Raw genomic sequence first — 72,089 nt, 5'->3', positions numbered from 1 at the left:
GTCTCCCGTAATACCGTTCCGTAGTCCCAAAGTAAATATACCACTCAATCAACATAAACAACAGTTTCAACAAAGAATTATACAATTTAGATTAAATTCATATCAAAGAAAGCAGGTAATTTTGCACTAAACATATTGCACAGAGTTCAGGTAGGCAGTTAAGACAGTTAAGGCATATAGGCATGCTTTCCTAGGCTAAACAGGATAGTTACATATACTAGTATTGCTCAATTAAAGGAAAAACAGATATATGCTTAATGAAAATGGGGGTTTTCAACAAATAGCCATTGTACGCACTCGTCACCTCACGTACACGACATTCATATATCAAACAGTACCAAATCCAAAGGGGAGTTCCCCCACACAAGGTTAGGCAATCAACTTACCTTGAACCAAGCTCAAATCAATCCGAAATCACGCTCTTGCCATGAGTATCCAACTCTGAGTGGCCTAAATCTAATAAAATCAATTACATAACGTAAATATAGCAACAAGCACCTAATTTAGCTAATGAATTCAAACCTGAGGCAAGGAATATGGAAAACGCCAAAAAATCCTCCCAGGGACCACATCTCAGAATCGGGAAAAAGTTACAAATTATGAACACCCATGCACCCACGAGTTCACTCATAAAAAAATCATCCAAAACTGAATCTTAATTCCCACTCAAACCTCAGATTTTTGGCTGGGGAACATTTCCCCCATTTTGCAAACTTCCACCCTCAAATTCCTTAATTAGATGAAGAATGCAACAATAGATTAATGTAATATGATCAAAATCAAGTTAGGATTAGTTACCCAATACATCCCCTTTAAAATACCTCAAAAAATTGCCTTCCACAAAGCTCCAAATTGATTTTGTGATATGATATTTCAAACCCTCGAAATCCCATTTTCTACCCAGCGATTCCTGCTTATGTGCTCCCAAGACTGCACCTGCGGAAGAACCATCGCAGGTGCGAAATATACTTAACTGGTCTAGGGCCGCATCTACGAGCCCACTCCTGCGGTCTCCCATCCGCACCTGTGGTCCCAGCTGACAAGGCCCAAATCCACATTTGCGACTCCTTAGCCGCTTCTATGGCTCCACACCTGCGGTCCAAAATGCATAGGTGCGAAAATACCAGGTGTAGCAACTTCAGCCATTTGCATAAGTCTCAAACCAATCCGTTAAACACCTGAAACTCACCCGAGGCCCCCAGGACCTCAACCAAACATACCAACAAATCCTAAAATGCCATACAAACTTAGTCGAGCCCTCAAAGGGCATCAAACATGTGACGACCTGACCTGTCGTCTCATGAGTTACTGTCTCGTTCGTCCCATTTTCTGCTTCCTCATGTTTCATTATCGGTATTGGGTGCATTAGAATTTATTTGGAGCGATTTTGATAAGAAATGAGACATTTAGTCTCTTTTAAGAAGGTTTAAGTTGGAAAAGTTAACCGGACGTTGACTTATGAGTTAGAGGGCTCGGATGTGAATTTCGACGGTTTGGTTAGTTCCGGGAGGTGATTTGTGACTTAGCAGCAGGACCAGAAGTAATTTTGGAGGTCCGGTGTTGAATTAGGCCTGAATTTGCGAAGTTAGTATTTTGGTGAATTCCGGTTGATAGGTCAGATTTTGATCCAGGTGTTAGAATGAAATTCCGAGAGTTATTGTAGCTTCATTGTGTCATTTGAGATATGTGTGAAAAATTTCAGGTCATTCGGATATCGTTTGGTCGAGTTTTTGATCGAATGTGTGTTTTAGAAGTTTTAAAAGAACTTAGGCTTGAATTCGATATAATTTGATGATTTTCGCATTAGTTGAGGTGTTTTGACGATTGGAGCAAGTTTGGATAATGTTTTAAGACATGTTGGTGCTTTTAGTTGAGGTCTCGGGGGCCTCGGGTGTATATCGGAAGGTTAACGGATCGATTTAGGCACGAAAAAATAAAGTTGCTGCATTTTTGGGCAGTAATTCCGAAAAATTTTGGGCAGAATGTTTACATTTCATTCGCGAAAAACACCCAATTTCTCCACCATTTTTAGTCATTTTGAGAGCTTTTGGACGGGGATTGAAGGGAGTTTCAACTAAGATTGATTGGAGGTAAGTTTTATGAGTTAAATACATGATTTTATTGAAGAATCATCCTAGAAATCCATGAAACATAGCCAAATTATAAGAAATTAGGGCTTGAGATTGAAAATCTAAATTTGGGATTTGAGGGGTCAAATGGACTCCGATTCTTGTGAATTTGGTATGTATAGACTCGTGGCGAGATAAGGAACTTTTTGTTGTAAAATTTTTTGGATTTCAAGATGTGGGCCCGGTGCTCGGGTTTTGCAAATTTCGTGATTTTTGATATTTTCGAGTCTTTTCGATTGGGTTATATTCCCTTAGCCTATTGTGATGTATTCGTTGTAGTTTTGGCCAGATTCGATGCGCGAGGAGGTCGATACGAAATGAAAGGGAATCGCGGAGTAGTATTTGGCCCGCTAGAGGTGAATAATAGATGTAAATGATGTCCTGAGGGTTTGAAACCCTGGAAATTCACGTCGTAACGCTATATTGAGGTGACTTGCACACCGGATAACGGGCGTGGGGTAGAGCACCATTGGGGATTGTGACTTGGTCCGTCCCGAGAGATATTTTACTATATTTTTGGTTGAGACGTATACTTTATTATTGTGAATTGGGCTTGTTGCCATGCTTGGGGCCTTGTGCCGACCTGTAGAACCCTTAGGGGATTTTTGACTGGTTTTCCTCACTTATTTTGTTAAAGAATTTATATCCTCAGTCATGTTTCCAATTGTAGGCTTCTTGCCAATTATTTGAATCCTTCAGGGATTGATATCACTGCTTTCGCATATTTTGCATATCATTTGACCTCAGTCCAAGGTTTTAAATATTGTTTTGCAAACTCAGCCATCTTTCTAAGATTTGAAAACTTAAATGATATTTCTAAATGATATTTCGGGCTGAGAACTACTGTTTTACAAATGCCCAAGGGGCTTATGATGATTTCTAGACTGAGCATGGATCGGGCTGCGCGCCGCAGCAGTGTTATATTGATATTGAGGCTGAGAGCCTGGTTGATTACATTGATATTGAAGCCAAGAGCCTGGTTGATTACATTGATATTGAGGCTGAGAGCCTGGGTGATTATACTGAGATTGATATGAGGCCGAGGGCCTAGATTTGATGCCACGAGATGGCTTGATATTGCGCTTGGGCTGTAGGAGCCCCTCCGGAGTCCGTACACACCCCCAGTGAGCGCCGTCGACGATAAATAAATATGGATGGCTCGGGCTGCACGCCGCAGTGGGTACCAGAGGGTACCGTCATATGCATTGCATTGCACTCATGCATTTATTCTTTATCTGCATTATCTGCCATAATAATTATGTGCTCTTATTTCATTGACTGGTTGCTTTATACTGTTCTGAGCCTGAGGGGCTGATACTGTTCTGAGATACTGAGCCCGAGGGGAATATTTCTACTTATTATTTTGATACTGAGCCCGAGGGGCAGATTTCTAATTATTATTATGATACTGAGCCCGAAGGGCAGAGTTCTACTTATTATTTTGATACTGAGCTCGAGGGGCAGATTTCTAGTTATTATTTTGATACTGAGCCCGAGGGGCAGATTTATACTTGTTGTTTTGATATTGAGCCCGAAGGGCAGATTTCTACTCGTCATTTTACTGCCAAATTACCTGTTTTACTGGTTTAAAAGAAATTTCACATGATGTTTCACTGAATTGTTATTTTAAATGATTTCACTGCTTCTGTATAGAATGTTGTGTGCCTTAACGTGTTTTCTTACCTTCAGTCATTATTTATATTTATTACTCACTGGGTCGGAGTACTCACATTATTCCCTGCACCATGTGTGCATGTACAGGTATTCCTGAGGCATAGAGCGAGTTTTCTGCTGTTCAGTTTTCATCGGAGTTATCAAGGTAGCTGCATGGCGTTCGCAGACCCGTTTTCTCCCTTATCTTCTGTTATTTATGATATCTTCAGACTTTGTTCCTAATTCCATACTTTGTAGAATTTTAGTAAACTCTGTAGTAGCTCATGACTTGTGACACCCCGGTTAGGGCTGAGTTGGGTTGGATTTCCGTATTTTATCTATACTTTCCGCTATTGGATATTATTAAACCATGTTTATACTATAATTGTGTTAATTAATTGTCTTAAAAGGATGAATTGGGTTGAATGATTGTCCTTGTCTTCATGAGAGGAGCCATCACGACCAGGTTTGGGAATTAGGTCGTGACAAAACAACGCCAAAATCACGAATCACCCTCCAATCCAAACTTAATGAACTTGAAATTTCAAAATTCTATAACCGATGCTGAAACCAACCAAACCACGTTTGATGGACCCCAAATTTTTCACATAGTTCATATTTAACACTAAGGACCTACTCCAACTTCCGGAATCGGATTCCGATCCCGATACAAAAATTCCACTATTATCCCGAAACTTCAAAATTTTAACTTTTGCCATTTCAAGCCTAAATGAGATACATAACTCATAAACACAATTGGATACACATCTAAGCTCAAAATCACCCAATGGAGCTAACAAAATTGAGAAAATTCTATTCCGGAGCTGTCTTCACACTGTTCCAACTACGGTCCAAATTCTAGACTTAAGCTCTCATTTAGGAACTAAGTATCCCAAGACACTCCGAAGCTCAAAATTAATCATCCTGGCAAATCACAATAGTAGAAAAATACATGGGGAAGCAGTTAATAGGGGATCGGGGCGTAAATTTGCAAAATGACCGGCCGAATCATTACATACAAACTTGAAGATGCCAAGTGCATATGAACCTCATAAGTTTCAACATTTTGACTGTAAAAGGGAATCCCAAGAAGCATGTTGCACACTTCATAGAGAGATACAATAATGTTGGAACTTATGGTTATCACCTTCTCAAGAAGTTTTTTGGATCTCTCAGCGGAAATGTTTTCAATTGGTGCATATATCCTGAACCTGATTCTATTGACAATTGGGAGTAATTGGAGCAAGAATTCCTCAATAGGTTTTATAACATGAGGTACACTGTGGGCATGATTTAACTTATAAATTCCCACCGATAGAAGGAGGATCCAGTTATTGACATCATAAATTGTTGGAAAAGCTTAAGCCTTAACTGCAAAGGTCATCTTACCGAAACTTTTGGCATCTAAATGTACATCTAAGGTATGCATTGGGGCCTTTGTTATATCTTACAAAGAATAAATACTACAACAATTGAAGAGTTGGCCACCCGTGCACATGATATGGAATTGAGCATCGCTACAAGTAGAGATCAAGGGTTGTCCGTATTTGAGTCTCATACTAAGAAAAAAGTAGACAATGTCGATAATGGAGCAAGTTTTCATTTGAAACTGAAAGCAAAGAGTCTGTGCATGTCGCTTAACTCCTCGGCTCACCAACCTAAACTGTAAGTCCTGACACTCCTCGATGCATGATCCTAAACTGCAAGTTTCTATGTTCTTCAATGCACGAGCCTAAACTCCAAGTTGATGCTCCTTGACGCATGAGCCTAAACTACTTGTCAATAGCTCCTCAAGTTCAAGTTATAACGCTCCTTGAATCACGAGAAAATACATGTCATGAGGCTCTTCAAATTCGAGCTAAATCGTTAAAGTTTCAAAGCTCTTCAAATTTGAGAATCCACTTCAAGTCACAGAGTTTGTCAAGTTCAAACCAGATCTTCAAGTTAAATTTCCTCAAAACACGGGCTTAAAATGCAAGTTTCTATGCTCCTTATTGCATGAGCCTAAACTGCATGTCATGAAACTATTAAAATTCAAGCTACATCTTCAAATTGAAAGCTCTTCAAATTGGAGCGGAGTATTCAAGTTGCAGAGCTCTTCAAATTTGAGAAAAGTCTTCAAGATAAAAAAACAACTCCTCAAATTTGAACAAAATCTTCAAGAATTAAAGCTCCTCAAATTTGATCGAAATTTTCAAGATATGAAGCTCTTAAAATTTAAGCGAATTCAAGTTGCACAACCCTCAAATTTGAGCAAGGTCATCAAGCTATAAAACTCTTCAAATTTGAGAAAAGTCTTCAAGTTGCAAGGTTCCTTGACGCACGAGCATAAATTGTACGTTACTTTATCCATCATGAGTACAAACAATGTATAGCACAAAAAAGAGTCCGCTAGAGTGAACAACTTAAAATAAGCGGCCTAGGCAATTATTAGGATATAAACTAACAAAATAAACTTCTTTTTTGACCTACGTTATGACGTAATCATCTTCACTGAAGCATAAAGAGAGTTTAAAGTTTTAATTTAAGTTCAGTTACACAAGTTAATAAATAAGGGTTACGTCATAACGTGGTCATCAAATTTTAAGTTGAGAGCATCACGTTGAATTCTTTGAATAAGCATACATTGCAAAAAAGTAAGGAGGAAATTTGTGTCAAACATAAAAAAAACATTTCATTGATTTAATATTACAAGGGTTTAATACATCAATTTCACAAGAGAAATGTCACTACCCAAAATTCCAACTAAGGGTTCGTGATGCGCATAACGCTGCTTGCTAAGCAAGTCAACACTCCAAAAATAATAAAAGATATAAAACTAACATTAAACAACATAATATCATAAATAATAGGAAAATCTCATAAATTAAACAACAAGTCTCAACCAATTCAACAGTCTAACAACCTCCCAAGACTGATATCACTAAGTACATGAGCTTCTAAAAAGTACTACATACTACTTGAGTTTCCTATCTGGTAATGGCTAAGCACCTCTCGGGATTCCGCTGGTACCAACGTCTGACTGCACAAGAAGTGTAGAAGTGTAATATTAGCACACTAACCTCATGAACTCAGTAACTAGCGAGCCTAACCTCGACGAGGTAGTAACGAGGATAAAACACTTACCATATAAGCCTCTATAGTTAATAAGCAAGAGAAATAATGATAGTAATAATAGGAATAAAGACGTAAAATAATTAAAGGACCCAATGATATATGTGAAAACCATGTTTCTCGAATAAAATAACCAAACCTTTATCAACGTCTTAAATTAACAGGGACAAAACAATATTCGTGAAAAATAAAGTCAAATCCTCAAGGAAGAAAATATCACAACAAACACCAGAATTCATAAGTATGCATTGTAGCACAACCCGATCCAATACGAATAATGTTGCCGCGACAACCTGATCCCATGGGCATATTGTTGTGGCAAGCAACTCGTCCAATCATATCAATGTTATAGTGGAAACCCGATCCAACATCCCAATTCACATGGAAACACACAACAAGGAACCAAGCATGGACAAATTCATAATATAATATAAAAAGGACGAATAACCATATGTCATTAAGGAAAAGATGAATATGAGCAAGGTGTATTAGACAATCCAATATCCAATAACTAATCTCCCTCATATAACTCAAACAAGGTCATTAATACGTGAGTAATCAACTAGTCACACTTGAATAAAACTAGTTCTACATGCATGCTTTAACCCATGACAACGCACATATGTTCGGCATCTTGCATATACACTGCCCCAACACATTTTGCATCAAATAAAGCATTTACAACCTAATTCCCTCAATTGAAGGTTAACAACGATACTTATCAACCATCCAATACCGCTTTTCCTTAGATCCAGCCTACGAACAACTCGAATGTTGTCAAATAACGCTCAGACAAGTCAAAACAAGCTTAAGGAACTCTTCTAATACTAAAATGGTTCAATCTTTAAAATATTTGAAAAAGTCAACCCGGACCCACTTGGTCAAAATCCAAAATCAAGGCCAAATTTCAGTTACCCCTTCATCCCCGAGTCCAAACATGTAGTTTGTTTCGTTATCCGACCTCAAATCGAGATCTAAATTTCAAAAGTTCATATCTTAAGTTACTACCTAAAAGTCCTATCTCTACTATTTGAAACCCTAGATTTAGGGATGAAAATTTATAGGGAATAATGGAGATTAATAAAAAAAATAAGTCAATGTTACTAACCATTGAAGTTTGGAAGAAAATCCTTTGAAAAATAGTCTCGTAACGAAGTCTAGGTCTCAAAAATGGAATAAAATGAGCCAATCTCGGACCCTTCACCCTTTTTCCCAGTTGCAGATATTGCAATTATAAGTGATTTTTCGCAGTTACAAATGATTATTCGCAATTACAACCGATTTTTCCCATATGTGAGCAAGTAATTTTAAATGTGAAGGAGTCCCCTAGCCACTAAAGTCGCAATTGAAACAGGGACTTCGCAATTGCGACTGTCACAAATGCGACCTCAATTTTGCAATTGTGACATTGACCACCCCTCCCCAGACATCGCAAACGCGAGTTGGCATTTGCAAATGCGAACCTCACATTTGCGAGCTGGTCATCACAAATGCGATGACTGTAGCACCAACAATGAAAAACTCATTAAATCACCTGGAATTAATCTGAAACTCACCTGATCCCCTCAGGCCCCATTCTAAAAATCCATACAAGTATATAAACCTCATATGAAATCGTTTGTAAGCTCAAAACATCAAAAATAATATCAAAACTAAGAATCAAGCATCAAAATCAAAGAATCAAATATTCATGAACTCAAATTTTCAACTTTCAACTATAAGCGCCGAAACGGTCTTGGGTCACCACAGACCTAAACCAAACATATGTGCAAGTCCAAAATTATGATACGAACCTATAAAAATCTTCAAAACAACAATCTGTGGTTGTCTACCAAGAATGTTGACCGTGGTCAACTCCAACAACACTAAAGCTCTAGAATCAAGATTTCTTTATCAATACATATCTAAACTTACCGGAGATCAAAGCAAACCATGCTCCATGTCATAAAATATCAAATGAAGCTATTGCAAGTATCAAATCACGAAACGAAAAGGTTGAACTCAAAATGACCTATCAGGTCATTACATCCTCCACCTCTAAAAGAAATGTTCATCCTCGAACGAAAATAAAATTGTATCTGAACTAGTAAAAATATACGGATAAATACTCCTCATATGGGGATCGAAAGCCAAGGTAGCCTCCTCAATCTGCTGCCTTTTTCAAAGCACTTTCACAAAAGAAATATCTTTAGATCTCAACTTTCAAACATGCTGATCTACAATAGCTACTAGTTCTAATTTATAAGTCAAATTCTTACATAGTTTTACCGTGCTGAAGTCCAAAACATGTGACTTATCTTTATGATGCTTCTGAAGCATGGAAATATGAAATACCTGATGTAATCCCGCTAGGATAGGAAGCATTGTAGGATTATAAGAAACTTTTCTAACTCTATCTAACACCTTAAAAAGACTAATAAATCTCGAGCTCAACTTGCCCTTCTTCATAAATCCCATCACACCCTTCATAGGAGAAACTTATAAAAATACCTTCTTTCCCTCCATAAAAACCACATCATGGACCTTCTTGTCCATATAAATTTTCTTCCTACTCTGCGCTATCTGAAGATGATCGTGAATAAAATTCACGTTTTCCAAAGCATCATAACCAAATCTATTCCCAACATCATAGCTCAAACTAGCCAATAGGAGAAAAAACCGCCTCATATAAAGCCTCTCTTTGTGCCATCGAAATGCCAGACAGATAGTTGTTGTTGTAAAAAAATGATAATCGGGGATTTTGACTATTTATTAGCGCCTTTTTTGCTTTCATTTAGTCTAAAAGTGTTTAATTGTAATCCCAAAAACTGATAAAATATGCTTAATTGCATGAGTATTAGGAAATGAGCCACAAAGATGAAATACTACTCAAAAAAGAGTGATCTGAACTCAAGGACAAAAATCAGGCACAAAGGCCCAAGTGCAGACCGCAGAATTCCATCTGCGGCTGCAGAATGCAAAGGGAATCCATGAGAGCTTTAGTGCAAAGTACGGACCGCACAATTATTGTGCGACCACTGAAGTTACACAAGAGCAGATGTTCAAAGAGTAATCATATGAAGATCAAAAGAAGTTCGTATCGCACAACTATTGTGCGGCCATAAAAGTGAGCCACGCGGTCGCACTCAGAATTATGCGGTCCGCAGAAGGGCCCTGTGCAGCTGCACCAAGATTTGTGCGGACCACAGAACCTAAGAGATGTGGCTGAATTCCATAATTGTTTAGATTCCACTCCTGCCTAGTCTGAAGAAAAGTGCAGACCGCACATAGAATTGTACAGTTGCAGAACCTCCAAATGGGCATTATTGTCCGAAATTTCCAGCTTTGTATAAATTGATTAGTTTCACGAAATTAGGTCATGTTTTGAATATTAGAACTCATGCAGCCATTTTTCCTTACTAGTTTGGGCAACTTTAGCTTTCTTTAATGATTTAACATTGGATTTTTGTGTTTTAATCTTTCAATATGAGTTTTATCATCTTTTCTTCTCTATTTTCTTCATTACCCATTATGAGTAGCTAGATTTTTTCTAGAGTTGTGAACCAACCCTAGTGTGTAAACCTAATGAATGTTTAATTTATGGCTTTTTTATGGTTAGGTATTGATTATTTAGACTTGTTCTTGCTTTTTATTGTAGAATTAATGGTTGTAGATATTAGTTCATGCCTGTTTGACTTGGTATCTACTTGAGAAGGAGAGACTTAGTATAGGAAAACTTGGATAAAAAGAATTTGGGTTGAAATCAAGAAATTGATAGTCCCAATTAAATGGTTGAACCTAGAGATAGTAAAACCCAACTTGAGCATTTTATCAACTATTTTATTCGATACCCATTTGGACTTGAGAAAGCCAAATTAGGCAAAATCACTCTCTTACCGAGAAGTATTGAGTGGGTAATTGAGTGTTGATAGCTATAATACACCCTGACCAACAAAAGAATCTTTAAAGTTTACAACTCGTTAGGCAAACACCTAAGTGAAGGTCATAGCCCTAGGCTTTATACAATATTTGAAATACAACCAAAAACAATATTTCCGAGTTTTATATTTTTAGAATTGCAATCTTTAGCATAATTTTAGAAGTAAAAACAAACCATATTTGTGGAAGTGAAATCTAGATACTTCACATGCTTAGTCCAAATATATACTACTTTATCCCATTCATATAGCTCCCTGTGGAATTTGACTCCGACTCTTAGTTGGGTATTACTACTGCATCGACCGTTTCATAACCTCGAATAGAGGAGTGAGTTGGACATGATCAATTTTTGGCGCTGTTGTCGTGGAGCTAAAAACGATTTAGCTATATATTTGGTTTTATGTGTGAACTGACTTCTTTTCCTTTCGTATTCCTAATCTTTTTGGTGAAACAATTGTAGGTGAAACAATTGTAGGTGAAACAATGGCTCCCAAGAACAATGATCCTCTTGGAAACATGTCTATGAAGGATGTGGATGTGGACGTGGAAGATGATCAAGTTTAAGAGGTTCCTCTTGAACCTCAAGTAAATAGATAAGGCCGACCGCTTCAAGACAAACTTCCAGTTCTACCCCTACCTCCAAAAAGAGCGGCTCTACACCGGGGATTGCCAAATGAAGGATACGCAAGTGCCATAGTCCCGCCCTACATTAGGATGGGAAACTTTCAAATCACAAATGTTATGCTCACATTGTTAGAGCAATGAGGATTATTCACCGAGGCTCTGAATCAAAATGAGAACAAACACTTGAAGGGGTTTGTGGACACTTGCCGGGGGAGTAAATAGACAAATGTCTCTGAGGATGCTTTACGGTTGAGGCTATTTCCTTTCTCTCTACGTGGAAAGGCCTTGGATTGGTTAGAAAGATTGCCAAACTATTCTATCCATACATGGGATGAATTGACAGAGAAATTTATTTCCAAGTTCTTTTCTCCCAGGCATATGGCGACTCTTAGAAACGAGATTCTAGCATTCAAACAAGAACCCAATGAGCCTTAGCATGAGATATGGGAGAGGTACCGAACAATGGTGAAAGAGTGTCCAAACAGTGACATGACAGAGGCTATGATTCAACAAACTTTCTATAAGGGGATCAATACTACCAATAAATGCATGGTCAACCAACTTGCCGGTGGAAATTTCATGACAACGCCGTATGCGAAAGATTGTGAGATTCTAGATGAAATGAAAGATACTTCATCAGCATGGCAAAGTAGAGCAAACATTCCTCAAGGTGATCCAAATGTGATTCACTTGCATAAAGAATTGCATGATCATGGCCAAGCAATTGCCGAGTTGACCACCACAATAAATCAACTAGCCAAGGCTCAAATTCAACAAGTGCAATGTCCTAAGCAAGTTAATATAGTGGAGGCAGTTAGTATGATGGTAAACAAGAGAAGGCAAAGGGGTCCTCGAGTGCAAAACCATGTGGAAATTTTGTGCAAGATGATAGTGTGTTTGATCAAGATGAATCGTACAATAAACAAGAGGACGAAGTACAATATGTGAACAAATTCCAAGGGCAAAGAAACAATTCTCAAGGCCTGAACCAATAACAATGGCGACCTCAAAGAAATCAAGGGACTTAGAATTCAAACAACCAAGGTAATTTTAATGGTGGTAACAAGCAAGGGAATTGGAACAATCAAGAAAATTGGAATGATCAAAATAACCAAGGTAATTGGAGTGCCAATAGTCAAGGATATTGGGGAGGCAACAACCAAGGAGGGTGGAACAATAACCAATGGACGAATTGAGAACATGTTTAAATAAATGATGGAGAAGAATGCCGACTCTGATGCTCAACTTGCCTCTCACAACACTTCAATTCACAGTTTGGAAGTTCAATTGGGTAAATCTCGCAATCTTTAAACACTCGTCCTAAGAGGGCACTACCAAGTGACATGGTGGTGAACCCAAAAGGTGGGAACAATACGGGACATGCCATGGCCATTACTACAAGGAGGGGAAAAGGTGGGGATGCAACAACCTCAAGCCAAAGGAAAATTGTGGATGATGAGCAAGTGGTACAAGAAGATGAGACGCTGGGCAATGAAGTGCAAACAAATGCTGAAGTGAGGATCGATATTGATTTCAATGTGGAGAAGACTCATGAGGAAGTGAACTCGTCTAGGGAGCACATTGTTAACATACCGGAACCGGTAGTGCCAATGGCTAAGGAACCCATGCCTATGCCTCCTCCTCCATACCCTCAAAAGCTTGCCAAGAAAAATGGTGAGAACCAATTCAGAAAGTTCATTGATATGATGAAGAGTATATCTATAAACGTGCCATTGGTTGAGGCTTTGAAGTAAATGTCCGGTTATGCAAAGGTCATGAAGGACTTGGAGACAAAGAAGAGGTCTATGAATTGTGAAACTATAAAGATGACTCATCAAGTGAGTGCAATTGTGCACTCAATGGCTCCTAAGTTTAGAAGATCCCAGCGCTTTCACAATCCCTTGTACCATTAGAAGTGCCGACTTTTCTAAAGCTCTTTGTGATATTGGGGCAAGTATCAACTTGATGTCCTATTCGGTTTTCAATACTTTGGGAATTGGGCAATCAAGACCTACATCTATGAGATTATAAATGGCAGATCATAGCATGAAGAGACAGTTGGGTATCGTTGATGATTTGTTGGTTTGTGTTGATAAATTCATCCTTCTGGCGGATTTTGTTATTCTTCATCGTGAGGTTGACTATGAGGTGCCGATTATTATTGGGAGACCTTTCCTTGCTATAGGGAAGGCTCTAGTTGATGTTGAAGCCGGGGAACTTACTTTCCGGGTTGGTGATGAGAAAGTGGTTTTCCATGTGTATAAGCCTATGAGGCAACCCAATAGCAATGAGGTGTGCTCGTTTGTGGACTTGGTGACCGATGTGATTATTGATGAAACAAGTGTCGTGATGAATGTTGATGATACTTTTAAGGCCATCTTGCTCAATTGTGATGATGAAGAAATGGAGGGTTATGTTGAATGTGTGAACTTTTTGCAAGGAATGGGGTGTTACACTTATGAGCCCCGCAAATTGTCTTTGGATCTTGAGAATAGAACCACTCCTCCAACAAAGCCTTCAATTGAGGAGCCTCCCGTTTTGGAGTTAAAGTCATTTCCTCCACATCTTTGGTATGAATTTCTTGGCTTTTCTTCTACTTTACCGGTTACTGTTTCCTCTTATTTGACTAACGTGTAGTTAGATTCCATATTGGCGATGCCACAAAAGAGGAAGAAGGCTATTGGATGGACTTTGGCAGATATTCATGGGATAAGCCCCGTATTTTGCATGAACAGGATCACCTTGGAGGAAGGTGCCAAACCATCTATTGAATATCAAAGGAGACTTAATGAAACCATGCAAGAGGTTGTCAAAAAGGAGGTCATCAAGTGGTTGGATGCCAGGGTTGTGTACTCCATTTCCAATAGTTCGTGGACTTCTCCAGTTCAATGTGTCACAAATAAAGGGAGCATGAAGGTGGTCACCAATGACAAGAATGAGTTGATTCCTACAAGAACGATGACCGCGTGGAGAGTGTGTATGGACTATCGCAAACTCAACAAAGTCACAAGGAAGGATCATTTGCCACTTCACTTCCTAGATCAAATGCTTGATAGATTGGCCGGCCGTGATTTCTGTTGTTTCCTTGATGGGTATTCTGGCTACAATCAAATTCGTATTGCTCGGAGTATCAAGAGAAAACTACTTTCACATGTCCTTATGGTACTTTTGCATTATCACAGATGCCATTTGGGTTGTGCAATGCACCGACGAATTTTCATAGGTGTATGATGGATATCTTTACGGACATGGTGGAGGATTTCCTTGAAGTCTTCATGATTGACTTTTTGGTGGTCGGGATTCTTTTGATGATTGTCTAGCAAACTTGGACAAAGTGTTGGCAAGATGTGAAGAAACAAACTTGGTGCTCAATTGGGAGAAGTGTCATTTCATGGTTGAGGAAGGAATTATCCTTGGACATAAGATCTCAAATAATGGCATTGAAGTCGATAAGGCAAATATTAGGTGATTTCTAAACTTTCACCTCCAACTTCGGTCAAAGGCGTGCGGAGTTTCTTAGGCCACGTGGGATTTTACCAGTGTTTCATCAAGGATTTCTCTAAAGTGGTAAATCCGTTGTGAAAGCTTTTGGAGAAAGATGCAAAGTTCCATTTCAGTGATGATTTCATGAGAGCCTCTGAGTTGCTAAAGCTCAAGTTGACTACTACTCCCATCATTACCGCTCCAAATTGGAGTGTTCCTTTTGAGCTTATGTGTGATGTAAGTGATGTAGCGATGGGGGCTATTTTGGAGCAACGTATCAATAAGATCTTTCATCCGATTTATTATGCAAGCAAGATCATGAATAGTTCCCAAGTCAACTACACCGTTACGGAAAAAGAGCTCTTTGCCATTGTGTTTGATATTGAAAAGTTTCGCCCATACTTGATGGGTGTAAAAGTGACTTTTCATACAAATCATTCGACACTCCGTTATCTCATGAGTAAGAAAGATTCCAAATCTCGTTTGATGAGATGGGCACTTTTTGTTGCAAGAGTTTGATATTGGTATCCAAGATCAAAAAGGGAGTGAAAACCAAGTGGCGGACCACTTGTCTCGTTTGGAGGAGGGGAGGCCGCATGATTTCCTTGAAATCAATGACCCCTTCCCCGATGAGCAAATCTTGGCTATTTCAATGAAAGAGGTGCCTTGGTTCGCAAATTTAGAAAATTATCTTTTGAGTGGTATCATCCAATTGAGTTGTCTTCAAACCAAAGGAAGAAGCTCAAACGGGATTGTCAAGACTATTACTGGTATGAACTGTACCTTTTCCAGATTTGTACGGATAGAGTGATCAAAAGATGTGTACCGGAGGATGAATAAGTTGAAATTCTTGGGGCTTGTCATTCTTCGGCTTATGGTGGTCACCATGGTGGAGCAAGAACGGTAGCCAAAATGTTAAGTTGCGATTTCTATTGGCCCACTCTCTACAAGGATGCAAATGATCTTGTCAAGCGTTGTGATTGTCAAAGGGCCTGTGGAATCACAAAGAAAAATGAATTCCCCTCGCCACCATATTGGAGATTGATATTTTCGATGTGTGGGGTATTGACTTCATGGGTCCGTTCGTGAGTTCTTGTGGAAACACCTATATTTTAGTCACGGTTGATTATGTGTCCAAATGGGTTGAGGTCGTTGCTTTTCCCAACAATGAAACGAGATGTGTGGGGGCATTTTTAAAAATTGGCTTAGTGTAGAAAAAGTGCGAACCGCACAAAATTGAGTGCCATAATAGAAAGGAATCTGCTGGAAAGCCAAAAGTGCACACTCTCTGAAATTTTCAATTTTCTTAATTTTGTTCATACTTAGCTTAGTTCTTTTTAGGCCTAAAGTCAAATTCTTCATCATATTTGAAACATAAATATCTTTAAACTTTACAACTCCAAAACCGGTAGTACAAGTCATAAGCTCTATGGAGTGTTCACTAGAAAACTTCTAAATACAACTGTTCAAAAATAAGGATAAACAGTGCAATACAAAACTAGAAGGTGACTCCAAAGCCTGCGAACGCAGCAACAGGTTTACCTTGAGTCTCCATAGCAACGATCCACACAACTACTAATAATCAAATACCTGGATCTGCACAAAAATGTGCAAAAACATAGTATGAGCATACCACAGCGGTGCCCAGTAAGTATCAAGACTAACCTCAGTGGAGTAGTGACGAGGAACAGTTAAGACACCTACTGGTCTAATAACCTGAACAAGCATATGTATAGGAAGAACAGAGTATGATATCTACATAAAGACTGCGCAATATGACTAACAATACAAAAATTTCAATAAGAAAGGAAACAACAAGTATTAGCGAAACACCATAATAATGACATAGAAGAGTGAACGGAAACACAAACTAAATCCAAAATCACAGGTACGGCAAGGAAAAGTAATAACTCAGCAACTACGACCGCTTTCACATCAGGTTTTTGTCAATAAACTCCACGAGGTACCGAACCTTGGATATATCACAACTCACGGGTCACTAACACTTGGAATCTTATTCTCTCATTACACCTCATGGCCCCACTGATGACTCACGTGCCACAAAGAGCCATTCTCACATATAAGGCAAGTAACAAGGGTGTGCGTCTACACTCAACAATATCAAGAAAAAATCCTCTTATCCGATAAGGGTGCTCAACTATGTGTATGCTTGTGCAAGTGTCCTAATATAGTCCATACCAGCTAGAAGACATAAGGGAAAGAATGGACATCACGTAGAATGTTTTCTCACAATTTTCACAAGATAAAGCTCACAGAGATAACTGTACCACTACACAAATATCAACAACAATGCCCCCATGCCATCACAAATCATCACAAATCAATCCCTAATATAGCCCGTCTTGTCTCGCCACGTGTGTGATAATAATGTAATAAGTGCCCACCTTGTCTCACCATACGTGCATTATAATTATCCTGCCTTGTCATGTTGCATGTGCATATATCAAAAGTAACAATAACATGGCAGAAACCTCGTGCAACCCAATAACAACAACCGCACGGCAGAAACCACGTGTATCACAACATCAACAACCACACGGCAGAAACCTCGTGCACCACCACAACAAGTACAACAACAACAATGACAATAGATACAAGAACATGGAAGGTAAATTAACTCAAGAACTTTCGATCACAGAGAGACGGTAAAACTAGCTCACAAGGAATAACCACAATAGAGAATACTAGGTGTAATAATAATAGCTCAACTAGGGAGAACATAATATGAACAACAATCCCACAATATGTAGTTCAACAACAAGGAATCTAACATGAGTCAAAAAATTCCAAATGTAATGACCTGATCTGTGACGACCCGGCCCATCGTCTCATGAGTGACCACTCCTTTTTCCCCATTTCTACTTCTTTATGCTTTATTTATCCATGTTATGTGGTATTGGGTTGGTCGAATCGAATCCGGAATGATTTTGGTAAGGTTTGAGATACTTAGTCTCTTTTAAGGAAGTTTAAGTTGGAAAAGTCAACTAGATGTTGACTTATGTTTTAGAGGGCTCGGACATGAGTTCAGATAGTTCGGTTAGCTTCGGGAGGTTATTTTTGACTTAGGAGTGCGATCGGAATGAGTTTTGGAGTTCAGAGTTGATTTAGGCTTGAATTGGCAAGTTGAGATTTTGGCGATTTCCGGTTGATAGGCGAGATTTTGATATAGGGGTCGGAATAGAATTTCGAGAGTTGTAGTAGTTTCGTTGTGTCATTTGGGATATGTGTACAAAATTTCAGGTCATTCGGACGTGGTTTGGTTGGGTTTTCGATCAAAAGTGGAATTCGAAAGATTTTAGAAAGTTAGGCTTGAATCCGATGTGTTTTGGTTGATTTGATGTTGTTTGAGGTGTTTTGAAGATTTGAACAAGTTTGGATAAGGTATTTCGATATTTTTGTGCCTTTGGTTGAGGTCCCGGGGGCCTCGGGTGAGTTTTGGGTGGTCAACCGGATCATTTTGAAGTTAAGAAAGTAGCAAAAATTGTAGGTTCAGCAGTTGCATGTATTTACTCTTCGCGTTCGCAAGTGGACCCTCACATTCGCGAAGAGTCAGTTGAGAGAGGTGGAAATAAAGCCTTCACGTTCGCGAGGCAAGTTACGCGTTCGCGAAGGGCTACAAGATTGTGCACCGCGTTCGCGGGCGTGTAGTCGCGTTCACATAGAAGGAATTGAGAGGCTGAGCATCAGTGGAATTAACCCATCGCGTTCGTGATGGATGGAACGCGTTCGCGAAGGTTTGTCTGGGTAAAACATCGCATTCGCGAGGGTCTTGTCGCATTCACGTAAGAGGATTTTGGTCAAAGTTATTTTTGTGCTTCGCGAACGCGAGACTTTGACCGCGTTCGTGAAGAAGGATTTTTAGGCCTTGGCAGAAGTTTAAAATGTCGTCTTGTCCGCGAATATGGGGTTTATTTCCTCCATAGTTGGTCGTTTTTGGAGCTTTTGAAGGAGATTGAAAAGGGATTCAAGGGGAATCACTTGGAGGTAAGATTCTTGGACTTAAGAATCAATTATTATGTGAATTCCACCTAGAAAAGCATGGAAATTAAGCCAAAATTTGAAGAACTAGGGGTTGGAAATTTAGACCTTTAATTGAGAATTTGAAGGACCATATGGGGTCGGATTTGAGAATTTTTGATATGTATGATCTCTTGGGGATATAAAAAATCTATTGATGTAAAAATTATTGAATTCCGAGACGTGGGCTCGGGGGTCGGGTTTTGGTAATTTCGGGATTTGTGTAGTATTTTGATTATTTTTGCTTGGGCTTCGTTACCTTAGCCTATTTTAACGGCCTTGTTCCAAATTTGGATAGATTCAACACGAGTGGGGGCTGATTTGAGGGGCAAAGGCATCGCGAGCTAGAGATTTGACCGGTTCGAGGTGAGTAATGATTGTAAATGATGTTCTGAGGGTTTGGAACCCCAGATTTCACATCGTAGTGCTATATTGAGGTGAGGCAAACTCTTGATGACGAGCGTGGGGTCGTGCTCTGTTGGGGACTATAACTTAGTCCGTCCCGTATGATTATTTTACTGCGTATTTTACTGAAATCTATTTGCTATTATCATTATTTAGGCTGAATGCCATACTTGGGCTTCGTGCCAACTATTTGGACCTTTCAGGAATTTTTACTGATATTTCCTCACTGTTTTGACTTTATACTTGAACTCAGTCATGTTATATTTTACTGTTTTTGTACTCATCCATGTTTACTATGTTTTAAATAATTAAATGATTTTTTAAATGATAATTTGGCTGAGAATCACTATTTTACTGTTGCCCGAGGGGCTTTTGAGGATTTTGAATGAGTAAGGCCGAGGGCCTTTGTTGTGAGGAAACATTTCATACTGATTATGAGGCCGAGGGCCTGAGATATATATGCCTCGAGGTGGCTTGATTGATATGAGGCCGAGGGCCTAGTGATGATGCCACGAGGTGGCTTGATATTGCGCTTGGGCCGTAAGGGACCCCTCCAGGAGTCTTTACACCCCCAGTGAGCGCAGGTACCCATTGTGATGTGAGATTGAGCTTGAGGGGCTGGTATTGTTATATGTGATTGGCCGAGGGGCTGGTACTGTTCTGAGATATTGCCCGAGGGATGAATTTGTTGATACTGTGCCCGAGGGGCGAACCTTTATGTGTTTATTTTCATAATTGATTGTCAATTTCCTGCTTAATTGGTGAAAAAGGCTTTTCATGAAGTTAAATTTGAGTTAAAGGATTATTACCTATCTTTCGCCGATTTACTAGTTTTAAATGGTTTTACTTCTTCATTATAGAATACCTTGTGCCTTTCATTTTTTCTTACTTTCAGTCGTTATTTACATTTGTTACTCACTGAGTTGGAATAATCACTTTACTCCCTGCACCCCGTGTGCAGATTCAGGCGTAGCTGGTTTTTACTCCCGAGTGCAGATCCTTCCAGCTTTAGGCGGACATTCGGAGTTCACGAGGTAGCTGCTTGACGTCTGCAACCCCGTGTTTCTCCATCTTTATCATCTCTATCTCCTTTCAGATAGTTGTACTAGTTTATTGACTTAGCGGATTTGTATTATGACTTATAGTTGCTCATGACTAGTGACACCCTGGTATCAGACTGTGTTGGGTTGTTCTTCTGTGTATTTATGACATTATCTGCTACTTCAGATTATTCTATCATGTTTCTACTGATTCTTAATGCTTAACTATTAATAATTGGAAAAGGGGAAGTGTCGGCTGGCCTTGTCTTCATGAGAGGCACCATCACGACTGAGTCCGGGTTTAGGTCGTGACAAGTTGGTATCAGAGCCTAGGTTACATAGGTCTCACGAATCATAAGCAGGTTTAGTATAGTCTTGCGGATCGGTACGGAGACGTCTGTATTTATCCTCGAGAGGCTGCAGAACCTTTAGGAAAAATTCCACATTCTTGAATTCTTATAGTGCGTCCTTGATTCAGCTTGAAAAGTAACTCTTTGAATTCCTTCCACATGTTCGTATGCGCACATGAGCGCTCAGTATCCGATGTGCATCGATGTCTTGTGATTCCTCGATTAAAGGGCGAGATGTGATCTCTATGTGTTGATGTTGGGCAAGTCGGGAAGACTTGAGGCCAGATTTTTGCCTATAGCTTGAGCCCTAAGCTATTGATTTCGTAAGCGCGTGTTTCTGGATCCATATGTTCTATTGTGTCCCTATTAAGGGAGGTGATGACTAGATAGTTACGTGATGAGTGTAATGTGACTGCGAGATGTATTTATGTGATTTGGAAGCAATAAGAAGGGTCTGCTGGAGGATAGAAGGACTATTAGGTGCCCGATTTTCATTTTAATTTGAGGTATAGCCCCGAGTTATGGAAGTGTGAAGAATTTTTCCATGTTTCCTAGTTGGGAGTGGAGTAAATTTCATGTTGCGGTCTGAGTTCAAACTCAGGAAGTTTATGTGACTGCATAATGTTTATGACGGTGGAAGGTATACATGAATGCTAGGTTGAGGCAAAACAGGTGGGTTATCTCCTGCGGATTGTTCTGAAGTTTGCGTAATCCCTTGTGTCATTTATTGGAAGATCTCTATTACCAGGGAAATATGTGTTTTACAATTTGAATTTGGGTTGCTCAAGAGAGTAGGCTTGACTACTACGAGAGTGAATGCGAGATTTGCAGAAGATATAAAGTACCAGATGGTCCGTGTTCCACGAGCTTATGAAGGATTGAGTTTAATCTCACTATGGTACTATGGCATCAATAAAGTATATGTGTTATGAGTTATTATGTATGTTTTGGTTTATGGCTTCGAGCCAAGTGGGGGAATCCACTATTAATTAATCGATTGCATGGTTATGTGATATGTTGGTTCCAGTTTGAGGCATGTGGGTGAATTAGTCATCGGCTTCAGCGCTAGTTACTTCACCACCACGCGCCCAGTCAGCTAGGGATCGCCCTAGAGGGGGAGGTCGATCAGGTTGTGGTCAGGCCCGTTTCTATACACTTTTGGGCAGACCCGATGCTATTGCTTCAGATATTGTTATTACAAGTATTGTTTTAGTCTGCCACAGAGATGCCTCTATATTATTTGTTCCCGCTTCCACCTATTCAGATGTGTCATCATACTTTGCTCGTTATTTGGGTATGCCCCATGAGTTTCTTGCTTCACCTGTCCATGTATCTACCCTGGTGAGCGATACTGTTATCGTAGACCGTGTGTACCGGTCATGTGTGGTGACTATTGGGGGTCTAAAGACCCGTGTGGATCTTTTATTATTGTGTATGGTGGATTTCGATGTCATTTTGGACATGGATTGTCTATCTCTGTGTCGTGCTATTCTAGACTGTCATGCTAAGACAGTCACATTGGCTATACCGGGTGTGCCATGGATTGAGTGGCAAGGTGTGACTGATTATATTCCCAGTAGAGTGATCTCATTCTTGAAAGCCCAGTGCATGGTTGGGAAGGGTTGTCTTTTGTATCTAGCCTTTGTGAGGGATGTCGGTGCTGAGACTCCCAGTATTGATTTTGTTCCAATTGTGAGGGATTTTCCCGATGTGTTTCCTCCAGACCTGTTGGGCATGCCACCGAACAGGGATATTGATTTTGGTATTGACTTGGTGCCTAGCACTCAGCCCATTTCTATTCCGCTGTCTCGTATGGCACTAGCGGAGTTGAAAGAATTAAAGAAGCAGCTTCACGAACTCCTTGATAAAGGGTTCATTCGGCCTAGTATGTCACCTTGGGGTGCGCCGGTTCTATTTTTGAAGAAGAGGGATGGCACTATGAGAATGTGAATTGATTATAGGAAATTGAACAAGGTAACAGTTAAGAACAAGTACCCTTTGCCTCACATTGATGATTTATTCGACCAGCTTCAGAAAGCGAGAGTGTTCTCCAAGATTGATCTCCGTTCAGGCTATCACCAGTTGAAGATCAGGGACTCGGATATTCTTAAGACAGCTTTCAAGACTCGATATGGTCATTATAAGTTCTTGGTGATGTCTTTTGGGCTGACCAATGCCCCAGCAACGTTCCTGCATTTGATGAACAACGTGTTCCGGCCTTATCTCGACTCATTTGTCATAGTCTTCATTGATGATATTCTGGTGTATTCGCGTAGTCAGGAGGAACACGTGGAGCATTTGAGAGTTGTGTTGCAGAGATTGAGGGAGGAAAAGCTTAATGCAAAATTCTCTAAGTGTGAGTTTTGGCTTAGTTCAGTGGCTTTCTTGGGGCACGTGGTGTCCATCTAGGGTATTCAGGTTGATCCAAAGAAGATAGAGGCGGTTTAGAGTTGGCCCAGACTGTCCTTAGCCACAAAGATTCACAGCTTTCTTGGTTTGGCAGGTTATTATCACCGGTTTGTTTAGGGATTCTCATCTATCGCATCGCCCTTGACCAGGTTGACTTAGAAGGGTGTTTCATTTGTATAGTTGGACGAGTGTGAGGAGAGCTTTCAGAAGCTCAAGACAGCTTTGAGCACAACTCCAGTGTTGGTTTTGCCATCAGCTTCAGGTTCATATACCGTGTATTGTGATGCTTCGGGAGTTGGCATTGGTTTTGTACTGATGCAGGAGGGTAGAGTTATTGCTTATGCTTCTCGTTAGTTGAAACCCCATGAGAAGAACTACCCCGTTTATGATTTGGAGTTGGCTGTCATAGTTCACGCATTGAAGAATTAGAGACATTACTTGTATGGTATGTCTTGTGAGGTATTTACTAATTATCGTAGCCTCCAACACTTGTTCAAACAAAAGGATCTTAATTTGAGGCAGCGAAGATGGTTGGAGTTGCTTAAGGATTATGATATCACTATATTGTAACATCCCGGAAAGGCCAATGTGGTGGCCAATGCTTTGAGCCGAAAGGCAGTGAGTATGGGGATTTTACCATATATTCCAGTTGGGGAGAGACCTCTTACATTTGATGTTCAGGCCTTGGACAATCGATTCGTGAGGTTAGATATTTCGGAGCCCAGCCGGGTATTGACTTGTGTGGTTTCTCGGTTTTCCTTGTATGATCGCAGTAGAGAGTTCCAATATGATGATCCACATTTGCTTGTCCTTAAGGACAGAGTTCAGCATGATGATGCCAGAGATGTGACAATTGGTTATGATGGGGTGTTGAGGATGCAGGGCCGGATTTGTGTGCCCAATATGGATGGGCTTCGGGAGTTGATTCTGGAGGAGGCCCATATCTCGCGGTATTCCATTCATCCGGGTGACGCGAAGATGTATCAGTATTTGAGGCAGTACTATTGGTGGAGAAGAATGAAGAAAGATATTGTGGGATTTGTAGCTTGGTGTCTCAATTGTCAGCAGGTGAAATATGAGCATCAGAGACCGGGTGGCTTGCTTCAGCGGATAGATATTCCAGAGTGGAAGTGGGAGAGGATCACTATGGACTTTGTTATTGGACTTCCACGAACTTTGAGGAAGTTCGATGCTATTTGGGTGATTGTGGATTGGCTGACCAAGTCTGCGCACTTCATTTCTGTGTGTACTATTTATTCTTCAGAGCGGTTGGCAGAGATCTATATCTGGGAGATTGTTCGGTTGCATGGTGTCCTAGTTTTCATCATTTCAGATATGGGCACTCAGTTTACATCGCAGTTTTGGAGCTCCGTGCAGCGAGAGTTGGGTACTCAGGTTGAGTTGAGTACAACTTTTCACCCTCAGACGGACGGGCAGTCGGAGCGCACTATTCGAATATTAGAGGAACTGTTGTATGCTTGTGTCATTGATTTCGGAGGGTCATGGGATTAGTTTCTACCGCTTGCGGAGTTTGCTTATAACAACAGCTACTAGTTGAGTATTCAGATGACTCCATATAAGGCTTTGTATGGGAGGCGGTGTAGATATCCAGTTGGTTGGTTTGAGCGTGAGGCTAGGCTATTAGGAACAGACTTGGTGCAGGATGCCTTAGAAAAGGTAAAGGTGATTCAGGAGAGGCTTCGTACAACACAGTCGAGGAAAAAGCGTTATGCTAATAGGAAGGTTCAGGATGTGTCCTACATGGTTGACGAGAAAGTTTTGTTGAAGGTTTAACCCATGAAGGGTGTTATGAGATTTGGGAAGAAAGGTAAATTGAGTCCTCGGTTCATTGGGCCTTTTGAGGTGCTTCGGAGGATTGGGGAGGTGTCTTATGAGCTTGCTTTGCCACCCAGCTTAACGAGTGTGCATCCGGTATTTCATATTTCTATGCTCCGGAAGTACATTGGGGATCCGTCTCATGTCCTGGATTTCAACATGGTTCAGTTGGATGATGATTTAACCTATGATGTGGAGCCAGTAGCTATTTTGGGTCGTCAGGTTCGAAAGTTGAGGTCAAAGGATATAGCTTCAGTGAAAGTGCAGTGGAGAGGTCGGCCCGTGGAGGAGGCTACCTGGGAGACCGAGCGTGAGATGCGGAGGAGATATCCTCACATATTTGAGGCTTCAAGTATGTCTCTTGATTCTTTCGGGGACGAGCGTTTGTTTAAGTTAGGGGGGATATGACGACTAGATCCGTCGTCTCATGAGTGACCGCTCCGTTTTCCCTGCTTTGTTTATCCGTTTTATGTGGTATCGGGTTGGTCGGATCGAATCCGGAATGATTTTGGTAAGGTTTGAGGCACTTAGTCTCTTTTAAGGAAGTTTAAGTTAGAAAAGTCAACTGGATGTTGAATTATGTGTTAGAGGGCTCGGACGTGAGTTTCGATGGTTCTGTTAGCTTTGGGAGGTGATTTATGACTTAGGAGTGCGATCAGAATGAGTTTTGGAGGTTCTGAGTTGATTTAGGCTTGAATTGGTGAAGTTGAGATTTTGGCAATTTCCGGTTGATAGGTGAGATTTTAATATAGGGGTCGGAGTGGAATTCCGAGAAATGCAATAGTTCCATTGTGTCATTTGGGATGTGTGTGCAAAATTTCAGGTCATTCGGACGTGGTTTGGTTGGGTTTTCGATCAAAAGCGGAATTCATAAGATTTTAGAAAGTTAGGCTTGAATCCGATGTGTTTTGGTTAATTTGATGTTGTTTGAGGTGTTTTGAAGATTGGAACAAGTTTGGATAAGGTATTGGGATATGTTTGTGCCTTTGGATGAGGTCCTGGGGGCCTCGGGTGAGTTTCGAGTGGTCAACCAGATCATTTTGAAGTTAAGAAAGTTGCAGAAATTGCAGGTTCAGCAGTTGCAGGTAATTACTCTTTGCATTTGCGAGTGGACCCTCGCGTTCGCGAAGAGTCAGTTGAGAGAGGTGGAAATTTAGCCTTCGCGTTCGCGAGGCAGGTTACGCGTTCGCGAAGGGCTATGAGATTGTTCATCGTGTTCGCGGGCGTGTAGTCATGTTCGCATAAAAGGAATTGAGAGGCTGAGCTTCAGTGGAATTAACCCATCACGTTCGCGATGGATGGAACGCATTCGCGAAGGTTCGTCTGGGTAAAGCATCGCGTTCGCGAGGGTCTTGTCATGTTCGCGTAAGAGGATTTTGGTCAAAGTTATTTTTGTGCTTCGCGAACGTGAGGCTTTGACTGCGTTTGCGAAGAAGGATTTTCAGGCTTGGGCAGAAGTTTAAAAGGTCGTCTTGTCTGCGAATGTGGGGTTTATTTCCTCCATAGTTGGTCGTTTTTGGAGCTTTTTGAAGGATATTGAAGAGGGATTCAAGGGGAATCACTTGAAGGTAAGATTCTTGGACTAAAGACTCGATTATTATGTGAATTCCACCTAGAAAATCATGGAAATTAAGCCAAAAATTGAAGAACTAGGGCTTGGAAATTTAGACCTTTAATTGAGGATTTGAAGGACTATTTGGGGTCGGATTTGAGAACTTTTGATATGTATGAACTCGTGGGGAGATAAGAAATCTATTGATGTAAAAATTATTGAATTCTGAGACGTGGGCCCGGGGGGTCGGGTTTTGGTAATTTCGGGATTTGTAGTATTTTGATTATTTTCGCTTGGGCTTCGTTCCCTTAGACTATTTTAACGTCCTCGTTCTGATTTTGGATAGATTCGACGCGAGTGGAGGCCGATTTGAGGGGCAAAGGCGTCGCGAGCTAGAGATTTGACCGGTTCGAGGTGAGTAATGATTGTAAATGATGTTCTAAGGGTTTGACACCCCGGATTGCATATCGTAGTGCTATATTGAGGTGAGGCACACGCTTGATAACGAGCGTGGGGTCGTGCACTATTGGGGATTCTGACTTAGTTCGTCCCGAATAATTATGTTACCGCGTATTTGACCGAAATCTATTTGCTATCATCATTATTTGGGCTGAATGCCATTCTTGGGCTTCATGCCAACTATTTGGACCCTTCGGGGATTTTTACTGATATATCCTCACTGTTTTGACACTATACTTGAACTCTGTCATTTTATTTTCCACTATTTTCATACTTAGTCTTGTTTACTCAGTTTTAATACTTAAATGATATTTTACATGATTTTTGGGATGAGAAATACTGTTTTACTATTGCCTGAGGGGCTTGTAAGATTTTTGACTGAGTAAGGCCGAGGGCCTATATTGTGAGGAAACATTTGATATTGATTATCAGGCCGAGGGCCTAAGATATGTATGCCACGAGGGGCCTTGAATGATATGAGGTCGATGGCCTAGTGATGATGCCACGAGGTGGCTTGATATTGCGATTTGCCGTAAGGGGTCCCTCCAGGAGTCTATACACCCCCAGTGAGCACGAGTATCCATTGTGATATGAGATTGGGCCCGAGGGCCGGTATTATTCTATGTGATTGCCCGAGAGGCTGGTACTGTTTTGAGATGTTGCCCGAGGGGCGGATTTGTTGATACTATGCCCGAGGGGCGAACCTTTATGTGTTTATTTTCGTAATTGACTATCAATTTCCTGCTTAATTGTTGAAAAAGGCTTTTCATGAAGCTAAATTTGAGTTAAAGGATTATTACCTATCTTTCGCCGATTTACTATTTTTAAATGGTTTTACTGCTTTATTATAGAATGCTTTATGCCTTTCATTTTTTCTTACTTTCAATCGTTATTCACATTTGTTACTCACTGAGTTGGAGTACTCACTTTACTCTCTGCACCCCGTGTGCAGATTTAGGCGTAGCTGGTTCCACTCTCGAGTGTTGATCCTTCCAGCTTCTGGCGGACATTCGGAGTTCACGAGGTAGCTGCTTGACATCCGCAGCCCTGTGTTTCTCCATCTTTATCATCTCTATCTCCTTTTAGATAGTTGTATTATTTTATAGATTTAGCAGATTTGTATTATGACTTATAGATGCTCATGACTAGTGACTCCCCAGTATCGGGCTGTGTTGAGTTGTTCTTCCGCGTATTTATGACATTATCTGCTACTTTGGATTATTTTATCATGTTTCAACGGATTCTTAATGCTTAATTGTTAATAATTGGAAAAAGGGGAAGTGTCAGCTGGCCTTGTCTTTACGAGAGGCGCCATCACGACGGGGTCCGGGTTTGGGTCGTGACATGATCGGTTGTTTTGAGAATTTTGTTACATCCCATCTTTTTGTACACGAGCATACATCATAAGCCAATTGATGTATGCTAAAAAATGAGATTGTTTTTGAAATTACATAACGTGAGTTCATCATTTTATCTTTCAGGTTCCAAATCTTTAAGATCATAAATAACAAGTACCGAAAGGGTTGGAAAGCTAAGACGCTAAACGAACTGAAGAAAATAAGTTTCGTCGAAAATTGACAAGTTTGGAATGCTATAACACATACTTTTGGGGTGAGACTAGGGTGATTAACATGATAAAGAGGTTAAGTTATGAGTTATTTTAGTCGTATTATAGTCGTGTGTTATTTTTCTAAGTCAAACGAGTTGTGGAACAAAAGTTGGCAAAGGTCATTACAAGTTGCATTCACAATGTGCTGAAATTTAGGTCAAATGTAGATGCACTTTTCTCCAAATATACTTGGAATCAAAGGATGGTAAACATATAAAATTTAAAATATACGAGTCTAATTTCTAAATAATTAAACCGTTTGTCGATACGACATCGTACTAGAGAGATATTCGCGTTTTCGCGAGACTGCACCAAGCGGCTCTCTTTGGGGCCCACATAGGCGTTTTAAGACATATGGATATATATAAGATTCCTCAACCCTGTTTTAAGTCATTATTTTCAGTATATTCAGACCTTAGAACCCTAGAAACACTCTCTCAAGGTTCTCTCATGATCCAAGACTCCAACAAAGGGCAAACAACACAAATCAAGTGTTAGGAATCCCGTGTCACTAGTAAGTTTCTTGTTCTTCTTGTTGTTGCTGATTATTTGGTGGTTCCAGCTCGTGTAGGAGGTCGTTATAAGTGGTTTATATTTTGTAAAATACTCTCCCATGGTTTTCATATCAACCCTAGATTATTTCAAGTGTTGCAAATGGATTACACCATATTTCAACATCAAAAGTGAAGAATAACACCTCTTTGAGGTAGTGTTGTCATTGAGGATAGTTGTGGGCTGTTTTGTGCTAAAATTTCAAGTTGTTTCTACTGGCTAAGGTGAGTATAACAGCCTACTAATTGTGCTTAAGCTAGATTGTATATTGGTTAAGTTTTTAGGATGATAAACTACAAGATAATACTTGGATTAGCTTAAGTCACTTCTATGGTATTGTATTGCCATTGAGGGCTGTTGTAAGCTAAATATAACTTGGATTTTGAGTTGAAGCAACTGTAGGAGGTATGTGTATTGTGTTCTTGCAGGTGCTTAAGGTTATCTTAATGTTGATTAAGTTAAAAGGTTAGACTAGACATGAATTAATGATTAAAGTTTCTAATTGAAGATAGTTGGAGTTGTGGATTGTTTCCATTGTTACAAATATATGGTATAATGGTGGAATCATTGATGAAATAATTCACTATCATGTTAATAATGTTGTTAAGTTAATGTAAGTGGTCTATAAGGGGTGATATGGGTTATACAGATTCCAACCGGAGCTTGCCGCTCGTCGTGAAGTAGTTGTGACTTGTTGTTGTTATATGGTGTCTTGTTATTTATATTTATATGTTGACAGATTTCTCTGGTTGTTTTTGTTGGTATATGGTATTGGAGAAGGCCCTTGTTACAGGGGAGATGCTGCCCGAATTTACATAACTGAGCTACTAGCTTAAGTTACAGACTTAGCCTTTGCTCAACACTGATTTTGAATCTCCTTATACTATGATAGATTGAGTTGACTTGTTTGAAGAGTTGCTTGTTAGGGATTAAGGACTCAATGGATTTAAGGTATGTTTAAGGCACATCTTTCTTTCTTTTGGCATGACCTAAAGTAAAATGAATATGCTATTTCATAACGGATCTACTCCTAGGAACTAAGGTTGTCCATGTTGTTCTTTCCCTATAAAATTATTCTAAGAAAGTGTGTATGATCCTCGAATCCTTTTGAGGTTTATATTGAGGGTATGGATGTCCATAATGTTAATCGAAGGTTCAACGACGTTAAGCCACACCGAAAGGTTTAGAACGTGATTCCATGAATCTAGCATGCATTATATATAGTATCTATTTTACTCTAACAAGCCGCGCTATAGTCGGCCGGGTACGGAACCTATTGTGCAGCCACTGATCAGTTGGGTTTACCGAGCTCCACGTAGCCGGGTACGATTCTACCGAGCCTTATGATGGCCGGGTACATTTTTACCGAGTCCTCTTTAAGGCGGGTACGATATGATGATAATGATTCCCAAAGAGGAGTATGTTTTTAAAACTTTATGTATATATATGTATTATCCATTTCATGTCAGTATCCCCCAGAGGCACTCAGATGTTAAAGGTTGTATCTCCTCTATATCTCTTTACATTACTATTCGTTTTTATGTTTTCCTTCCTTATATACTCGGTACTTATTTGTACTGACGTCCCTTTTGCTTGGGGACGCTACGTTTCATGCATGTAGGTCTCGATTGATAGGTTGACAGTCCTCCTACTAGGCTATCAGCTCGGCGTAAGGTGTTGGTGCACTCCACTTGCTCTGGAACTGCCTATTTGGTCATTATGATTTGGACATGTATTGATTGGTATGGCGAGGCCCTGTCCTAACCTTTATGATGTGTATGTACCCTTAGAGGCTTGTAGACAAATGTCATGTATATGAAAGATTGTATGGCCTTGTTGGCCTATATTCAGTGTACGAGTGTTCAATTTGGTCTTATAAGACTGTATGTCACACATATAAGTTTGTATTACATGTTGGGTCATCCTATGTCAAGTATTTCCATATGTTTTATTCTGGTTATATCTTGACGGCCCTTCCGGCCCATTTACCTATGATGGTATGATAATAAAGATATGTTACATTGGTACTCAGTTGGGTAAGGCATCGGGTGCCCATTGCGGCCCTTTGATTTGGGTCGTGACAAAAGTGGTATCAGAGTAGTTCTGTCCTAGGGGGTCTACAAGCCGTGTCTAGTAGAGTCTTGGTTATGGGTGTGTTGTTCACCACACTTATAAGCAGGAGGCTACAAGGTATTTAGGACTGTCACTCTTTCTTCTTACTCTATATCGTGTGGTAGAGCTCAGTTGTAAGGATTCAAGCTCCTAAATTTTATTTTATTCATAATACAAGGATACCTACATCCACAAAAACAGTTGGTAAGAGATTGAATGTGGTTATGGAAGAGTTGATCAGAGGAACTTGATTTTTCATCATGCTTATGATGCAAAAATGTTAGGTCTTCAACAGGTCATGTGTGTACTAAGATGTGTGAGCTTCTTGATAAGGAGCTCCAAGGCATGAATATCTAACCACCCATATGGTAAAGAGCGACAAGAGAATCATAAGGTGGATACAAGTTTCAATAAGTAAAAGAAGCAACTTGGAAAAAGAATACGAGGTACCTAGCAAATGAAGATTATTAGTATTTGCAATTTAGGAAGAGAAATATAAGCATTTTGAGTTACCTTCAACAATAACAAAGGTATGTACAATTGGCCAAGCCCATCTCAGTTATGCCATATGGGAAATGACAGATATAGTTTAAGAGAATAAGGGGATAGCAAGATCAAATTGGGGTTAAAGTAACCCAAAATGGTAGATGGATTATTATTATTAGCTAACATTTCCGAAAGATATTGCAAATGTGGTAATAGTTCTCCTTGTGAGACAGCTCAATAGTGCACTCTAGAATAATAGTACAGTAAGATATGAAATACTAGAATGTCCAAAAAATTTAGATGATCGGCACAATCTTAGAAGAGATAAAATATGTACCTTTGTATGGCTCCCATCCCTAATAAAGAGAGAATGTTAGGCGGCCTGAAGAGCCAGTGGATGGAGCAATGGGACTAAAAGCGAAAGAATGTTTTGTTGAAGTTTTCAGAATAATGTGATAAACAGAAATATTAACAGGAGAATAAGAAGAGAGTAAATAAAGTATTATGAGTAAGATGTGATAAATAGGTGATAACAGTAAATGAAAATATGAAATGATGATAGAGTCTATAGTCAAGTGAAGGAAAAGACAAGAGGTGATAGGCCTTGAGATAATAAAAGATTATAGGCCAAAGGTCATATCCTTATTTCGAGAAATGAGTTGGTGAGTCCAACGTGATTACCAGAAGGCTAAGCTAGACCCCCTTTAGTAACAGAAATTATTATGGTCTAGTAAACAAGATAAAATCAAACATAAATTAGGGACCGAAGGATTTGATAATAGTCGATATCGTGATATTTTTTTAGAGACCGCGTTCCGGCAGTAATAGAATGGACAACAAAGGAATAGCCTTTAAAGGTCATTCAAGAAGATGCTTACCTAAAGCAAGCACTGTGAGTAGAGTTAAGCTTAAGGGACTAAGTGTGCTAGTTACACTGGGTGTCACCTTCATGCGTATGAAATTCAATTATCGCTGGTACAGAAGGGTTACCCCAAGGCAAGTAAGAGTCTATGAAGATGTTGAAAGACGCCAAAGATGAAGAGGTAAAACATTTATTGGTAAATCTTCATTGCATTAAATTTTAGTACTCCCCTAAAAGGGGGAGATGGTGTGATATGGTATTAAGTAGGATATATGAGGTTTAGGTAACTATGTAATAATAAAGGAAGAATGTGGAAAAAAATGCAAAAGGGATAAGGTTGCATTTATTCAGATCCTACAGATATGTTACAACTCCAGAACATTATGCAAGTACAATGTTGGTGAGAGGTAGTAAGGTTTCCCGCCTAGGATGTTATTGATAAATAAGTGCGAATAAACACTTGACACATAAAGAGCCTATGCGAGAGGTAAGTTAAGACAAAAGACATAACCCAAGAGACATTACATAGAATATAGATATGAGAATAGACCAATAAGTAGTTAGAAATTGATTGAGGAAGAGCCTAGTTATGGCTAGACAAGAGGATACAGACAAATTAGCAGATTGTGCAAGATAACCATAGTGAACCCCAACTAATGAATTTAATCTTGCAGATATGACATCATAATACTTGAGAAGTATTCAAATAGGAGTTGGGGTTGTTAAAGGTACCATATAAGTGTTACGAAAATAAAAGACGGGGCCACTAGGAAGACATCAAAAATTTTAGTCCAGAAGCAACCCTATGAGCAAAAGGGCGCGGAGATAAGTAACTAAGGATAATTATAGGTGAGTGACAACATCAAAAATTTCTTCGGGTACACGATGTAATAAACATGTAGTTTTACAGAAGTTAGAGGATCTCCCCTAAGTACTACCACGAAAGATTAGCTCAGGAAATAAGGAGGAGGGCTTCAACCTAAGCATATTAACTTGAAGAAGAATTGGTCTGGTAACAATAGTCTCACTACAACATTGGATGCACTTCATAAGAAAGTGGCACCTATAATGGCTAATGAATGGGGAAAAAATCAAAGGTGATGTTTGAGATCATATGATGTACAGGAAATTATAGTATTCATGGGCAATAAGACAAGCCAAGTATTCATGCAACAAGTGGCAGAACGACCAGAAAAAGTAATTGCTTACATTTAAAGACAACTGAGAAGGCACAAAAGGAAATCTATGGTGCTAGCAAGTTAAAGGAAGGATGTGAGTAGTACAAATAGATATGTGTAGGTCACAAGCTAATGTATGGAAGAGTGACAAGATTTTAGGTATATGGGAGTAAGGATAAGAAAAAGTGTGTTTGAAGCTGACAAGAATAGGTAAGACCTCGATATTAAGCCCATCAAACAAGAGAGTTGATGGTTTATGTATGTTACAAAAAGCTCAGTATAGCTTGAACTAGAACGGAGGAGTCTAAGACTATGAGCATTTAGAAGAGATGGAATATTGCCCTGGTTGTAATATAAGGGTGTAATTGTGGTAAATTATAAAAGGGTGATATTTAGGCCTTCAATTGAGTAATGATTCAAAGAGGAGATTTCATGGATGGCACGGGATTAGAATACCTATATAAGAATAATACCATTAGGATGCTATGAAATACGGTTATTGAAGTATGGTATCGTCCCTAGGTGGATAAGGAAAGCCACTTCAGATGTTCCCCGATGAGATGTGAGACCTAGTGGCAATGTATTATGTAAGAGGTTTCAAGTTATCAACGGTAGATTATAGATCGATAGAAAGGTGAATCCAAAATAGATGGATAAAAGATCCAAAGTATGAGAGGAGATTATGATGCCATTATTTAGATGAACGGTAATAAGGAAGTATTGAATGACTTAGATTTATACATATAGGATAAGCGGTGAGAGTGTAACTTGGAGTTGGGTAGCAGACCTCGGTAGTAATAAATCGAAGTAAGATTTAGGATATAGTATGACCTACCTAGATGTAGTAAAACCATAAGCATAGATAACTGAGGCTATGAAGCAAGGTATAGCAATAGTCATAAGTTCGACAAAGTACCAAGCAAATGAGGCCTAGAGATTGGCTAAAAGTTGGAGGAAAAAGGAGAGATGAGTCGCATAGGCACACATACAAGTACATGGTTGTACATGATGTATGACAAAAGGTAATAACAGTTACGAGATTGGAAGAATTCCGATCAAAGGTCGTGGTATGAGAAAGAGGCCGAAAGGGGGGAATACCCTGGCCCTTAGATTTATTTACAGAATAATTTCCTAGATGTCAAGGACAATATTAAAGTATTCGTAAGAGCTACAAGTTATGAGATTGATAAATGCATCAGTCAACATTCGAGGAAGAATGTTCCAAAGGGGGGAATGATGTTACGTCCCATGTTTTCGTACGTGAGAATACGTCATAAACCAATTGATATAAGATCGGAAATGAGATCGTTTTTGAAAGTACATAACGTAAGTTCATCATTTTATCTTGGAGGTTACAAATCTTTAAGATCATGAATTATAAGTACCAAAAGGGTTGGAAAGCTTAGATGCTAAACGAACTGAAAACAATAAGTTTCGTCGAAAGTCGACAAGTTTGGAATGTTATAACATATACTTTTGGGGTGAGACTAGGATGACTAACATGATAAGGAGGTTAAGTTATGATTTATTTTAGTCGTATGATAGTCATGTGTTATTTTTCTAAGTCAAGCGAGTTGTGGAACAAAAGTTGGCAAAGGTCATCACAAGTTGCATTCACAATGTGCTGAAATTTAGGTCAAATGTAGATGCACTTTTCTCCCAATATACTTGGAATTTAAGGATTATCCACATATAAAATTGAAAATCTACGAGTCTAGTTTCTAAATCATTAAACCGTTTGTCGATACGATATCGTACTAGAGAGATATTCGCGTTTTTGCGAGACTGCACCAAGCGGCTCTCTTTGGGGCCCACATAGGCGGTTTAAGACATATGGATATACATAAGATGCCTCAACCCCGTTTTAAGTCATTATTTTCAGTATATTCATACCTTAGAACCCTAGAAACACTCTCTCAAAGTTCTCTCATGATTCAAGACCCCAACAAAGGGCAAACAACACAAATTAAGTGTCGGGAATCCCGTGGCGCTAGTAAGTTTCTTGTTCTTCTTGTTGTTGCTGATTTTTGGGTGGTTCCAACTCATGTAGGAAGTCATTTTAAGTGGTTTATTTTTTGTAAAATACTCTCCCATGGTTTTCATATTAACCCTAGGTTATTTCAAGTGTTGCAAATGGATTACACCATATTTCAACATCAAAAGTGAAGAATAACACCTCTTTGAGGTTGTGTTGTCATTGAGGATAGTTGTGGGCTGTTTTGTGCTGAAATTTCAAGTTTTTGCTACTGGCTAAGGTGTGTATAATAGCCTACTAATTGTTCTTAAGCTAGATTGTATATTGGTTAAGTTGTTAGGATGATAAACTACAAGAAAATACTTGGATTAACTTAAGTCACTTCTATGGTGTTGTATTGCTATTGAGGGCTGTTGTAAGCTAAATATAACTTGGATTTCGACTTGAAGCTACTGTAGGAGGTATGTGTATTGTGTTCTTGCAGGTTCTTAAGGTTATCTTTATGTTGATTAAGTTAAATGGTTGGACTAGACATGAACTAGTGAATAGAGTTTCTAATTGAATATAGTTGGAGTTGTTGATTATTTCCTTTGTTATAAATATATGGTATAATGGTGGAATCATTGATGAACTAATTCATTATCATGTTAATTATGATGTTACATTAATGTAAGAAGTCTATAAGGGGTGATATTGGTTATACAGATTCCAATCAGAGCTTGTCGCTCGTCATGAAGTAGTTGTGACTTGTTGTTGTTATATGGTTTCTTGCTATTGATATTTATATGTTGATGTATTTATTTGGTTGTTGTTTTTGGTATATGGTATTATAGGAGACCTTTGCTATCAGGGAGATGCTTCCCGAATTTACGTAAATGAGCTACTAGCTTAAGTTACAGACTTAGCCTTTGCTCAGTACTGATTTTGAATCTCCTTATACTATGATAGATTGAGTTGACTTGTTTGAAGAGTTTCTTGTAAGGGATTAAGGACTCAATGTGTTTAAGGTATGTTAAGGCACATCCTTCTTTCTTTTGGTATGATCTAAAGTGAAATGAATGCGCTATTTCATAACGGATCTACTCCTAGGAACTAAGGTTGTTCATGTTGTTCTTTCCCTATAAAGTTATTCTAAGCAAGTGTGCATGATCCTAGAATCCTACTGAGGTTCATATTGAGAGTATGGATGTCCATAATGTTAATCGAAGCTGAAACGACCTTAAGTCACACCGAAAGGTTTAGAACGTGATTCTATGAGTTCGCATGCATTATATATAGTATTTATTTTACTCTACCGAGCCGCGCTATAGTCGGCCGGGTATGGAACCTATTGTGCAACCATAGATCAGTTGGGTTTACCGAGCTCCACGTAGCTGGGTATGATTCTACCGAGCCTTATGATGGTCTGGTACATTTTTACCGAGTCCTCTTTGAGTCCGGGTATGATATGATGATGATGATGCCCATAGAGGAGTATATTTTCAAAGGTTTATGTATATATATGCATTATGCATTTCATGCCAGTAGCCCCCAGAGACACTCAGATGTTACAAGTTGTATCTCCTCTATCTCTCTTTACATTACTATTCTTGTTTATTCTTTCCTACCTTACATACTCAGTACTTTATTCGTACGGTCATCTCTTTTACCTAGGGACGCTGCGTTTCATGCCCGCAGGTCCCGATTGATAGGTTGACTGTCATGACCCATTTTCCATAATAGGTCATGATGGCGCCCAACACCTTTGTCAGGCAAGCCACGCGGAAATATTAGTAAATTATTATTTTGCTTACCAAAACCGTTACAACATTTTTCTTAATCTGCAATTAAAAGTTGGTGATAATATGCAACATCCATTAATAATTATATAATCAAAAATAATAGTCTACTAATGTGTGTTCCAAGACCTGGTGTCACAAGTTGTGGGCAACTACTAGAATATACAAAAAAATCACACTATCATACTGTCCGAAATAGAATAGATAGTAAAAATACATAAGAGAGACTGCTTCAGGCTGCTGAACAGCATGGGAAGGGAAGCAACTCACCGTTGAAGTTTCAAAATCCGCTCAGGGATGCGCTCCAGACTGATAACCAGAGACGCCTGCCTTAGATCCTGTACAATTAAGTACAGAAATGTAGTATGAGTACATAAACAGTATGTACCCAGTAAGTATCCCGTCTAATCTCGAAGAAGTAGAGATGAGAGGTCTACTTGATACTTACAATGGTCAAATAATATGAGAAAGAATTTATACTAAGCATGGGTAGCACAATTAATTAACATGTCATAGGCAAGGAATAACAGTTCTTTTTCCAGATAATATCATGAGTATCCATTTACGTTACAAGGCATATACGAAGCTCAGTCCATAGAAAAATACTAAGTAAAGCATGTGCAAGTAACATCGAGGGACGTACGGCCCGATCCAACATAAAAGTAAAATGTGCACTGCCGAGGATCGAACGACGTGAACCATATATGCATCTATTATCCCGCTCGCAAATCACACGTGCAACGCGGTCAAATATAATAAACTCATCAACAAGCAGACAATAATGTATATCTGAGGAGTAGTTATTCACAGGAATATTCAAATTCTCTTTTAAAAGACCAAGCAGATAAGGTGCCTCTTACTAGTCTCATTTACCTTAATCAACATAATTTATACGAATCCGAATTATCATCAAGTTACAAGAATATCACATAGAGCATGCTTTCGGGTCCTAGACTACCCGGACTTAACATAATAGTAGCTACACACGGACTCTCGTCACCTAGTACGTATGTAGACCCATCATATAATGGCATTTAATTCAATTATAACACATATGGGGACAATTCCCTCTTACAAGGTTAGAAAGGAGACTCACCTCGCTCCAAAGTGCACTTCCAATACCAAGAACGAGCCCAAGCCCTCAATTCGGAGTCGAACGATCCCAAACTAGTTAAATGTGGTAGGAACTACTCAATATAAACTCACAAGATCAAATTCTAGCTATTTAAGCACTTTCCAAACCTCTAACACAAGTTTCCTAGAATCAGACCCTAGGAACACGTGTCTGGATTCCGAAATTTTTCAAAGAATGTTGTTCTCTATAACCTAAGGATAAATAATATATGATTTCTATTCATTTCATAACCAATTTCGGTGTAAAATCTAAGTTTTATTAAAACCCTAGGTCTAGCTCTAACCCCTTGATTTCTCCAAATCTTTAGGTGTTAACCAACCCAAAACTCGAGTGTTAAACTTAGAAATAAGGGGGATGAACATACCTCACCATGCTATGTGGAAATCCCTTCTCAAGAGCTCCAAAATCGCTCAATACCCAAGTGCCAAATGGTCAAAAATGGCTGGAGCTCGACTTAAATGAAGCTCACTGCTTCAGAAGTTTCCGCATCTACGGTCAGGGGACCACATCTGCGGTCCCACATCTATGAGAGGAGACCGCATCTGCGGAATTGGCTAAAAGGGCTGGGACCACTTCTGCGGTCTAGAAGCCGCATCTATGTAGACGTTTCTGCAGCTAGGGAGCCACTTCTGTAGTTTGGCCTGGCCAGCTCCGTGCCGCATCTGCGAGGCTAGGACCACTTCTACGGTCTCGCACCTGTGATCGACCAACCGCAGGTGCAGTTATGATAGAAGCAGATGCTTCAGCACTTCTCCAAATTCCAACTTCACTCGAGCCTCGTCCATTTGACCCTCGGGGCTCCGGGCCCCACCCGAACATATCGACAAGTCTGAAATCACGAGACAGACCTACTCGAACCTTTGGAATGCCTGAAACTAAGCTAAATCTAAGAATCACCCTTAAAACCAAATGAATCAAACTTATGAACTTCAAGTTCTTAATTTTCCTCTAACGAGCCGAAACACCCTAAAACTACTCGGATTGACACCAAATTTTGTGGGCAAGTCTTAAATGATATACCGGACCTATACCGGTCTCCGAAACCAGCATACGAGCCTGATACCCATGGAACCAATCATTAATTAGTTTTCGTTAAATTCGTAGAATATCAGTTTAACAATTTCTAATAAAAATTCATTACTCGGGCTAGGGACCTCGGAATTCGATTCCGAGCATACGCCTAGGTCCTATAATTTCCTATGGACCCTACGGGACTGTCAAAATACAAATCCGGGTCCGTTTGCTAAAAATGTTGACCAAAGTCAAACTTAACCTTTTAAGAAAATCCTAAGGAGTCAAATGAGCATATTTCAACCCAAACTCGTCCAAATACCGAATCAACCATCCCCGCAGGTCGTAAATTAGTCAAAGCAAGCGTGGGAAGTTTTATTTAAGGGAACTGGATTATAGAAAGCAAAACGACCAGTCGGGTCGTTACATTCTCCACCTCTTAAACAAACGTTCGTCCTCGAATGAACATAGAAAAGTACCTGATTTGCTGAATAAATGTGGATAACTGTTCCGCATGTCCTCCTCGGACTCCCTGTTCGCCTCCTTGACTGGTTGGCCCCTCCACTGGACCCTCACCACAGAAATTCTCCTGGATCTCAACTGGTGATCCTGTCTATCAATAATGGCAACTGGCTCCTCCTCATAACCCAAACTCTCATCCAGTTGAATAGTACTGAAGTCTAACACATTGGAAAAGTCGGCATCATACTTCCGAAGCATCGATACATGAAAAACTAGATGAACTCTGATAAGCTGGGGGGTAAAGCAAGCTCGTAAACAACCTCCCCAACTCGCCTCAACACCTCAAATGGGCCAATAAACCTCGGGCTCAGCTTGCCCTTCTTCCCGAATCTCATGACACCCTTCATTGGCGAGACTTTCAAGAGGACCTTCTCGCCAACCATAAACGACACATCACGCGCCTTCAGATCCGTGTAACTCTTCTGTCTATACTGAGCTGTGCGAAGCCTCTCCTGGATCAACTTTACCTTGTCCAAGGCATCTTGTACCAAATCTGTACCATATAACTTAGCCTCACCGGGCTCAAACCACCTGATAGGAGAACGATAACGTCGACCATATAAAGCCTCGTATGGAGCCATCTCTATGCTGGACTGATAGCTGTTGTTGTACGCAAACTCTGCCAAAGGCAAGAACTGATCCCACTACCCTCTAAAGTCAATCACACTTGCTCTAATAATGTCCTCCAAGATCTGAACTATCCGCTCCGACTGTCCATCGGTCTGAGGATGGAATGTTGTGCTGAGCTCTACACGGGTCCCTGACTCACTCTGAACAGCACTCCAGAAATGGGAAGTAAACTGAGGGCCTCTATCTGATATGATGGAAACAGGCACACCATGCAACTGGACTATCTCCTGAATGTAAATCTGAGCATACCTCTCTGCTATATAAGTAGTCGCCACTGGAATAAAGTGGGCCGACTTGGTCTTCCTGTCAATAATGACCCATACTGTATCAAACTTCCGCAAAGTCCGTGGCAACCCAACTATGAAATCCACGGTGATGCGCTCCCACTTCCACTCTGGTATAGGCATCTACTGAAGTAGGTCACCCGGCCTCTAGTGTTCATACTTGACCTGATGGCAATTCAAACACCTAGCCACATACTCTACTATGTCTTTCTTCATCCTCTACCACCAGTAATGCTGCCTCAAGTCACGATACATCTTTATAGCTCCTAGATGAATGGAATACCGCAAACTGTGTGCCTCATCGAGTATCCTCTCCCTCAGACCATCAATATTAGGAACACATAGATGACCCTGGAGCCGCAAAATACCATTTTTTCCAATAGAAACCTCCTTGGCACCTCCCTGAAGCACCGTCTCTCTAAGAACTGCCAAATGTGGATCATCAAACTGCCGATCCTTGATCTACCCCAATAATGAAGACTAAGCAACAAAACACGTAAGGACTCGGCTGGGCTCCGAAATGTTCAACCTTACAAGTCTGTTAGCCATGGATTGAATGGCTAAAGCTAGTGTTCTCTCCTCTGCTGGAATGAATGCCAAGCTACCCATACTCTCTGCCTTTCTGCTTAAGTCATCTACGACCACATTTGCCTTGCCCAGATGATAAAGAATGGTGATGTCATAATCCTTTAGTAACTCAAGCCACCTGCGCTGCCTTAAATTAAGATTCCTCTATTTGAACAAATGCTGTAAGCTGCGATGATCCTTATAAACCTCACATGACACCCCATACAGATAATGCCTTTATATCTTAAGAGCATGAACGATCACGGCCAACTCTAGATTGTGCACAGGATAATTCTTCTCATGAACCTTCAGCTAGCGCGAAGCATAGGCAATAACTCGCCCCTCCTGCATTAATACACACCCCAATCCAATGCGCGAAGCATCATAATACACCGTATACATCCCTAAACCAGAAGGCAACACAAGAACTGGTGCTATAGTCAAGGCTGTCTTGACCTTCTGAAAACTCGCCTCACAATCATCGGACCAATGGAAAAGAGCACCCTTCTGGGTCAATCTAGTCAGTGGTGATGCAATAGATGAAAAGCCCTGCACTAATCGTCTGTAATAACCTACTAACCTCAGGAAACTCCTAATCTCAGTCACTAAGGTAGGGCATGGCCAACTCTGAACTGCCTCAATCTTCTTGGGATCCACTTTAATACCCTCTCCTAACACAATATGCCCCAAGAATGCCACTGACTCCCGCCAGAACTCACACTTAGAGAACTTAGCATATAGCTTCTACTCTCGTAAGGTCTGACGCACTAATCTCAAATGCTGCTTGTCTCCCCCAGGCTATGGGAGTATATCAAGATGTCGTCAATGAAGATGACGACAAATGAATCAATGTAAGGCCTGAATACCCTATTCATCAAGTCCATGAATGTTGTTGGGGCATTAGTCAAGCCAAAGGACATCACCAGGAACTCATAATCGCCATATCTAGTCTGGAATGCAGTCTTCGGAACATTCGAGTCCCGAATCTTCAGCTGATCATACCATGACCTCAATTAAATCTTGGAGAACACCCTAGCACCGCGAAACTGGTCAAACAAGTCATCGATACGAGGCAACGTATACTTGTTCTTGATGGTGACTTTGTTCAACTAGCAGTAATCAATGTACATCCGCATAATCCCATCCTTCTTCTTCACAAACAACACTGGTGCACCCCAAGGTGATATACTGGGCCTAACAAACCCCGTTGCTAACAACTCCTCAAGCTGCTCCTTCAATTCCTTCAACTCTTTGGGAGCCATATGGTACAGTGGGATAGATATAGGCTGGGTGCCTAGAGCCATATCACTACAAAAATCAATATCACGATTCGGTGGCATGCCAGGAAGATTAGAAGGAAACACATCGGTGAACTCTCGAACTACTAGAACTGAATCAATCATCGGAGACTCTTCGGTAGTATCCCAAACGTAAGCCAAATATGTCAAACACCCCTTCTCGACCATTTGCCGAGCCTTCAGAAAAGAGATAACCCAACTAGATGTATCAACTGTGGAACCCTTCTACTCCATCATCGGTAACCCTGGCATCGCTAATGATATAGTCTTGGCATGGCAATCTAAGACGGTGTGATATGGAGATAACCAATCCATGCCCAAGATGACCTCAAAGTCGATCATGTCAAGCAATAGGAGATCCGCTCTAGTCTTGAAACCATAGTATGTGACCACACAGGACTGGTAGATCCGATCAACAACCACAGAATTGCCCACAGGGGTGGACACATGAATCAGAATGCCCAAAGGCTCAGGAGAAATAACCAGGAAACGAGCAAACAGAGATGATACATATGAATAAGTATACCCTGGATCAAATAATACTGAATCATCTCTACAACCAATGGAAATAATACATGTGATGATGGCATCTAAGGATAATGCATCTGGCCTAGCCGGAAGGGCAAAGAATCTGGTTGGAGCGCCGGCTGGCTGGCCTCCACCTGACTGAGCAATATCTGGCTGACCTCTCCCTAGCCTCCACCTCTAGGACGGCCCCTGCCAGTCTGCCCTCCACCTTTAGGTGGCGGGGCAGCCGCTGCTCAAATCATAGGCTGCTGACCCTGCTGCACTGCCTTGCCCCGAAGTCTGGGGCAGGTCTTCTTCATGTGACCCGGATCTCCACACTCGTAGCACACTCTCAGTACCATAGCCTGCTGCCCTGAAGTTTGAGCCTGCTGACCCGAATACCCATTGGAGGAACCCTGATGGATGGTGGGCAATATGAACTCTCTAGAATGGCACTGAAGTGAGCACTAGAAGAATCCCAATAACTAGAATACCCGCCGGAGGAACCCTGAATAACTGGTGGGCGTTATGAACTCTCTGGCATCGCACTGAAATAAGGTCTCACTAGAGCACATCGGGGAGGGGGGTGGTGGTGCTGAATACGGGGGTCTGCTAGGCTGACCCTTCCCAAAGTGACCTCTACCCCTAACTGGGGTGCCTCTGAACTCTCCCAAAAATCGGTCCCTCTTATCCTGCTGAATCTGCTCTCTATGCCTCTGGCGATACCCCTCAATCCTGCGAGCAATCTCTACCACTAGCTAGTACTCAGTACCTATCTCCACCTCTCGGGCCATACTAGCTCGAATACCGGGGTGCAACCCTGCAACAAATCTCCGCACTCTCTCTGCATCTGTGGGAAGTATCATGAGTGTATGGCGAGACAACTCAGAAAACATCACCTCATAATCGGTCACAAACATCTGACCCTGCTCAAGATGCTCAAACTGGTACCGCAGCTCTTCCCTCTTAGAGGGTGGAATATACATATCCAAGAATAACTGTGTAAACTGACCCCAAGTGAGGGGAGGGGAACCTGTTGTCCTGCCAAGAACATAAGACTACCACCATCTACGGGCCATGCCCTCTAGCTGAAAGTAGTGAAGTCAAGCCCATACAACTCCAATATCCTCATGTTGTGTGGTTTATCCCTACACCTATCTATGAAGTCCTGGGCATCCTCATGATGCTCACCCTCAAAGATAGGAGGGTTAAGTCTAGTCCATCTGTTCAACAACTTCTGCAGGTCACCCGTCCGCAACTGGTTTGGGCTGGGGCGCCACTACAACAACTGGATGGGCCCCATCTGCTGGTAGTGCACCCAAAGTCTGATACACTGCAGCTGCATGTCTAGGAGCCTGAGTAGTAGGGGTATGTGCTCCCCCTCCAGCCTGTGATATAGCTGGATTTGCTGGGAATAAACCAACCTGAGTCATAGAATCCATGAATAGCAGTATACGGCCCATGACCTCCTGGAATCCCGGTGTTGTCATAAAGTCCGTCGGGGTAGGCTCAGCTGCGGGCACCTTACCCTGCTTCTCGATGATAGGATCTCCCGCGGGATCTGCTGGTGGTACTACTGGGATAACTCTAAGACGCCCTTGTCCCTTACCTCGGGGCCGGTGCCCTCCCCCGGTCCCTACCTCGGCCGCTAGCAACGGGGGGAGCAGCTCCGCCCAGGTCTGGAACATCAACCTTGTGTGTCCTCACCATCTGTGAGAGAATAGAAGAGGTAAATTTAGTATAACAACCACTGCATGATAGAAAATGAATAAAGAGTAGTTTTTCCTAACACCTTATAGCCTCTCGAAGATACATAGATACGTCTCCGTACCGATCCACAAGATTCTATTAGGTTTGCCAATGAATTGTGAGACCTACGTGAACCTAGTGCTCTGATACCATGTTGTCATGACCCATTTTCCATAATAGGTCATGATGGCGCCCAACACCGTTGTCAGGCAAGCCACGCGGAAGTATTAGTAAATTCTTATTTTATTACCAAAATAGTTACAACATTTTTCTTAATCTGCAATTAAAAGCTAGTGATAATATGCAACATCCATTAATAATTATACAATAAAAAATAATAGTCTACTAATATGTGTGCCAAGACCTGGTGTCACAAGCTGTGGGCAACTAGTAGAATATATAAAAGAATCACACTATCCTACTGTCCGAAACAGAATAGACAGCAAAAATACATAAGAGAGACTCCTTCAGCCTGTTGAACAGCATGGAAAGGGAAGCAACTCACCGTAGAAGTCTCGAAATCCGCCCAGGGATGCGCTCCAGACTGATAACCAGAGACGCCTACCTCAAATCCTATATAATTAAGTACAGAAATGTAGTATGAGTACATAAACAATATGTACCCAGTAAGTATCCCGTCTAATCTTGAAGAAGTAGAGACAAGAGGTCGACTTGATACTTACTAGGGTCAAATAATATGAGAAAGAATTTATACTAAGCATGGGTAGCACAATTAAATAACATATCATGGTAAGGAACAACAATTCTTTTTCCAAATAATATCATGAGTATCCATTCATGTTCCAAGGCATATACGAAGCTCAGTCCACAGAAAAATACTAAGTAAAGCATGCACAAGTAACACCGAGGGACGTACGGCCCGATCCAACATAAAAGTAAATTGTACACTGCCGAGGGTTGAACGGTGCGAACCATAGATACATCTATTACCCCGCTCGCGAATCATACGTGCGACGCGGTCAAATATAATAAACTCATCAAAAAGCAGACAATAATGTATATCTGAGGAGTAGTTATTCACAGGAATATTCAAATTCTTTTTTAAAAAACCAAGCAGATAAGGTTCCTCTTACTAGACTCATTTACCTTATTCAACATAATTTTTACGAATCCTAATTTATCATCATGTTACAAGAATATCACATAGAGCATTCTTTCGGGTCCTATACTAACCGGACTTAACATAATAGTAGCTACGCACGGACACTCGTCACCTAGTGCATACGTAGCCTCCGCATATAATGGCAATTAATTCAATTATTACACCTATGGGGACGATTCCCTCGTACAAGGTTAGAAAGGAGACTCACCTCGCTCCAAAGTGCACTTCCAATACCAAGAACGAGCCCAAGCCCTCAATTCGGAGCTGAACGATCCCAAACTAGTTAAATGAGGTAGGAACTACTCAATATAAACTCACAAGATCAAATTCTAGTTATTTAAGCACTTTCCCAACCTTTAGCACAAGTTTCCTAGAATCCCACCCCGGGCCCACGTGTCCGGATTCCTAAATTTTTTGACGGAAGTTGTTCTCTATAACCTAAGGATCAATAATATATGATTTTTAATTCATTTCATAACCAATTTCGTGGTAAAATCTATGTTTTATTAAAACCCTAGGTCTAGCTCTGACCCCTTGATTTCTCCAAATCTTAAGGTGCTAATCTACCCAAAACTCGAGTGTTAAACTTAGAAATAAGGGGGATGAACTTACCTCACGATGATATGTGGAAATCCCTTCTCAAGAGCTCCAAAATCGCACAATACCCGAGTGTCAAATGGTCAAAAATGGTTGGAGCTCGACTTAAATGAAGCTCATTGCTTCAGCAGTTTCCCCATATGTGGTTAAGGGACCGCATCTGCGGGAGGAGACCGCATCTGCGGAATTGGCTAAAAAGGCTGGGACCGCTTATGCAGTCTGAAACCCACATCTGCGTAGACGCTTTTTCGGCTAGGGAGCTGCTTCTGTGGTTTGGCCTGGCCAGCTCTGGGTCGCATCTGCGAGGCTACGACCGCTTCTGCGGTTTCAGACCTGTGGTCGACCAACTGCAGGTGTGGTTATGACAGAAGCAGATGCTTCAGCACTTCTCCAGATTCCCTACTTCACTCGAGCCTCATCTGTTTGACGCTCGGGGCTCCCGGGCCCTGCCCGAACATACCGACTAGTCTGAAATCATGAGACAGACCTACTCAAATCTTTTGAACGCCTGAAACTACGCTAAATCTAAGAATCACCCCCTAAAACCAAATGAATCAAACTTATGAACTTCAAGTTCTTAATTTTCCTCTAACGAGCCGAAACGCCCTAAAACTACTCGGATTGACACCAAATTTTGCGGGCAAGTCTTAAATGATATATCGGACCTGTTTTGGGCTATAGAACCAACATACGATCCGGATACCAATGGAATCAATCATTAATTAGTTTTCTTTAAATCCTTAGAATTTCAGTTTAACAATTTCTAATAAAAATTTATTACTCGGGCTAGGGACCTCGGAATTCAATTTCGGGCATACTCCTAGGTCCCATATTTTCCTACGGACCCTCCGGGACCGTAAAAATACGAATCCGGATCTGTTTGCTAAAAATGTTGACCAAAGTCAAACTTAGTCTTTTAAGAAAATCCTAAGGAGTCAAATGAGCATATTTCAACCTAAACTCTTCCAAATCCCGAACCAACCATCCCCGCAGGTTGTAAATTAGTCAAAGCAATTGTGGCAAGTTTTATTTAAGGGAACAAGGTTCTAGAAAGCAAAATGACCAGTCGGGTCGTTACATTGACAGTCCTTCTAGTTGGCTATCTGCTCTGCAGAAGGTGTTGGTACACTCCACTTGCTTCGGAGTTGCCTATTTGGTCAATATGATTTGGACATGTATTGATTGGTAAGGCGGGGCATTGTCCCGACCTTTATGATGTGTATGTACTCTTAGAGGCTTGTAGACAGATATCATGTATATGTAAGATTGTATGGCAATGTCGGCCTATGTTCACAGTACGAGTGTTCATTTTGGTCTTATAGGACCGTATGTAACATGTATAAGTTGTATTACATGTTGGGTCGTCCTATGTCAAGTGTTCCCTTATGTTTTATTCCGATTATATCATGACGGCCCTTCCGACCCATTTACCTATGATAGTATGATAAGAAAGATATGTTTCGTTGGTACTCGGTTGGGTAAGGCATTGGGTGCCCGTTACGGCTCTCCGATTTGGGTCGTGACGCATTTGTACTTTGCTCACCAGTTCTCGGGCATGACTAGCCCCGTATGATGTATTATGACTTATGTAAATCGTCGGGTGTGGTTTTTAGGTTAATAGGAATAGATATGGAAGAATAATTCTTAGCTTGAAGCTTTAAATTTGAAAGGTTTGACCAATTCTTGAATTCTTAGTATTCGATATCAGATTTGAATTTTTATGATTTGGTTAGCTCCGTTGGGTGATTTTGGACTTAAGAGCATGTTCGGAATGTATTTTGGAGGTTCGTGGTAGACTTAGGCTTGAATTGGTGAAATTAAAAATTTGGTGTTTTCTGGTCGGTAGTGGAAATTTTGATATGGGGGTCGGAATGGGATTCCAGAAATTGGAGTAGGTTTGTTGTGTCATTTGTGATGTGTGTGCAAAATTTCAGGTTTTTCGAACGAGGTTTGATAGGTTTTGGCATCGTTTGCGAAATTCGGAAGTTTGGAAATCCTTAGGCTTGAATTCGAGGGTGATTTAATGTTTTAATATTGTTTTGAGTGTTTGAAGGTTGGAATAAGTTTGAATGGTGATATGTGACTTGTTCATATTATTACTTGGGATGATTTCGGATGGTTAACGGAGAGCTTGGATGAGGAATAAGGCAGCTGAAGTTGCTACTTCTAATATTTCTACACCTGCGGAGAGGGAACCACAGTTGCGATGATCGCATATGTGGAAGATGAATCACGGATGCGGGACATTAAAAAGTTGAGGCCGGAGGCGCAGGTGCGGATAGTGAAGCGCACCTGCGAGACCGCAAGTGCGGTGTTGTGATCGCAGAAGCGGTTTCAGAGGGCATAAGTGGGAACCGCACCTGCGATGGATTTTCGCAGGTGAGGTGTCGCAGAAGCGACATTTTGACCGTAGATGCGGTACCTCTGGGCAGAAAGTATATATTGTGGACTTCGTGAATTTTGGTCATTCTTCCACCATTTTTGGTCGATTTTGGAGCTCCAAGCTGTGACTTCAAGAGGGAATCAAGTGTTTCCCGAGAGGTGAGCTACTTGGGCTTTGTATCTTGTGTTTATAGTGATTATTCCATTGTTTAATCATGAAACTAGTTGGAAAATTAGAGAAGAAATCGGGAAATTAGGGCTTGAAATTAGAGAGCTAAATTGGGGATTTGAGAGGCCATTTGAGGTCCGATTTTGATGATCTTGGTATGTATAGACTCGTGGATGGATAAGGATTCTAGTGTTGTGATTTTTATCAAACTCCGAGACATGGGCTCGGGGGTCGGGTTTGGCCAATTTTGGGATTTTGAGTTTAATTTGATAATATTCGTGTGGGCTTTGTCCCTTTGGCATGTATTGATGATATGTTTTTGATTTTGGAAAGATTCGGGGTTATTTGAGGCCGAGTCGAGCGGCAAGAGCATCGCGGGGTAGATGTTCATCCGATTTAAGGTAAGTGATGATTGTAAATCTTGTTCAGAGGTTATGAAACCCCATATTTTACTTTGTTTCACTATATTGAGGTAATGCACACGCTAGATGACAAGCGTGGGGGCATGGACCATTCGGGATTGTGACTTGGTCCATCTTGTAGCAACTTTTAAGTTGTGTATTTGCCTGAAAACTATTTGATACACTTGTCTTTTGAAAAATATTACTATTTTTTTGGGCTTAATGCCATATTTGGGCCTCGTGCCAAGTTGTTTGGACCCTTAGGGGCTTTTTCTTATTATTTCCTCACTGTTTTGACTTAAGACCTGCACTAATTCATGTTATGTCTTTATTGATTTCATAACTCAGTATTTATTATTCCTTTGATGCATAAAAATAATATTTTGGGCTGAGCACCCTGTTTTACTGATAGCCTAAGTGGCTTGTGAGGTTGATGACTGAGAGAGAGGCCGAGGGCCTGATTGTGAGGTTGATGACTAAGAGAGGCCAAAGTCCTGGTTGTGAGGATTATGTATTTATGGATCGGGTTGCACGCCGCAGATATATATATATATATATATATATATATATGGATCGGGCTGCACACCACATCAATATAGGGCTTGGGCTGTAGGAGCCCCTTCGGAGTCTGCACACCCCCAGTGAGCACAGTCGACTATATATTTATGGATCGGGCTGCACGCCAAAACGGTTATTATAAGGTACCTATTGAGCGTGAGTGCTGAGTATGAAAGCTAATTGATGAGAGTTGAGTCTCGAGTGACTGAGAGGCTTGCCCGAGAGGCTATATATATATATATATATATATATATATATATATATATATATATATATATATATATATATATATATATATATATAGGATATGGATTAGGTTGTTGACTCCAGAAGTTCAGAAATCTAAAGTAGCTAATAGTGTGAACATTGTTATTACTATTATTCATCAACAATGGCCTATGTCAGATCCAGTTCTAGTCAAATGCCTGACAATGTTGGTTTGTAAAGTTTGGGCCCATTGATCATTGATGAAAATTCTATCTAGTCTCTTCCACACCCTTTTACTTGATCTCCAATTTTTGCACCATGTGTATTTCGGGCCTAGAAACCCCAGATCAACCAATTCACAATTCTCCATTCAACTAATGAAATCAAAGCTTTTGTATAATCTGTGAGGCATACCACCTAATTTTTCATCTGGATCTATGATGATATTAAAATCCCCTCCAACACACCATGGACCATTAACCAAAGGATATATATTTTCCAGACTACTCCATAGGTCTTTCCTCTCCGTAGCTGTACATTTTGCATAAACCACAGAGAAACATAATTCATTATCAATCATATCATGTTTGATTTGCAGAGTAATTTGTTGATCTTCCTTAGCTTGACAATTTTGTTTCCAGAAACACCAAATTTGTCCATTTATGTTCGCTTGACAGTGATGAAATCCCAGGAATCTCATGTAACCTTGAATCTTGTCTTTATTAGAGAAAGGTTCCATAATAGCTGCGAAATTAGTTTTGTTGATAATACAAAGATTTTTGAGCCTGCGAATGGCTTTTTGTGATCTCACTCCTCTTATATTCCATATGATTGTATTAATCATGGAATAATATAGAAAATGATCAATTTTGACTCCTTCCCCTCAAGAAAGGATTATTTTTGTTCTTGTCATTTTTTTCTGTTTTCCTAGTTCTGCTTCTGCCTCTTTCTGTAGGAAATATTCCTTCTTTGTTAACTACCTCTCTCATGTGAGTATGAGCTGGATCATCTGGTTGCCTGTTGAATGTATGCTCACAACTTATTGACTGAACTGTAACATGTTGATCATTGTTCCCATTATCAATGTCGGCAGATGATCCTATTTTCTTTTTTTCTAATGTGTCACCCTCCGAATGAACCACAAGATTAATACCAGGGTGATTTTTAACTTCTGATGGCAGGCTACTAGAATCAGAAATAGTATCTCGTGCCTCCTGGTTTTCATTATCAGCTTGTTCCCCCTTGTTAACACTCTCCGTGTCCTGGATTGCCTCATTTGTATTGGCCCCGATTGTGTTTTTGGTTGATGTCTCAACCTCTTTTAATTTTTTTCTTGCACCTTCAACACTCTAATGTACCTCTACAACAAGATTCAAACTTTCCTCCATAATTGTTTTCATAGTATCCTGCCTTACACTAGTGTTTATAAAAGGTTGGCTCATTTTCCTACTTCCCTTTTTGATAATTGTAGGCTTAAATATGACAGAGATTTTCTTTTGTGGCATCTTATTTTTAGAGGCGTGTCAAGGACGTGTCAAATTTATTGTCCTTAAGGATATTTCGCTCATACAGTGATAAATGAAATTAGGCGTACCCCCTAAGATTCAACAAGCTCTTCCAGTTTTTAAACTAGGAACATAACTAGCAGAAAACTCAAGAAAGAAATCCAACATATAAGAGGAAAAGATGATTCGAAAAGTTGTATTAGAAAGTATGTCTTTAGCTCTCCAAAGACCATGTTTATCTAGGAGTTGCTCCAACGGCTACGTAACGGCTAGATGACAGCTAGCTTGATTCTATTAAATGTAAAATAATTTACTAAATAACAAGTAGATGTAAATAATACTTCAAAGATCAGAAAAAATAGTTCAAACACATTATTTTTTGAGATATCACTAATTTTCCAACAATATGTTCCTACTTCTTTTGCAAAATAGCTCTCCTCCGGAGAAAATAAATTAAAATAAATAAAAAAAGAAATTAAAGGCAAATTAAAGAATCTTAGTGTAGATGCAACCTTGGAATATTAGAAATGTGGGGACATCCTATGCACTGTACGAGTTCTTCTTTTCCTTCACTTTTGTTTTCTTTACAACCTGTTCCCCTTTTGAAAAAGTAGCACTAAAGTGATTGAGACATTTGGACCCAAAAAGATTAAATTACCCCTTCTTTATTATAAAAACCATTACTAATTTCATTAATCCAAGGTAAGGAACAAAAAGTAACTTACCCTAGATATCAAGTTCTCTTATCTTCTACAGTATCCATCTCTCCCAATCTTTCAAATTCCTTTCTCAAAATCTTTAGAGAACGAAAAAAACAAGCAAGAAAGAAAATGGCATTAAGTAATAATGTCATAGGGTGCATCAACTTTGTAGCCATGCTATTGTCAATTCCAGTGATTGGTGCTGGAATTTGGCTAGCAATGGAGACTGACAACTCTTGTGTCAAGATTCTACAATGGCCAGTTATTATCTTAGGAGTTGTCATTTTAGTTGTCGCTCTTGCTGGTTTTATTGGAGGGTTTTGGAGGATTCCAGCACTGCTCATTTTCTACCTCATTGCTATGCTCATTCTCATAGTTTTGCTTGCATGTTTGGTAGTTTTTATTTACATGGTCACTATTAGAGGTTCAGGCCATATGGAACCAAGTAGGGCTTATTTGGAATACCATCTTGATGACTATTCGGGCTGGATTAGAAGGAGAGTTCAAACTTCTTACAAATGGGATAGAATAAGAAGTTGCCTTAGCTCCACAACAATGTGTGCTCAGTTGAATCAAAGTTATCGCATGGCTCAAGATTTCTTTAATGCTCCTCTTAGCCCTTTGCAGGTAAGTTTTTCTTGAATGAATTCATGCTTTTCTGATTTTTCAAACTCATATAAAAGGTAGCACATGAGATTTCTTGGTTTAATATAAAAAGGAAAATGGAAACAGTTTTATTTTTTTCTTATGGAGATTTAATATTTGTTTCCTAGCTTTGCTCCCTTAGAATTGATTGAAAAATAAAGTAGGTAGTAGCTCCGTATTCTAAATTAATTAGTCATGCTAGTATGTTTATTTTAAGTCCAATATTATTTGCTAGGAGGGTTCTATTCTGTTAGTTAAAAATTTATATGCGAGTAGAAAATATAAAAAAAAAAATTCTAATGCTGGCTAGTAAAATTAATATTTTGTAATCATATTTTGTTCAGAGTTTAGGTGTGGACCTTAATAGCATCAAAGTAAGGATTTACAAAGTCGGCGACAAATTGATTTGTGTGGAAGTGTAGTTGAAGTTGTCGTTTTCCTTGTATTAAGGAAAGCATTGTAAATTCTTATAATTAAAGGGAAGCTTTCTTTCCTTAAAGGAAAAACCTTCTCAACTGTGATTATACCTGGAGTGATTCCAACATCAAACTAGTATACATAAAGAATAGACAAGAATTAACAAAAGCAAGCAAGTTTTACTTAAAAGACACAAGAATCTTCTTCCTTTTCCATGTGGTAATATGCCTTGTGGAACTAAATTCCTTTTAGGCATTCTTCACGTATTTTCTCTTTTTGCAGTCAGGGTGCTGTAAGCCACCAACACAATGTGGGTACACATTTGTGAACCCAACATATTGGATTAGCCCTATAAACAATGTTGCAGATATGGATTGCTTGCAATGGAACAATGATCAAACACAACTTTGCTACTCTTGTGATTCTTGCAAAGCTGGATTGTTAGCTAATTTGAAGAAAGAATGGAGGAGGGCAGATATAATTCTGCTGATAACTCTTGTTGGATTGATTTGGGTTTATTTAATTGGGTGCTGTGCTTTTAGAAATGCCAAAACTGAAGAAATATTCCGCAAGTACAAGCAAGGTTATGCCGATACTTAAGCTGAACTAATTAAAAGAGACCGATTTAGGGTTTTGAGTAGGTGAATTCAGAATTAGCCTCATCATATGTAATGTATACTATCTAAGGATTTTTTGCATTAGTATTTAAAATGCAAGCGGGTTATTTAAGTTTGATGTATTAGAATAATAGCTAGTGAAATATGTGAAACTTCTATTGTGTGATTTTAGTTCTGTATTGAGTTTGTAAAACATGAAAAGATTGGATATTGGGACTAACTAATTAAGATTTTTCATGTTGTGAAAATTTAATTTTAAAAAAAAATTAATTTTTTTCCCCCATATATATTGAATTTTCTTTTCACCTAAAGGCATTGGGATTGATACCTTGACTATTTGGTCTGTGAAAATTGACTTTCATGGCGCTGAGAGAAATGATGAATCACGAATTACGGACAAGAACAGCTTAACATCATTTACGGAAGGCGCCGAAAGCTGATATTTTCAATTTCTTCGAGAGAAAAAAAATCCATTGAAAAGGGAATAGAGAGAGATCGGTTGTCCTATGTGGGGCACTCTCTTGTTTTTTTTTGGCAAGCAAGATAAACTTTTATTCCATACTAAGTAGCATAGTTACATGGTCCGGTCCTCCCATCAGAAGCAGACGAAGGCATATCATTAGAAGTAGCATTACAACCAAAAGAGAACATTACAGGGTTGCCCAGCATAGTCAAATTATTTAACACACAAGTATTAGTGGTGGTAGTTCTAGTAACAGTGATTCCTTTTTTATCAGCTCGCACAGCTTTGTTAAGGTAGTCAGGTACTTCTAGATATATCTGGTTATGATAGACGTTGGCTTGCTGAATTCCCTGTTGCGCCAGGTTATGATAGACGTTGACTTGCTGAATTCCCTGTTGCGCCAGATCATGCGCTATGTTGTTGCCTTCCCTGAAATTGTGTAGGATGGGGATTCTCCAACGTCTTCAGCCAATACCAGCATTTACAAAGAAGAGCATTATAGAGTGGTAAAATTTCACAGCAGCAGAATTTGTGACGGGGACTGCCCAGTGCTTTGGCATGACTCTCGTCGCGTTGCCGACACTTAATTTAGTCTGGATGTTGCAGCATTAGGTTCGATGAATTTTAATAGCTATTAGTTCATCTAATTTTCAACCAAACAATTCTCTCAACATGTACAACATGTTATATCAGCTCCGAATTACACCAATTCAATTTGGTTTCAAGGGAACAGAGCAATAAATATCAGTCACAAGCTAAGTTTAAGCTTAGGACAATTAAACCTGAATCATTGCAACGAATGAATTGCAAGCATGGAGTAGGATCTCAAAAGCATCAGATCATACAAGTGTTCTTCTTCAATTTTCTAGCTGCTCGAATTGATTTAAATCAGTCGGCGAAAATCTTCAGATTTTTGCGTTGGCATACTTGTTCTTCTACTCAATTCTGAACCAGTTGGACCGACGATTGTGCACACAGTCACTCGATCAATTCTTTACAAACTTCACAGACCTCAGCAATTAACACTCGAAGAAAAATGGACAGTGCCAAGAAAATTTGCAGGTTGTTCTTCCATTCGTCGAGACTCGGCAGTGATTATCTCCCAAAGCATACGACTAGGAAATAGTAGCTCAAATGAATGCCAATCTGCAACTCAGTACTTGAACTCAAGGAATCATAGTTGGCTGCTCAAAATTTAAACTCAAAGAAATCCAAATTGGGGTTCTTGGATTTTTTTTTCATTAGAGACAAATGTTCTTCGTTCAGAGTGAACTCGTCGAGCTAGCCTCCCAGAACTTCGATCAAAAGTTCTTCAACAACCCAACTAATCAAATTACAAAAATTATTAGCAACGTAGAAGAATCTAGGAATTTCTCAGAACAACCTGATGAAGTTCGCGTTCGCGACTGATGACGAGAATTGTTCTTCTTCGATGGCAGCACAAACTTTGATTTCAACCAAGTTCAATTCAGCAGCTCAATTTGAGATGTTACAGCTTGTAATCTCCAAGTTTTTCGATCTTTAGTGAGCTCTTCGACTAATTCAATAGTTCAATCCAAACCCAGCTGCAACTTGCCGAAATGGATTCAAATTCATCCACAAAATCCCTGCAACAATCCGAACAAATCAAGACAATAATTTGATCCAATACTCACGAAATCGAAAGACACATTCGGTCTTCTTCCTCGAAACCTCGTTGGACAATTTGTAATTACCCGGCCGGTTGTTTGAGTATTTTAGTCCCATCTACTTTATTTGATGCTTTACATATGTGTAATTGTGACTACATGACTTGTCGGGGTGGTAGGTATGATTTCGGGGATGTTTTGGATTGAATTAGGACACTTGTTCCCAATGTTGGATGTTTAAGTTATAAGAGTTAATCGGAGTTTAACTTTTGTGTAGATGACATCAGAATACTATTTTGCTAGTTCTTCCAATAACTTCGTATTTTGACACCAGAATTGGATTTGGAGGTTCCTATGTCATTTTGATTTGAATTGGCAAAATCTGGAAGGTTGAAGGTTTGGAAGATTGATAAGTTTGATCGAGAGTTGACTTAGCTGATATCGGGTTTGGAATTTGGTTCCAGGAGTTGGGATAGGTACATTGTGTATTTGGAACTTGCACGCAAAATTTGAGGTCATTACGAGTTGATTTAATATGGTTTGGCAAGAGTTTTGAAAGTTAAAAGTTCATTAGTCTCTTAGGCTTGAATTGGGGGCGCGATTCGTAGTTTTGATGTTGTGTTGTGTGATTTGAGACCCCAAGTAGATCCGGGTTATGTTTTGGAATTAGTTGGTGTGATTGGAGTGGGTCCCAGGGGCTCGGGTGTATTCTGGATTGATTCTGGATCTTTTTTGGACTTGGTTGCATTGCTAAAGATTCTTGGCTTTTGGTGTTTTTACATCTACGGCGGGTTTGGCCGCACATGCGGATCCGCACATGCAGCCATTGTTGCGCAGGTGTAAGATTTAGGCTGGAGGTATAGGATAACAAGTGCGACAAATAGGACGTCGAAGCGGAAACACATGTGCGCTTGGTAAATTGCATAAGCGAGAGGTCGGGTACTTTGTGGGGATCGTAGATGCGTCCATTTACCGCAGAAGCGGCCCCACAAAAGTGGTTAAGGGACCGCAAATGCGGATTAACTGAGCATGATTTAATATCTAGGGTTTGGTCATTTTTATCTTTTTTGAAGTTGTGGAGCTCGGTTGGAGGCGATTTTTGGTGGACTTTCATCATAATTGAAGGGGTAAGTGATCCTTACTTGATTTGGTATTATTTACCTATAGATTATTACACCTAATTGTATGGATTAAAGGTGGGATTTGGGAGTTCTTAGACTATAATTTTAAAGAGTGAGAATTGAAGATTTGATGTTGGAATTGGATGAAACACATATATTTGGACTCATATCGGAATGGATGTTCAGAATTTGTGAGTTTTGTCGGGTTCCGGGGTGCGAGCCCAGAGTTGACTTTTGGTTTGACTTTGCATAATTGATTCAAAATCTTAGCTTTATTATTTGGAATTGTTTACTCTAGATCTTATTGATGATCTTAAGTTATTTCGGCTAGATTCGAGCCTGTCGGAGGTTGATTCACGCGGGAAGGGCTTTCTAGAGTACTGATTTGGCTTGCTTGAGGTAAATATCTTACCTACACTTAGTTGATGCATTAGTTGCCTCAGTTACTTGTGATAGTTAGTGCTTATATATGGTTAAAATAGGACTTGTCCGATTTTGCCAATTAATCGAAGACTGAGGAATCAAGTCGAGGGTTAACCTCGCAATGGATCAGGTCAGAGCACGAAGATAAGGTGCCGAGCTCAAGACTCGAGGTGCTCGTCGAGATCGAGGTCAATAACGATCGAGACCATATATGACAGACTTCAAACGAAGCGCAATAACGGAAATGCGATATATCCGTAACCGGTCGAAGATCACGACAGAAATCCCGGAACATATCAGATCAAGGGCGGTTGTTTAGGCTAATCATGGAATTTACTTCTGTAATTAAAGTTATACCATTATTAGGAGTCCTATACTATATAAAGAGGAGTCCCCATCATTTGTAGACACCTTACATTCACGAATATCAAAGCAATATAATATTTCTCAATTTGCTTTCTTGTTCATTAGCTTATTGTGACTTTAACTATTCTTGCATAACTAGCTAGAGGGTGTCCGAGCTCGAGGGCTTTGTCCAAACGCTGGTTTACTTTATATTATTGTTAATTTGCATCACTTATCTTTACGTTTATTAATTGTATTAGGTGAAATCACATATCCTTAAAATTACATTATAAGTTTAATTGTTATCCAATTTTAGGGTAAACAGTTTGGCACCCACCGTGGGGCTAAGGATAATAGTAATTGCCTAGTATTAATCCTCATAACACACGCTACTATTACACTTTTTTCTTGTAAGTGTCTTTGATGTTAGGAATCAACATGTCAAACTCTCAAGTAGTGCCCACTCACACAGACACCAGCCTTGGTCTTCATGGAAAGAACGAGCACATAGTCGCCCCGGAAAGTGGAGTACCTCCAATCAATCCCGATGAACCACAGGCCATAGATCTAGTCGATGTCAATTCTTGTGTTATGATTCATGGAAATTTAGGTGCCGACCCTGAAAATAGCGTCCGTAGAGATGCCCAGGCAGCCGATCAAAACACGTAGAGTGGTGAAGAAGGCGGGATTAGCCTTTGAATGATATTTGAAATGTTACAAGCTTAGCAAGCTGTGATGGCGCAACTCCAAAATCAGAATCGAGCACCAGGCAGAATCGAATTTGATACATCACAGGAAATTGTTCATAGGGTCAAACATGTACAGGAGAAATTGAAGGATAATGGATCGGGAACTGACCTCGCCATCATGAAGATGCTCGAGGAGCTATCTAAACTGATTGAATCAGGAGAAAAGAAAATTGAGGCTAATGATAAAAGGTAGAAACATACAACTCACGGGTTGATCAAATACTGGGGGAACCTCCGATTCTAAAAGTTTTAGATTCGAAGAAGTTCGTTCAGAAGCCCTTCCCACCAAGTGCAGCTCCAAAGCCCATTTTGAAGAAATTCCGCATGCTAGAAATTTCCAAGTACATTGGAACCACTGATCCTAATGAGCATGTCACTTCTTATACATGTGCAATAAAAGGAAATTCCTTAGAAGATGATAAAATTGAATCTGTTCTGTTGAAAATATTTAGAGAGACTTTATCGAAGGGGCCGATGATATGGTACCACAATTAGTCACCCAATTTGTGTTGTAACCACTTACCCTCTTCACAATATTTTGCACAAGCCCGTACTCTCGGACTGACTAGCCAGATAGGTCGTCGAAATCAGTGGGTAAGATATTGAGTATCAACCCTAAACGACTATCAAGTCTCAAATCTTAGCAGACTTTGTGGCCGACATTACACCAGCCCTCATACCCAAGGTTGAAAAGGAACTATTGCTAAAATCGGGTACATCCTCGGGGGTGTGGACCCTTTCCACAGATTATGCTTCGACTGTGAAGGGGTCTGGGCTACTCATCGTCTTGAAGCCACCCACAGGAAATACAATTAGACAATCTATCAAAACCCCTAAGTTGACTAACAATGAGGCCGAGTATGAGGCCATGATTGCATGTCTCGAGCCAGCTAAAAGTTTGGGAGTAGAGGTCATCGAGGCCAAGTGTGATTTCCTACTCGTGGTTAACCAAGTCAACAAAACCTTTGAGGTTCAAGAAGATCGAATGCAGAGGTACTTGGACAAATTGTAGGTAACCCTACACCGGTACAAAGAATGGAACCTACAACATGTACCTCGAGAGAAGAACAGTGAGGCCGACGCCCTTACAAATTTGGGGTCATCGGACAACGATGAAGAAATTAGCTCGGGGACTGTCGTACAACTCTCAAAGTCAATAGTCAAAGAAGGCCATGCCGAAATAAACTCCACAAGCCAAACTTGGGATTGGATGAACAAATATATCGATTATCTGAAGAATGGGAAACTTCCGTCGTACCCTAAGGAATCGAGGACTCTGCGAACGAAAGCTGCACGATTCACATTGGCCGAAGATAGAATATTGTACAGAAGGATGTTCGATGGGCCGTTGGCAATATGTTTAGGTCCGGGAGACATCGACCATGTCCTACGAGAAATTCACGAGGGTACTTGCGGGAACCACTCCGGTGTCGAATCACTGGTTCACAAAGTCATCAGAGCAGGGTACTATTGGGACAGTATGGAAAAAGATACTAAGGAGTTCGTTCAAAAAATGCGACAAATTCCAAAGACATGCACCGATGATCCACCAGCCTAGGGAGAAGCTTCATTCAGTATTATCCCCGTGGTCGTTCATGAAATAGGGAATGGATATCGTCGGCCCTATACTATCGACCCTAGGTAAAGATAAGTTCATTTTATTTATGATTGACTATTTCTCTAAATGGGTTGAAGCACAAGCTTTCGAGAAAGTCAGAGAGAAAGAAGTTATATACTTCATCTGGGATCACATCATATGTCGATTCAGGATACCTGTTGAGATAGTATGCGACAATGGAAAACAATTTATCGGCAGCAAAATAACAAAGTTCCTCGAGGATCACAAAATAAAAAGGATATTATCGACGCTGTATCATCCTAGTGGGAACGGACAAGTCGAATCGACAAACAAGACTATCATTCAGAACCTAAAGAAAAGGTTGAATGATGCTAAGGGGAAATGGAGAGAAATTTTTCTCGAAGTCCTCTTGGCATATCGGACAACGACAAAATCTAGTACGGGGGCAACGCCGTTCTCCTTAGTATATGGCATCACAACTCTGATCCCGGTCAAAGTCGGGGAACCAAGCGTTAGGTTTTGATACACAATTGAAGAGTCAAAGCACGAGGCTATGAACACAAGCCTCAAATTGCAAGACAAAAAATAGGAAGTCGCCCTCGTTCGAATGAACACCTAGAAACAGCAAATCAAAAGATATTGCAATCGAAGAGCCAATCTTCGACACTTAAAAATAGGTGACTTATTTCTGATAAAAATCACCATCAACACTCGAGAACCGAACGAGGGAAAGCTCGGTCCGAATTGGGAGGGATCGTATCAGTTCCTCGGCATTATCGGAAAAAGGGTTTTACAAACTTGGCACGATGAACGGTGAACAATTGCCAACTAAATGGAACATATCACTCCTCAAATGATATTATTGCTAAGGTATGGATTTCTCCTTTTTCATTTGTATTTGATACTAACTTATTATAGGTGTTCGATCTAAGACTTCGAGAGATTCTTCAATACAAGGACCTTAGGTTTTAAAGCATGCGTGGCACTCTTTTTTCCTTAGATCAATTTTTATGTTACACCCCAAGTTTTCATACGTGAGAGTATATCGTAAGTCATTGATGTAAGCTCGGAAATGAGATTCTATTTGGAAGAAAATAAAGTAAGTTAATAATGTTACCTTGGAGGTTACAAATATTTAAGATCATGAATAACGATTACCAAGAGGGTTGGAAATCTTAGAAGCTAAACCAATTGAAGAAAATAAGTTTCGTCGAAAGTCGACAAGTTTCGAATGTTATAACATGTACTTTGGGGTGAGACTAGGGTTATTAACATGATAAGGAGGTTATTCTATGAGTTATTTTAGTCGTATGATATTCATTTTCTACATTTTGAAGGCAAGCAAGTTGTGGAACAAGAGTTGGCAAAGGTCATCACAAGTTACATTCATAAATTTGCTGAAATTTAGGTCAAATGTATCTGAGAATTTCTCCAAATATACTTGGAATAATGGGGTGTTCTACCTACCAAATTGAAGGTCTACGAGTCTAGTTTCTAACGCATTAAACCATTTGTCAATACGACATCGGAGTAGAGAGATATTCGCATTTTCGCGAGACCGCGCAAGCAGCTCCCAATGGGACCCACTTAGGCGGTGGTTGACCTACTTCAATTTATAAACGATTTGGACGCCTATTTTTGCTCATTTTTCAACTAAAGTTCGTCTCCAAACTTCTCCTAACCCTCCTAAACATATATCACAAGGGTTTGAAGTGATTCCAAAGTGATTACACCATATTTCAACATCAAAACTTAGTTCTAGTGAAGAACAACACCTCTTTGAGGTTGTGTTGTCATTGAGGATTGTTGTGGGCTGTATTTGGATGAAATTCCAAGTTGTTGCTGCTGTATAAGGTGAGTATAACAACCTACTAATTGTGCTTAAGCTTGCTTGTATGTTGGTTAAGTTGTTAGGATGATAAACTATAAGATAATACTTGGACTAGCTTAAGTCACTTCTATGGTGTTGTATTGCTATTAAGGGTTGTTGTAAAATGAATATAACTTGGATTTTGACTTGAAGTTACTGTAGGAGGTATGTATATTATGTTCTTGCTTGTGCCTAAGGTTATCTTGATATTGATTAAGTTAAATGGATGGGCTAGACCTGAACTAGTGAATAAAGTTGCTAGTTGGGGATAGTTGAAGTTGTGGATTATTTTCGTTGTTATAAATATATGGTATAAGGCTGGAATCATTGATTAATGACTTCATTATCAAGTTAATGATACTTTTATGTTGAAGTAAGAAGTCTATAAGGATTGATAAGGGGTATACGGATTCCAATCGGAGTTTGCCGCTCGTCGTAATGTAGTTGTGACTTGTTGTGGTTATATGGTGTCTTGATATTGATAATTATGTATTGATGGATTGCTCTGGTCATTGTTGTTGGTATATGGTATTGGAGGAGGCCCTTGTTACAATGGAGATGCTGCCCAAATTTACGTAAACGAGCTACTAGCTTAAGTTATAGACTTAGCCTTTGCTCAGCACTGATTTTGAATCTCCTTATACTATGATAGATTGAGTTGACTTGTTTGAAGAGTTGCTTGGAAGGGATTAAGGACTCAACGGGTTTAAGGTATGTTAAGGCACTTTCTTCTTTCTTTTGGCATGGTCTAAAATGAAATGAACATAAACGATACGCTATTTCATAATGACTCTACTCCTAGCAACTAAGGTTGTCCATGTTGTTCTTTCCTTATAAAATTATTCTAAACAAGTGTGTATGATCCTTAAATCCTACTAAGGTTCATATTGATGGTAGGGATGTCCATAATGTTCTTAAGTCACTCCAAAAGGTTTAGAAGATGATTCCATGAGTCTAGCATGCATTATATATAGTATCTATTTTACTCTACCGAGCCGCGCTATAGTCGGCCGGGTACGGCACCTATTGTGCAACCACTGATCAGTTGGGTTTACCGAGCTCCACGTGGCCGGGTACGATTCTACCGAACCTTATGATGGTCGGGTACGCTTTTACCGAGTCCTCTTTGAGGCCGGGTACGATATGATGATGATGCCCACAGAGGCGAATGTTTTAAAAAGTTTATGTATATATATGTATTATGCATTTCATATCAGTAACCCCCAGAGGCACTCTGATGTTACAGGTTGTATCTCCTTTATCTCTCTCTTTACATTACTGTTCTTGTTTATGCTTTCCTGCCTAACATACTCGGTACTTTATTCGTACTGACGTCCCTTTTGCCTGGGGACGCTGCATTTCATGCCCGCAGGTCCCGATTGATAGGTTGACAGTCCTCCTAGTAGGCTATCAGCTCAGCGAAGGTGTTGGTGCACTCCACTTGCTAAAGAAAATTCAAAATATATATGTGTGCGTCGTCCGTGTTAGGTTGTGATTTAACTTACTTAAACATTTTTATTTTTATGATAATTATGTTGAAGTGCTATATTGTTATTTGTTTTAATTTCATTGGTTTTATTAGTTATTTTTATTTTTATTTTTCTTTAAATTGGAAAACAAAAGAAAGTTGAAATCGGTTGGGCCCAAATAAATGAAACAAAAACAGGCCCAAACCATCACTCAGCCCAGTCCAGACCAGGCCTGCCCAGGCACCTCCTTGAAACGACGTCGTTTCGGGCAAATCAATCTGAGCCGTCCGTCCCAGCCGATCTAACGGTTCATGACCTCTTTCAGCGACCCATGTTCAAACCCGACCCAAATAACCAGCCTGACCCAACCCCTCACTTAAACCAAACGACCCCGTTTAACTACCAAACGACCCCGTCTCATTTCCCACCCTCAGATCCAAGCCGTTGAGATCATATGATCTAACGGCTCAGATCCGATCAACCTCCCCATATATAAACTCAGCCCTTACCCCGCACCCCCTATACCAACCCCACCCTTCATCGTCCCCAAACTGAACCCTGAAACCCCCAAACCCTAGCAGCCGCCCTAGTCTCCTTCGCCATTAAAGCCGGCGGCACGAACGCCGGTGACCACCCCCTGAACACCCTAAGACCCCCTCACTCCCCTGAACACGAATCCACTAACCACGAACCTCGAATCATCTCCTATCGTCTCGAATCTGGATTTGAAGATTCGAGACAAAACTCGATCTACACCAAACCTCACCATCTTTGTATCAGCCACTCCCCTAACCTTCCTCGTGACCAAACCAAGCTTGGTTTGGTCCGAATCTACCCATAACTCCTTAAAAATTAGATCTGAAAATCCAGAACTTGAAACACATGCACCTGGGGAATCCGGCCGGTCTTGACAAGGGTTTGAGGTCTAATAGACCTTAATCAAGGTGTTCTCATGTGAGAACACCCTGATTAAAGTTTGTTCGGCCTCAAAAGTTCGAAGTTGAATCTGATTTGGGTCCGTTTTGATTTCAAACTCTTTTGGTAAGTTTTCCTTTCTTTTGTTTTAGTTCTAATTAAGTTGTCAGCATGTTTCGTGGTGTTTGTTTGTTATGTTGTTATTTTTATTTCGGATTTCTTCCATCTCTGTTAAAGGCCTTTTATTTGGTCGATTGTCTTCTGTTTGTTCTGAATACTCTCTGTGATAAACATGATCGTCAGTTAGATTAATCGTCAAATGAACTAATTCATATAGGCCCAGTAATTTAACAAAAGTTGTCTGATACCCCTTAGGTCCCTGAACGTATTGTTTATGCGAGCGACTGATTATTACCTGCTATAATTAGTATAGTCGACTCGATAAATGTCGTCGATTAGTTTTCTATAACTAATGAATCGAATGAGCTAATAATGTCGCATGACTAATGAGCCTGTATTGTGATTTGAATGTTGGGCATTACCCATGAATGGTAGTTTGTAACTACATTGTAAACAATTAAAGGCCAGGTTGGGGCAGTTCTGAAATCGAATGTTCAAAGCCCAAAGTGCCCTGATGCTGCAATAGGCAGGGCAGTAATAATCCAGGGTTAACAAGGGCATTCTGGGGTGTTGAAAAAGACAGAAAAGATTAGTATAAATGGGCTGACAAGTAGGGTACTAATTTAGGATTAAACTAATACCAATGGGGAACAAGACACAAGGGTATGGGGCTTAAAATGAATAAACAAATGAGCCCATAATTCTGGATTAAACAAAAACCAGGCGTGGGGAATAAAGGGGGCTGACACCAAAAGATGTTTAGGCATGGGCTTTAAGGGGTATGGGCAGACTGCAAGTTGCAGATGGGGGGGGGGGCAGCCTAGCTGCACTTAGTCTTTGGCTTATAAATAGGCCATTCGAAAACAAAAAGAGGGCTGGACTTTTAGTCTTCAGAAAAAAAGAGAGAAAAGGCTGGAATTTTTAGTTTTAAAGCTGAAACTTTTAGTCTAAAGAAAGGTTTACTGAGTTTAAAGAAAGCTGAATAACATAAGTTAGTTTCCAAATAGATTGTAACCAAACACTGCCTGAAAGTTGTATAAGAGTGCATATTGGTCAAGCTGTCTTGGCCAAGTTCTGTTGCTTGCATTGACTGAGTTGTTTGTGGTTGTTGAACTGGTGGTTTTACTGCATTTGAACCCTCAGTTACTGCTGCTATTTCTTTACTTTTTCCTGGGATTACTGGCTTGGCACTCGACTATTTGCTAGTCCTTGTATTCTGGGAGATCACTGTTGGTTATCTGTGGCTGTGGAAAACACTTGGTTCAGTTGGTTGTTGCTGTGTTGTTGTTGTGTATCTGTTGTTGCTGTGTTTGCTGCATACTGCCTAGCTGATCATTCCTTCCTTCTTTGTCCTCCATACCAGGTACACAATTAATACCACAAATGTAATTGAAAGTTTGAGCATGAATGCAAAAGAGAGGACCTGCAGATTGTTTTTTTTATATATGTACATGAACTGTTACTCTAAATGTCATGAAATAGTTACATTTTTGTTTGGACAATAGAAGCAGCCTACATACTAAGTATATCAATGTAGGTTAACGAATGCTAGCCTTGTATGTATACTGCTAGGTGAAAAATATGCCCAGTGTAATAAGTTGTATTTCAGACTTAGTCTGATGGTGTAGTATATTCTCTAATGTAGGCCAAATAGGAAAGCTATCCGTTTTAGTTAAAGTTCTTTCTCCTTTTGCCATATTGTCCCATAAATTGATAAACTCATTTCACAAAACAAAGAATCAGTTCAGGGCCTCAACCTCATGAAGGTCGAGCCCAAATCGAAGCAAACCAAGTAGGCTCGCGTAGAACAGGCAGAGGCCCAGGTCTGGCCTATCACGCATGGGCTGGATTTGGGCCTATAATTGTTTGTTCGGCTGACTGTACATACAGCCTCATTTCTGAAATTTTTTAGCTTTTCTGAATGTCATTACAAATAACTTGCAAGCATTTAATTAATTAGGACTATCTACTGTTTTCAATTGATAAAGACAAACACGACGAGAAACGTAGTTGTTATAGGATATCCTTTTAAAAAAAAAATAATAATAATAAAAAATAAGAACGAGATGAGCCTCGATGAAAATAAACAAAACGCATAGACGCGGGGCCCTTGTTTAAAGGTGTATTATCAAAGCATCTAGGTTCCAGGACGGGTTGTTTAGCAAATCTCACAACTCTCCTAAAAATAACAATACGTTAGACTCTTTAGGACGCGCCTTAATAAATCTTACCTTCTTAAACTCGGGTGCGCATTTATGTGACCCAAATCCAATTCTCAACGGAGTCGAAATGTGTTTCTAATCACGGGTACATTGATTGTGACGTGGTTCGAGATGCATGTCCATGACGTTGCAAATTCATTAAAAAAAAATTGAGATGAGCCTCGCCAAATAAAAAATGTACACAGCTACGGGGCCCTCCAACTGTATATATATATATTAAAACACTTAGAATTCGGGACAGGTCGTTTAGCGAATTTTTCGGCCTTACCCAAAACAACAAATACGCTAGTTGCTTTAGGCACGTCTTAATAATTTACTCTCCTTAATTCGGGTGCACATTTATGTGACCCAAATCCAAATCTCAACCGAGTCAAAATATGTCAACAATCACGGGTGCATTGATGCAACGTGATTCGAGATATGTTTTCACAACGTTGCAATTCTTGATAAAAACAGTAAATGATAAAAGCGGTTAAAAGTTAAATTTTGCACATAAGTTCACACTTGTATAAGATCAGATAATCAAGCCGAATATAACAGTTGAGCGACCGTGCTAGAACCACGGAACTCGGGAATGCCTAACACCTTCTCCCGGGTTAACAGAATTCCTTATCCGGATTTCTGGTACGCAGACCATAATATAGAGTCATTATTTTCCTCGATTCGGGATTAAAATTGGTGACTTGGGACACCCTAAATCTCCCAAGTGGCGACTCTGAAATAATTAAACGAATCCCGTTTCGATTGTCCTTTAATTGGAAAAAACTCCCCCTGCGCCCCTCGGGCGCGAAAAAGGAGGTGTGACAGCTCTGGCGACTCTGCTGGGGATTTTATACCCAGAACCACTGGTTCAGGGTTAAGAATTCGAGCTTAGAATAATTGTTATTATTTGGCTTTATTTATTATCTGATTATTACATGTTCTGAGCCTAATGTGCTAAATGCTGCTTTTACCGCTTTGATATTATTTGAACTGTATATAAACTGTGCCGAAACCTTTCTCTTCTTACCTCCGGGGATGTGCTCACTGGTTGAGACTCCCTATTCTGTTAGTGTCATACCCTAAATAAAAAGAGGCTCGGAAAGTTTCTAAGCCGGCTGGCCTTTTGGTTCCCGGAAAGGAGCTCCTTCCTCAGCTCGAGTTGTCCGCTCGGGTACACTGTCTAGAACACCGACCCAGGTTTTGAACATAGAATAACGTGACTTCATGCCGGATCCCTAGTAGGAACGCTTATTTGCATCATGTTGCATATGACTTAGGGGACTCAACACAGGGGTTGGGTCCGTCTAGGACTAGCAACCTGATATGAAAAGACCATTCTGATGCATCCTATTGTTTTCCGTACATTTATTTGTCTCATGCCCGCATGCTGACCGGTGTTTGGAATATTGTGAAAAAAAGAGGAGGAAATAACGGTTAGGAATTGATTGTTTATTGTTGAAAAAAAAAAGAAAAAACAAATACTGTCAAAACTCTGCCAAAATTTTGAAAAAAAAGTCGTTGTTCTGTTTTTCAAAAAAATATCAATAGAAATATAGAATTTGTCTTGTCATAAAAATTAAAAAAAAAAAAGAGATCTTATTTTTAAAATGGTTATTTTATGAAAATAATAATAAAAAGAGTCTTGTGTTGTCTTTACTTTTATTATTTGTTGCAAATATATGTATATATATATATATATATGAAAAGTTCAAAAGTTTTGCTTTACTTCAAAATGTATATATATCTTTATTTGTGGCAAAAGTATTTGTCTTGCTAAAGGTCTAGAAAAGTCCTTTCAGGCTCCCAGTGTTCGAAACAAAAATCTAAAATATTTTCCGTTATTGACTTCTTTAGAAAGTTTTTATATATATATACGAAAATTCACAAAAAATCGCATATATTTTTGTTTTATCAGGATAAGTGTCGTTGTTAAAATCTTATTAATAAATGTGCAGAATGAGCACGATTCCGAATGAACCCTTTTCAATCATGAATAAAATTCCCCTCCAATTGCGGCTCTGGTGGAATGATTTGGGCAAAGAAGGGCATGACGAAATCAAGAAGTATCTGAAAGGCCTCACGAGTTTGTTGGATATCAGGCCACGAGGAGATATCATAAGGGCACTAGTCCCCCACTGGGATCCTGCGCACAATGTCTTCCGTTTCTCAGATTTTGAACTTACCCCAACTTTAGAAGAAATAGCAGGGTATATCGGCAGCGCTGAGACTCCTTTGAGGCACAAATATCTGATTGCTCCAAGAGCTGTAGCAATACACCGGTTCCTGGACTCCTTAAAGATAGTCAGAACAATTCATAACCCTGACTTGGCAAAAGGTTTTTGCAGCATGAGTTTCATATATCAAAGATATGGTCACATAGGAGGATTCGACAAGCCAGAAAACCAGTTGTGCAGCAAAGGTAATCGCCAAAAGTGGGAAGAACATAGACGGATTGCTTTCATAATAACTTTCTTAGGACTACTAGTATTCCCAAGAAAAGACGGGAATATTGACATAAAGATAGCAGGGGTCGTCAGTACGTTGCTCACACAGAGTGATAGTACGTTGGCGCCCATGATAGTATCTGATATATTCCGGGCACTCACTTCTTGCAAAGCCGGAGGAAGCTTTTTCGAGGGTTGCAATTTGTTGTTGCAAATGTGGATGACCGAACACCTATGTCACCGAGCCCAGTTTCTGAGCCATGGATCCGCAGGAAAGACCTGCATAGAGGAGTTCTATACCAGAGTTAATGAAACCTACCTACCAGAAGGAGTCACAGCATGGACCTCATATTTCCATACCCTCAACGCCAGTCAAATACAATGGGCGCTAGGATGGTTATCGATCGACGAAGTCATATACATGCCAGCAGCTAGGCCCCATTTTCTCTTAATGGGACTTAAGAGCATTCAACCATACGCACCGCATCGGGTTTTAAGGCAACTTGGGAGGTATCAGATAGTGCCGAAAGATGAGGATCTGAGCATCCAGGTAATCGAGATCAGTCCCGACGGCCAGTTTCCTGAAGCAAGGGTTCGTCAAATTTGGAGCCAATGTCAATACTTAGAAGCAAATACTTGTGTAATGAATCGGGCAAAAGGGGAAGTTTCGCCCGGGTATCAGGCCTGGTACAAAGGGGAGACATCATCTGGAAGACCGACCAAAAGACCTCACCTGCAAGAATTTGCCAAATCTTCACAAGAACAGTGGGGCTGGTTGGCCAAAGAGCAGGAATATCTTGTCAAAGCAGGCAAACTGAAGCAACAAGTTCAGGATATGAGGTTTGAGTGCCAATTACAGTCTGCCGCCCACGAGGGAGAAAAGAACAGGTTAATCAGAGAAGGCGAGGTCCTCAAAGCTCAGATCCAGAGAATGAAAAAAGAGGCTAATAGCCAGCTGAGAAGCCGGGCAGATAAAAGATTGATAGCAGGGTTAAAGGATCAGGTTGCGGAATGCCAGGAAGATTTGGAAAAAGCCAGGGCCAGCACGGCAAAATTGCGAACCAAGTGGGCAAAAGGTGCGATGGCTCGGAGGCAGCACCTGCAACGAGTCATAAGGGAGTATGAACTGAGCGTCGGGACATTAAGGGAAACGAATGCCTCTCTTCGAGAAAGGATCCTCAAGCGAACACGAGATGCCCAAGCCGACAGAAGGCAATGTTGCGATGCAATGACCAGAATGGAAAGGCAAATGGAGATGTTCCAGGATCAGCTTGCCAACAATGCGCAAACACTGGGATTGAAGAACCAACAGATAAGGCATTTGTTCACAGAAAGGGACAACATCCGGGGAAAGATCGACGAGATTGGGCATTACATCTACATGAGATGCCTGGCATGCGAGCAAAAGCCTCGAAAGACCCTCCTTGTTTCCATCATGGGTTGCGTCCACCGAATCATGAATGAGTTGAAAAACCTGCAGAGGGACCTCACACCAAGGGCCGCGGAAAGGCCGAATGATGCCTCGCGGGTCCCTAAGTTGGAAAATTAATCTTTGGTTGAGTCCTGTTTATTTGGCTTTGTCGTTTTTCCATATGTTATTTTCCTTTCTTTTAGTCAAAACGGGTTAAGAACTGTGGAGTCTGTACTATTGCTATTCCTTGCTTGATGTAATTTGTAATAGCAAAATTTTGAGAATGAATTTAATGATTTCACAAGAATTGTGTGTTTCTTTACTTTAAGGCAGAACTACGCCTGGTCTGATTCACGCGGGGACGTGATACGTAGGCAATCCCCATAAGATTCGACCGCTTTTAATAAATAAAAATAAAAATACAAAATAAAACACAGGGTTTCCCAAAGTACTTTAAAAAGGGATGAATGAGCAAACCGGGATGACGTATGTTGTTTGAGGCAAAGCATGTAGAAACGATTAACTGCCTAGGTGCATTGCATCCTCTATGTGTTATGATCAAATCTGTTAAGCTCTAACACTAACAAAGTTTGTTGTTGTCTGATATCAGACAGTTAGTTGTTAAAGAATTCTGGCAACACATTCATACCAAACCAGATCCAAAGGACCGGTAGCAACAAGCATGACTACTTCAGAGAATAGTAATGAGGAAGAAAGGCCGATGAGCCAGTTGCTAAAAGAGGCAATGGAAAAGATTGAAA

At 40.1% G+C, this 72,089-nt stretch overlaps 2 protein-coding genes across 2 annotated transcripts; one reads left to right on the top strand and one right to left on the bottom strand.

Annotated features, from left to right (window-relative positions):
• Window positions 1-37,853: 37,853 nt before the first annotated feature.
• LOC138883032 (uncharacterized) lies at window positions 37,854-40,811 on the bottom strand. Its single transcript, XM_070163691.1, has 3 exons — window positions 40,547-40,811; window positions 40,188-40,388; window positions 37,854-37,900 (listed from the first exon to the last, which is right to left on the bottom strand). Exons 1-3 carry the CDS (start codon window positions 40,809-40,811, stop codon window positions 37,854-37,856), a joined length of 513 nt encoding a protein of 170 aa, XP_070019792.1.
• A 12,097-nt stretch (window positions 40,812-52,908) lies between these two features.
• LOC104249420 (protein TORNADO 2) lies at window positions 52,909-54,831 on the top strand. Its single transcript, XM_009805848.2, has 2 exons — window positions 52,909-53,535; window positions 54,253-54,831. Exons 1-2 carry the CDS (start codon window positions 53,038-53,040, stop codon window positions 54,568-54,570), a joined length of 816 nt encoding a protein of 271 aa, XP_009804150.1. The 5' UTR covers window positions 52,909-53,037; the 3' UTR covers window positions 54,571-54,831.
• Window positions 54,832-72,089: the final 17,258 nt, after the last annotated feature.

This window comes from Nicotiana sylvestris, chromosome 12, assembly GCF_000393655.2.
Source record: "Nicotiana sylvestris chromosome 12, ASM39365v2, whole genome shotgun sequence".
NCBI classification, from domain to species: domain Eukaryota; kingdom Viridiplantae; phylum Streptophyta; class Magnoliopsida; order Solanales; family Solanaceae; genus Nicotiana; species Nicotiana sylvestris.
The sequence above is the reverse complement of the archived record's forward strand: the minus strand, read 5'-3'. Positions and strand labels throughout refer to the sequence as shown.

Coding starts and splice junctions, on each gene's coding strand:
- LOC138883032 (XM_070163691.1), bottom strand. CDS start 40,811: ATGGCTCCATACGAGGCTTTATATGGTCGACGTTATCGTTCTCCTATC. Junction 40,389..40,546: donor CATGAGATTCGGGAAGAAGG/GCAAGCTGAGCC, acceptor CCAATGTGTTAG/ACTTCAGTACTATTCAACTG. Junction 37,901..40,187: donor ACATTTATTCAGCAAATCAG/GTACTTTTCTAT, acceptor TTAATTGTACAG/GATCTAAGGCAGGCGTCTCT.
- LOC104249420 (XM_009805848.2), top strand. CDS start 53,038: ATGGCATTAAGTAATAATGTCATAGGGTGCATCAACTTTGTAGCCATG. Junction 53,536..54,252: donor CTCCTCTTAGCCCTTTGCAG/GTAAGTTTTTCT, acceptor CTCTTTTTGCAG/TCAGGGTGCTGTAAGCCACC.